Source organism: Rhododendron vialii, chromosome 4a (assembly GCF_030253575.1).
Source record: "Rhododendron vialii isolate Sample 1 chromosome 4a, ASM3025357v1".
In the NCBI taxonomy this organism is placed as follows: Eukaryota; Viridiplantae; Streptophyta; class Magnoliopsida; order Ericales; family Ericaceae; genus Rhododendron; species Rhododendron vialii.
In genome coordinates, this window is record NC_080560.1 from 13,294,262 (window position 1) to 13,361,899 (window position 67,638).

The 67,638-nt window shown below is 38.5% G+C and overlaps 11 protein-coding genes and 2 long non-coding RNA genes across 18 annotated transcripts; 3 read left to right on the plus strand and 10 right to left on the minus strand.

Annotated features, from left to right (window-relative positions):
* Positions 1–342: 342 nt before the first annotated feature.
* Positions 343–2,560, minus strand: LOC131324441 (uncharacterized). The gene is made up of 2 exons (XM_058356403.1): positions 1,531–2,560; positions 343–815 (listed from the first exon to the last, which is right to left on the minus strand). The coding sequence occupies exons 1-2, from the start codon at positions 2,224–2,226 to the stop codon at positions 702–704; spliced, it is 810 nt and encodes a 269-aa protein (XP_058212386.1). The 5' UTR covers positions 2,227–2,560; the 3' UTR covers positions 343–701.
* Positions 2,561–8,434: 5,874 nt separating this feature from the next.
* Positions 8,435–16,011, minus strand: LOC131324442 (5'-adenylylsulfate reductase-like 5). The gene is made up of 4 exons (XM_058356404.1): positions 15,561–16,011; positions 10,541–10,722; positions 9,971–10,095; positions 8,435–9,143 (listed from the first exon to the last, which is right to left on the minus strand). Exons 1-4 carry the CDS (start codon positions 15,744–15,746, stop codon positions 8,725–8,727), a joined length of 912 nt encoding a protein of 303 aa, XP_058212387.1. The 5' UTR covers positions 15,747–16,011; the 3' UTR covers positions 8,435–8,724.
* A 966-nt stretch (positions 16,012–16,977) lies between these two features.
* On the plus strand, positions 16,978–21,376 carry LOC131324443 (eukaryotic translation initiation factor NCBP-like). The gene is made up of 6 exons (XM_058356405.1): positions 16,978–17,424; positions 19,657–19,752; positions 19,870–19,974; positions 20,195–20,272; positions 20,637–20,756; positions 20,841–21,376. Exons 1-6 carry the CDS (start codon positions 17,320–17,322, stop codon positions 20,970–20,972), a joined length of 636 nt encoding a protein of 211 aa, XP_058212388.1. The 5' UTR covers positions 16,978–17,319; the 3' UTR covers positions 20,973–21,376.
* A 243-nt stretch (positions 21,377–21,619) lies between these two features.
* LOC131324445 (superoxide dismutase [Cu-Zn] 2) lies at positions 21,620–25,128 on the minus strand. Of its 3 annotated transcripts, none has more exons than XM_058356408.1 (8): positions 24,972–25,128; positions 24,763–24,864; positions 24,251–24,346; positions 24,117–24,148; positions 23,721–23,796; positions 22,333–22,386; positions 21,832–21,878; positions 21,620–21,719 (listed from the first exon to the last, which is right to left on the minus strand). In XM_058356408.1, the coding sequence occupies exons 1-7, from the start codon at positions 25,051–25,053 to the stop codon at positions 21,850–21,852; spliced, it is 471 nt and encodes a 156-aa protein (XP_058212391.1). In that variant the 5' UTR covers positions 25,054–25,128; the 3' UTR covers positions 21,620–21,719; positions 21,832–21,849. The 3 variants fall into 3 exon arrangements, with proteins under 3 accessions (XP_058212391.1, XP_058212390.1, XP_058212389.1); XM_058356407.1 differs by having other exon boundaries at positions 21,620–21,722; XM_058356406.1 differs by having other exon boundaries at positions 21,620–21,878.
* A 4,662-nt stretch (positions 25,129–29,790) lies between these two features.
* LOC131324446 (tubulin alpha-5 chain-like) lies at positions 29,791–34,845 on the plus strand. The gene is made up of 5 exons (XM_058356409.1): positions 29,791–30,057; positions 31,436–31,650; positions 31,994–32,193; positions 32,770–33,278; positions 34,239–34,845. The coding sequence occupies exons 1-5, from the start codon at positions 29,945–29,947 to the stop codon at positions 34,549–34,551; spliced, it is 1,350 nt and encodes a 449-aa protein (XP_058212392.1). The 5' UTR covers positions 29,791–29,944; the 3' UTR covers positions 34,552–34,845.
* A 718-nt stretch (positions 34,846–35,563) lies between these two features.
* LOC131324447 (small ribosomal subunit protein uS7) lies at positions 35,564–39,247 on the minus strand. 2 transcript variants are annotated; one of them, XM_058356410.1, is made up of 5 exons: positions 39,092–39,247; positions 38,861–38,991; positions 37,072–37,343; positions 36,177–36,380; positions 35,564–35,820 (listed from the first exon to the last, which is right to left on the minus strand). In XM_058356410.1, the coding sequence occupies exons 2-5, from the start codon at positions 38,978–38,980 to the stop codon at positions 35,766–35,768; spliced, it is 651 nt and encodes a 216-aa protein (XP_058212393.1). In that variant the 5' UTR covers positions 38,981–38,991; positions 39,092–39,247; the 3' UTR covers positions 35,564–35,765. The 2 variants fall into 2 exon arrangements, with proteins under 2 accessions (XP_058212393.1, XP_058212394.1); XM_058356411.1 differs by having other exon boundaries at positions 39,088–39,163.
* A 3,616-nt stretch (positions 39,248–42,863) lies between these two features.
* LOC131324448 (small ribosomal subunit protein eS28z/eS28y) lies at positions 42,864–45,454 on the minus strand. Of its 2 annotated transcripts, none has more exons than XM_058356413.1 (2): positions 45,280–45,454; positions 42,864–43,304 (listed from the first exon to the last, which is right to left on the minus strand). In XM_058356413.1, the coding sequence occupies exon 2, from the start codon at positions 43,301–43,303 to the stop codon at positions 43,106–43,108; it is 198 nt and encodes a 65-aa protein (XP_058212396.1). In that variant the 5' UTR covers position 43,304; positions 45,280–45,454; the 3' UTR covers positions 42,864–43,105. The 2 variants fall into 2 exon arrangements, with proteins under 2 accessions (XP_058212396.1, XP_058212395.1); XM_058356412.1 differs by having other exon boundaries at positions 45,284–45,450.
* Positions 45,455–48,823: 3,369 nt separating this feature from the next.
* On the plus strand, positions 48,824–51,155 carry LOC131323696 (protein FAR1-RELATED SEQUENCE 5-like). The gene is made up of 2 exons (XM_058355544.1): positions 48,824–49,155; positions 49,451–51,155. The coding sequence occupies exons 1-2, from the start codon at positions 48,824–48,826 to the stop codon at positions 51,153–51,155; spliced, it is 2,037 nt and encodes a 678-aa protein (XP_058211527.1).
* Positions 51,156–52,496: 1,341 nt separating this feature from the next.
* On the minus strand, positions 52,497–53,659 carry LOC131324451 (uncharacterized). The gene is made up of 5 exons (XM_058356414.1): positions 53,557–53,659; positions 53,321–53,458; positions 53,130–53,245; positions 52,790–52,856; positions 52,497–52,703 (listed from the first exon to the last, which is right to left on the minus strand). Exons 1-5 carry the CDS (start codon positions 53,557–53,559, stop codon positions 52,548–52,550), a joined length of 480 nt encoding a protein of 159 aa, XP_058212397.1. The 5' UTR covers positions 53,560–53,659; the 3' UTR covers positions 52,497–52,547.
* A 111-nt stretch (positions 53,660–53,770) lies between these two features.
* On the minus strand, positions 53,771–54,257 carry LOC131324452 (uncharacterized). Its single transcript, XR_009199354.1, has 3 exons — positions 54,144–54,257; positions 53,959–54,058; positions 53,771–53,852 (listed from the first exon to the last, which is right to left on the minus strand). It is a non-coding gene; the product is annotated as an uncharacterized LOC131324452 (long non-coding RNA).
* Positions 54,258–56,152: 1,895 nt separating this feature from the next.
* Positions 56,153–57,088, minus strand: LOC131324453 (uncharacterized). 2 transcript variants are annotated; one of them, XR_009199356.1, is made up of 4 exons: positions 57,000–57,088; positions 56,842–56,893; positions 56,603–56,734; positions 56,153–56,509 (listed from the first exon to the last, which is right to left on the minus strand). It is a non-coding gene; the product is annotated as an uncharacterized LOC131324453 (long non-coding RNA). The 2 variants fall into 2 exon arrangements; XR_009199355.1 differs by having other exon boundaries at positions 56,842–57,064.
* Positions 57,089–57,318: 230 nt separating this feature from the next.
* LOC131323697 (uncharacterized) lies at positions 57,319–58,723 on the minus strand. Its single transcript, XM_058355545.1, has 3 exons — positions 58,630–58,723; positions 57,502–57,920; positions 57,319–57,390 (listed from the first exon to the last, which is right to left on the minus strand). The coding sequence occupies exons 1-3, from the start codon at positions 58,721–58,723 to the stop codon at positions 57,319–57,321; spliced, it is 585 nt and encodes a 194-aa protein (XP_058211528.1).
* Positions 58,724–62,631: 3,908 nt separating this feature from the next.
* On the minus strand, positions 62,632–67,000 carry LOC131324454 (IQ domain-containing protein IQM6-like). The gene is made up of 8 exons (XM_058356415.1): positions 66,495–67,000; positions 65,783–65,897; positions 65,636–65,701; positions 65,454–65,542; positions 65,262–65,349; positions 64,418–64,657; positions 64,008–64,109; positions 62,632–63,546 (listed from the first exon to the last, which is right to left on the minus strand). The coding sequence occupies exons 1-8, from the start codon at positions 66,998–67,000 to the stop codon at positions 62,818–62,820; spliced, it is 1,935 nt and encodes a 644-aa protein (XP_058212398.1). The 3' UTR covers positions 62,632–62,817.
* Between the last annotated feature and the right edge of the window lie 638 nt (positions 67,001–67,638).

A 67,638-nucleotide genomic window follows, 5' to 3' on the forward strand; every position in this document is an offset into this window, starting at 1 on the left:
TTGATAAGTATTGAATTAGTCCAAGCAACATAATAGATACTATTTTCGGAGTCGTTCGAAGCACAAGTGCCCACATGCAACATATGGTTCTGGACACAGTCGTCCAAAAATCACGTAAAAAATCCCTGTTTGTTTAGGATGTCTACAAACCACTTCTTCTTTCTTTGATTTTATATATAATCTGCAGTAACCTTCGTACCATATCTGAGGGCTAAAAAAAAGTCCAATAAAGACAATAAAAAACCAAAAAAGTTGATTCTCTTATCTTCTATGGGTTCTTTAGATAAACTTGAAAAGTTAAAGACTAATCAAAATTTAAAAACAAATGCTGAATTCTTCGGAGAAAACAAACAGGGGAGTGATATTATTAGTATATAAGAATGATGAGCTAAAGTACAACCAGGACATAGACTCTTTACACACATGTAAATACTCATATGGAAGTTTAAGGATCCTCATTGATCTGGTACACCACATAATACTACTATAAATACCAAGACGAATAGTATAATGACCAATGATACGAACATAACTTTAAAACATATACAAGTCCTGACACAACTGTGTTCGGAGCCATTAGATGCACACGTTGGCCCATAGACGTACATCGAATGGCTTGGGATACTGTTGTGTTCGGAGCGGTGTTTTAAAGCTGTGTTGTTAGACTTTTTGCGGTACAAATGTATGTGAAGCTCAGCTGTTCAGTGGTCTAAAGAGACGTGACCATGATGAGCACCACCATAAGTGAAATGAGCTGTGGTGAGGGGCACACCTCTCACTGCTGATATTGCTTCATTCACCACCTGGTTAATCTTCTGCAAAAACAGCACAAATCCATGTTTTAGTTCTGGTCAAAAATTATTTCCCACCTCCCCTGGTACAGGAATTAAAAATAAAAATGGCCCAGACTAATGGTTCTAATAATTGAAAGATGGAACCAAAACCTCTTCAACTTGACGTGTGAATTAAACCTCGTCAATGTCGTTTTTATAATTTCGCTCGTTTGCCTACCAGCAGCAATTGTTTGAGCTAACGAACCAGCATGACACAAATGCAAAGGTGCCGAAGGATTACATGACCTATCGGAATTCTACCTATGATCGGATCAGTTGACTCAGACGCCGTGTGATTCTGCCTTGTTGTGTGGGATCTCGATCTTGAGCTCATAAAGCAACAGTGATATCCTTAGCGGTAATGTAAGTAAGTATCTACTAACATCGTAGCTTCAACACAGAAGTCAAGAGGCCTTTTGCCCGTTAGCATCAGGGGTGCCCTTAGGTGCACGAGAAAGGAGTTCGAAGTTCAAATCATCTTGCAATGTGTTAATCTAACTATTCTAACAATACTAACTTTTGCCAATTAGGGAACAAAAAAACACTCAGACACAGAAATAAAATAGTATTTGGTTTTTCTGAACATAACCAAACAATATATTGATTTGTTGACAATTCTTAACCCAACCCAAAGAAAAGAATTCACGATCAGAACACAGTTTCTACAACGAAACGATACAGGTATTTAAGATCGAACCTTTTCATCGGCAAAGATCTGGAACTGAATCTTCTGGTTCTGTTGTTTGTTCCTCTGCTGCTGATTTCCATTTCCAAGCACAATAATGCAAACTGTAGCAGCAGCCACACCAAAGGAGCAAATCGCACCAATACCACTCAAACTCCACTTCAATATATTCACCCCATGACCATTTTCGCTTTCCCAATCCACCTTTCCCTTGGGATCCAATTCCCCTCTCTTTTTACCACCCTGATCAATTTCCACCTCACTCTCATCATCATCATCACCCTCAAACTGAAACAGCCCTGCCTCAATCTGAGGCACGATTCCCCACCCGCCGCCGCCGGCCCTCGGGGAATCCATTTTCATGTCGACGAATTCGTTCTCCTTCATCTTCTTGAAGGAGACTTGGGAAACTATGTAATCGGTTTCCCAAACAACTCCACCGGGGGACTTCACCTGCTCTGTCTCGACAGGGAAATCGGTGACTTCTCTCACCTTTTCCAATTCCATCGGGGGCGGAAGGAATTGGTTTCCCATCCCTTCCGGATCAAAGATTCCCTTGGAAATCGGAGACTTGCAGATGAAGTAGTTCATGTTGAAGACAACCTTCGGATCACCCGCGTATTTTCTTGGAAAGATTTGCTTTCCTCCATCGTCTTGGATTTCAAGAAACCCATCATCGGAGAGGACTTCCCACTCTTCAAGATCCATCTTTTCTCATCTAGCAGATGGGTTTCTCTCTTTTTTCTCGGGGAATTGGATTCTATGGGAATTTTGCAGTTTAAAGGGGCCACACAGACTTGTGTAGTGTGTCTTTGTTGCTCTTGTGATTTTTATTTGAGAGAAGATGAAAAGCTTATCCTTATAATCTGACAAAATGAAGGGTGGTCCAGATGGGGCCTACCTAAGATGGAGCCCCCCTCTTCGATAGGGCTCCTGGATATTTTCTTTTCAGATTTTCTAAGAACATCCGCGTCTCTCTCTCCCTCTCTTGCTTCTCTTTCAAGTTTCAATGCTATTATAAAAAGTAAAACCCAATAAAAACTGCTGCATCAGACTCGGTGGCTTCATTGCTACTTTACAATAGTTGTATTTTTTCTACAGTGACTCGTTTGATCCCACGAACCACTGTTCATCTCACTTCCAATATTCTATTATTATTTGGTGCAGTAGTTTTGGAGTATTTATTCAAAGCTTAATATTTTATGCCTTATTTGGTTTTATGACTCTATTAGGGATCTCATATAAAAGTCATAATGACAAATATTAATTAAAACTCTTTAGGATGAAATGATCAGAAAAATAAGATCTTCACACTGGTTCAAACAAATTAAAATTTTTAAATACTTAATTTTTTTAGATTGTTTATATATATTTAAAAATAATAAATAATAAATGCACAGTTGCTCGGAATGAGATTGTTTGCCGGATTTTTAGAATAAAGAAACAATACTTTAAATGAAATAGTTTTAATACAGAGAGTCTGATGCAGTAGGAATTTTAAAAGTGAATAGCTAAAGTAATAAAGTAACTTTTTAAAGTGTAAATTGGTCCAAAACGTAAAGATATTGATGCAGATGCTCTAATTTTGGGTTATTAAATATGGCTCTGATTAATGTATTGACACTTTGAATGGGCCCTCAAGGTTCTTATTGGCCTGTTTCGAGAATGTGCTTGTGTTTTTTTGTTTTTTTCTTGAAAATTGACCAAATCTGCTTACGCGCATGTCAATTAGTTTGTGTTTTATTGCTCTGTTATTATAATTCTTTTCAAAACAATTTTGTAGAAACTTTTTTTTCGTACGGATTTTTATTCACGAAAGAATTACTCTTACTCGTGAAAATGTTAGAATAGGTTTCTAAATTCTCAGCGCTATTTCTGTTGAACAGTAACTATGATGTAAGCATGAGTTTCTAAATTCTCGGCGCCATTTCTGTTGAACAGTAAATATAATGTGAACATGAAGATGTTTGATGCATACACTCTCAAAATATACCAGTTTAAAACAGCAATCCAACAGAAAATATTTTTGGTTTGCTATAAGAGATTCCAATCGTTATCTCACTACATTTTTTTTTTTTTTTTTTGACACGGTAACGGGAATTCTCCTTAGAAACAAATCAACCATTTACATCTTTTTCCAGCAAAAAAACCACCTCAAGTGGAATACAACCTGAGTAATTAACAAGATTTTTCTTAAGGCATAAATCAGCAAGACAATGAGCCACTTTGTTTTGTTCCCTACAACACCAAAGAAAAGACCAACATCTATCTTTTGCCCAATATTTGATATCTGCAATTATCGTGCTAATCTCCCATGGGCCAGAATTTTTCGCATCTAAGACAGCGTTAATCACTTCCAAGCAATCTGATTCAAAGATTGCTTCAGAAAGATTCATCTCAAAGGCAGTGGCACAAGCAATGCGCAGGGCCCAAGCTTCGATAGAAGTAGCTGAAACCGCTGGGACTCTTCCTACGCGCCATAACTGAGCTTTTCCACCACTAACTCTAGCGATAACGCCAAAGGCAGCCAAGCTGCGGGAGGGATTATAAGCTCCATCACAATTAAATTTGATAACAGGGGATGGTGGTGAGACCCAAAGCACATTCCTGTTAGCTTTTAGAGCAGTAACCTTAGGGGCCAAAAACAAAGCACTGAGGTAGTCTTTCCTTGCCCCCAGAGCATGATCAATGGTATCCTTCGGGTTGGGTTGTTTCCCCTCAAAAACAAAGGCATTCCGTGCCTTCCAAATGGCCCAGCAAATTTGGAAAATTGTAGCAACTACTTCCATGGGAGATTCTTTAGCCAAATTTCCACATAGTAAATCCTCCATCCACTTGTCAGCAGCACTGATCAAACCGTCCTGAACCCAGTAGGATTTTCCACTCCCAAACCAGACAGGTTTCGTCCATGGGCAGTGAAAAAGGGTATGTTCAACAGTTTCTTCAACCTCATTACAGATCGGGCATAATGGGGAAGGTTGTTCAACAGTTTCTTCAATCTCACTACATTCATGCGAAAGAAATGAAGTGTAGGTTGTTTGTGAGGGTTTTATTTGATTGAATTGAGGAGATACTCACCTCCTTTTTTGGAAGTCCTTGCTAGACACCATTGAATGATATTTTTTAATAATAATAAAAAAAGAACATTTCTTTTTTCAAAATGATCACAAGTAATCTTATAGATCCAAGAATTAGTACATCAAGATACTTTATCCCTAAACAAGGGATCAAGAAATCAAATAGGATGGGACTCAGTCTAAAGACTACACCCAACCCCAACTAAACTCATTACTCCAAACAAACGGAGCACTGCAGAAAACATCCAAAAAACCCACACATGGGTGATAGAAGCTTCACAAACGGGGATAAATCTCACACAGGGGACACCAAAAAAGAAAACCATAAAAAGAAGAGAAAAACCGGTAATGGTACCGGAGCAGATTTCATCCACTCACTTAGATCTCCCACTTTGGCGGGGGGAGGACGCCTCCGAAGACCACGATCTGCAAGGCACAGCCTCCAAAAGTTGTTGGACTATACAGAGGAAGAGGCGGAGGACGGATGGCAAATGGTGGTTTGGAGAGGAGGAGGATGGGGGTGAAGGGAAAACAAGAGAAAATCTTCGAGATCTAAGATTGGGAGATGGAAAAACCCAATGAGGGGGAGAAATCCCTCCCCTCCTATCACCCATTGGAGCGTAAAACCCTGGGGGGAGGGGAAGGAGGGAGATGGGCGGCGACGGCTTCTTTAGGGTTAGAGCGGGAGAGAGCAAGAAAAATTATGATAATTATCCTTTTAATAATAAAAAAAACATTGATAGACGATTCTCTCCTCCCTTTGTAGAGTGTTTCCAATGAAATCCTTATCCAAGTACCGCTGCGCAGTGCTGAATGAAATTTCTTAAGGATAAAAAAAAGACATCAAGTGGAGATTTTCTTGTCCCGTCGTGAAGTGTTTCCAATCTTTGTGACTATCATTGAATCCTTCTGAAAGTGTCGCGGGACATTATTGAACTTAATTTTTATACGATTATAAAAAAAAGACATTGATGGGGATTTTCTCCTCGTTTTGTGGAGTATTTACAATCTTTGTGATGAAATCGTTTCGTAAGTGTTGCTGGATATTCTTGAATAAAAATTTTTGATGATAAAAAAAAAAAACATTGACGGGTATTTTTTTTTTCCCTCTTTTTGATGTGTTTCTGATCTTTGTGATGAAATCGTTTTGTAAGTGTTCTCGGACGTGTTTGGATGAAATTTTCTAATGACAAAACAAAGAGAGAGACATTGGCTGGGGAGGTTCTGAAGGGAGAGGACAGGGAAAAGGTGAAAATGAAAGCCACAAGAATTGCCAATAGCTGGCATCTTTACTTTTTATTACTAGTATATATTATGGTTAGTTAGCTAGTTTTCTCTAGTTTTACCCCCACAAATATTGATGACTAAAAGTCTCACGAAATTAACGTTGGTGTCCTTAATAATATTACCACACTTAATTCGACTTGTAAGAATTTTTAACCGAATACCGGATATCTGAGTCCCCTCAGGTAACTATTTCTATCCGACGTTCATATCCAGTCAAACAAACAGACTCGTATCGGTATATTCATTTTTACTTGCCCAAACTAAAAAAGCTACTACTAATTTTCCAATTCTGCTTGAATTTTACAAATGTTACTTCTTCTATTTTGATTACACGATAAAAAATAAAAAATAAAAATTGGAGAGGTAGAGGTACTGGAGAAGAGTCTTTCGAAATTCGTAAATTTGGAAGGTATTTGTTTTTTTATATATTTCTTTAAAAGACGTCAGTGTTTTTCCCAGCACGTGTTTCGTTCATTTCTTTCAAAAATTCTATTTTTCTGATCCATTACGATAGGGTTAAGTTTTTACTATATTCCTAATAACAAATAATAGCGTGACAAAAACAAGAACAATTAGTTCGAGGAGAGAGACATGTAAACTGCCATATCAAAAAAGCTTTTGGTGTATTTTCCCATCTTAGATCTATACAAGGAGTATATATATTTATATCGTCCATAATTCTATGGGGCCCACTTTGGAGTTCCATACAAATGATTTGAGCAATTGAGCAGTTCGTCATCAAAATTCATTCAGAATTTAAGATCCTAAACTGAATAAAAATTTAGAACATTGAATGAAGCACTTAAAGGTTATTTGATTTCTGAATTTTCGTTAGACCACTTAAAAATTTATTTTAAAATTAATGAACGACTCGAACAATTTGTATTAGTCCATTCCCCATCAATACTCATAGTTTTGTTCTTATATCCTCTTCTAATAGAATTTTAGGTCAATTTCATTAGTTGTAAGGGCTAGGCCTCTAGTTGCTTCTTCAGTTTTCATTAGTTGTAAGGGCTAGGCCTCTAGTTGCTTCTTCAGTTGTCAATTTTTTAGGAGAGATACTACATACACTACATTCATCTATTATACCATCAGCTATATTTTTTGTGGGGCTCATTCCGAGTCTCACAAAAATACAGAAAAATATTCATAAATTTTAAAATAATATTTTATGGGGTTCTATAAAAAATCAGCTCCAACGAATATGGATAAGTATTATTTTTTGATTTCTAGGGGCCAAACTACTCAACTACACAGTTTCGCTCCTATAAATCGAGAAATAATACTTTCCGATATTTGTTGAAGCTAATTTTTTACAGGGCCCCGTAAAATATTATTTTAAAATTTATGAATATTTTTCTGTATTTTTATGAGACCTAGGGTGAGCCCCACAAAAAATATAGTTGATGGATATAGTATACCCAGACTTATTGAATTTTTAGAGGGTTAGGGTAGTTGCTGCCGTAAAAAATTGACAAAAGCAACTAGAGGCCTAGCCCTAACACCTAGTGAAATAGACCTAATTGAGGTTGTTTGACAGGTAACAGGCGTGCACATTTGGGCATTTTTAAGTAGTGGAGTATTAATTAAATGAAGGCTACGTGGTTATGGAGGAGAAAGTAAATGGAGGAGGTGAGAGGACACCAAACATGTTCAACGTGTAGCCCTATAATAAGCTGACCGGTTGTCATCATCAAACTCATAATTTAATAAAAGTTTTCTTTTTTGACAATATATTCATATATCTACCTGTAAATCGAAATTGCTGTTAAAAAAATTGACAATCATCTCTGTCGTCTATAATGTTTAGTTTGACAGCAACTTTAGCTACGTCGAATCTGCCAAATCACCAAAGCGAACTAATCTGCATCAAAATATGAGATTGGTTTAACACGATAGTCTTGGTGTTATCAGATCCACTGGAACTAGTCCATACAAAACTTTTCTTCAACTTTAATTGGCCCCCCTCAAGCGGGCGATGGGACAGGCCTCCTTGAAATAATGAGATGCGCATAAGCTAACTTAGATACCCGAGCTATCAAAATGAAAGCTGATAAATTTATCAACAAAAATTATTCAAGACAAAAAAGGGACCAACTAATGCTAGTTATAAGTTCATGTCAGACGAGGCCTTGTTAAGCTGAAGAGAATGAAACGGGAAAACATGCACATAGATCATCGAAAATTCATTTATTTGTTCAGTTACCTATAAAAAAATCTTCATAAATTCTACTTTCGGTTCCGTCTTTCCAAACGACGAATTCAGATTTCGAATACGAAAATAAAGCGACAGCCCAAAGGGCAGAAACGGATTGAAGGATGTTTTTTGTTGTGTTTTGAGCATGAAGCAGTCTGTGTGAAAAGGTTCAAGGTTGACCATGTTATAAAAGAGAACTTCAACCCTTTTGAGCAGTAGTAAGGACTCAACCTGGAATCATGCACCTGAAATTCCCTCACTGGGGACCATTCTAACCATACAAACGAGTTGCATCTCATGAGAGAGAGAGAGAGAGAGAGAGAGAGAGAGAGAGAGAGAGAGAGAGAGTCTCACATTTCGGAAGTATATAAACAGGCCACTCTAAAATTTCCAAGTTAATATACACAGATGTAGCCATTCATAAATATACGTGGTTGCATAATTGGGAAAAACACAGCCAACACAAAGTGTGACCAGATTCAGCTGTTGACACAACTCACGAGTGCAGTAATTTCGGATGTGTGTGTGTGTGTGTGCGCATGTGTGAGAGAGGCGGCCATCGCAGCAATCTGTTATCTCCGGATTGGGAAGCTCCATTTTCCAATCAGTTCGACATGATAAATGATCGCGCATTCAACGTTAGGATTATAATCTCGACGATGAGGTTTCACCCAGTGACACTGAAGCCAAAGATGAAGCCCATACTCGGGCATTCTTTGCACCTTCGCGGAAGTTCCTGGTCTTGAAAACTCTCATCTTTGCCCAAATCCTCTCCACATTCACCATCTGGCGGACACGACCCAATACGTGGCTTGTCTCTCCAAATATTTCCAAGTTTAGATGCGGTATGTACCACGCCCGGAATGCCCTGAAGCGAGATACGACTTTCGGGAAGATGAAGACCAGGATTCTCAAAAGGAGGAATAACAGAGAGAATAACAAGTATGGTTCTGTTGTTACTATCTCATTTAGCGATGCCCCCATCCACGACTGCATGACAAATTTTCCACTGCCCTCCGAATTAGGGGATTGATCCACCGGAACATAGTGAACAGGTTCAAATCCTGGATTTTAGAAAACTGGTTAGTAGAACACAAAACTTGACCACCAATAACGACCTCCTGGTATGAGAATGATATAAAGGGGTTATGATTAATAAGCAGCCACATAGCATTGGTTGACCAAAGTTATCGATCTCGTCCTGCACTGGCTGAGATGTACCGTACTGGCAAAAAATGGGGACACTCAACAAGGTGTTCCATTCCGGCTGAAATACCGCCATGTTCTGGGCTGTTCCGGCTGTTTTTCGGATTCCAGCCGGTACATAAAAGAAAAACACACAGGTTTTAAGGACCTGTTTAGTCGTTAGACCGGCAGCGGCAGGTTTCTGTACATCCCAGCATCATGAGAAAGAGGAGAGATAATCGAAGCTAATGAGAACGTTATGTCTTCCTCCAGTGTGAAACAGTATTCCGGCATCAAGAAATGCGGGCGGGGGAGGTGGTGAAAGGATCGTTTGAGCTCCTTGGGAAAAAGGAGAAATCAAATGTTTTGAGGTAATGGGAAACATGTAGATTAAATGTGGAGAGTAAGCGGCAGGGTCATTTTCTTATTTTTCTTATTTTGAAGTAAATGTTCTAAATGACAAACGTATAAGAATGTGTTTATTTTTCATTTATACACACACACACACACAACGTTAAATCCAAAATGGTACCAGTAAATTTCACGGTACCGGTATGTACCATACCGGTTACAAAAATGGTGTGTTGTCCAGTACGAGATTGATAACTTTGGATTGAAAAATTTACTAGACGAATAGCTAAAAAGACATCAAAACAGTGCCCAAAGATTACAAGAAACTTCTACTCCTATTGGGAGAAGCAATTACCCGTGATTTTCTCGTAGAATTTTACGAGGGAGTGGAGATCTTTAGGGCCGCGAAATCGCATTGTTGATGTTTGGTTCACCATTAAAAACGTAGGCAAGCTATGGATCCCATATCTTGAAAGTACACTGCAATATAAATGAAATTTAATGAAAGGAATGGCAAATGTGAAAAGTAGAGCTTTCGGTCATAAGATCTGATGCCACCACTCTGTATGCAAGGACGAATCCTAGTAGTTTGTTCCAACATGAGACATAAATGGAGACATGTATAATGTAGAAGACCCCAAAAATTAGCTTCTTTAGCTCCAACTTCGAAATGATGAATCTCCAATGCTACAATGCCACTCTAACAAGGTAGTTTTCATTTGTGATTGAGGAAGTCATTCTTGCTTCCAACAATAAAGCAACTATTGTTGTCAAAACAAAAACATGTAACATGGAGACTCGATTACGAAGAAAAAAAAACAAAGCATGCAGGGTACTAACCTACTCCATATTATCTTCAACCTATAGAAACTAGTTATCGCAGTGAGGAGATGAGAATCAAAACAGAAAGGCAATCGATACATACCTTGGCATTGCTGATGATTGTTCGACTGCCAAATGTTCAATTTGAGGAAACATGGAACTCAAGGCTTTAAATATCAACTGAGCATCATGAGAGAATGGACACCATGAAGCATAGAAGAGTACTGAGGTGTATACATTATGCTGTTTGGATGTCAAAGTTCCATCAAGGACATCACCATTTACCTGAAAGCAGCCAAAAAACAGTAATGCATCAGCTCATGAAACAACCAGACAAAGTCAAGAGCAACTATATAAATAGCCGAGACTATGATCCAGTACCAAAGTACATAGTTCTAGATACAAGCATGGTAGAAGCAAAACATCTGATGACTCTCATTACTTGTGAGTAACTGCAATAAAGTTGAATACAAGTTTACCAAACCAAACAAACTAAGCCTTAATGTCCCAGGGAATTGGGGTCAACTACATATATCTTTTTTCCGAATTCAACTCTTCAGGGGAAATCTGCCCAATTTTATCCAATGACTTCATTCTAAGGAAAATAGAACTGCTATGCATTTCCTACGATCAGCGAGTCTTGGTAGACTATAGCTCTACAGATCAGTCAGCTATTTTGACCAAATGTAAGGCAAGTGCCAACAGACAATAATAAAATTACATAACTTTATGAGGCTCAAACAACCCTTTTTAAATTGGAGATCACCAGCATCCTCCTGAGTACTAGCTTGAATGAAAGGCGGTAAAAGGAAAGACTATAAAACTAGAGGGCAGTCCCTTAGACAGTTGAAAACATACTGAACAGCTGGCGTATGTTCCTACAGAACTAAAATGCCATCATTTGGCAATGTCGCTTCGATGGTTAAAGAGAGACTTGCCATTCAATTGGGGCTCATTAGGAAAGAGATAGACACAGATTTGGTTGCGCCACAGCTTTAGTTTGGCTACAGATTTAGCTTAGGTGTTGGAAATGGTTTCTTGTGAGGTTGTGCCAACTTGCGGCTTTGGCAAGGAAATGGCTAAGGGCACTGAGAAGGGGCATCAGTCTGCATTATGAAGTTGTGTAACTACCTTCACAAACCAGCGCCTAAGGGAAGGGACCATTTGTCGCATTGAACACACAAGAAGGAAGGAGCCAACTAACTGAAGTCACTGAACTCCCAAAAATCCCTGAAAGTGTTACATACTTGCATCCAAAAACCACCACCAATGCAACTGAATGCGGACTACAGTCACCACACTATGCACCTTTATAGCAGAACGGACAAGTAGACAACCTTATACTTAAAGCCCCACAAAGCGACTTCAAATTCATGGGTACATATAAGTGTATAAGTTAATATGACAGACAAGTAGACAACATACATCATCCATGGCGCTTTCATTCATTAAACATCAGTACCAAGACTTTTGAGATTGCTCCACTAATGGCATGTCAAACATTCATCATCCATCGCTCCACTAATGGCATGTCAAACATTCATCATCCATGGCGCTTTCATTCATTAAACATCAGTAACAGGACTTTTGATATTGCTCCACTAATGGCACGTCAGACCACACAAGGTTGGGCACCTGTCCCTCAAACATGGAACGTGTGGCAGGCTGACCCTAAATGGTCTTATGTCACTTGTTATAAAGCAAGCCTTCTTCACCTTTGCCTCCAAGCAAGAACATGAACACAGCCTGGAAAGAATATATCTTGATTTTCATGGGGAACCACAACCACCCCCATGACGAGAAAGATAAACTTACCATGTTCCATCAATAGCATCTAACCAATGGCCTGAAAAATGGGAGATGATATAAGAACTAGATTCGGCAACCTAAAAGAATCATCTTCTCTTGGTGTAATTTTAATCGAAACCTTAGCCCTAAGCACTGGAATTTGCTACAAGAATTCCTCTTCCAAACACTTTCTCTGGGAGTGGAACATCAACGGTGTGACAAAGCGGGGAAGGTAAGCTGGTGTCATAGCATAACAAAACTGAAAAATATCATGGGTAAGCCCAACTCAGAAGTATTGCATAACTCAGATTGAAACAGAGTTTGGACCACTATGCTTATGGGACAGAAGTGAAAAACCATCTTTTAATTCAGGAAGGTCATGGTTGCAATTCAGCCGTAAAATATTGATGGTAGATGGAGATCAGGAAACAGGTTTTGTCGCACTCAACTTTACCCAATGACATGATACTTTGATATGTATATGATTCATGACAATGTAGACTTCATGTTCAAATACTTGTAACCTAACTAAGTCCTTGTACTTGGATGAAGGAAAGCGATCTACTTTGTGACTGTGTGGTGGTACTGCAGGAGCACTAATACCAAATTATCCTTGGGATGCACCAACCAAAATCAAATCATAGTTGGGCAACGTGTTGAGGAAAACAAGTTCTGAATGGTAGAATTGACATGCTCTCATTCAATCTAAATCTCATGCTCACGCGGCACATAATACAATCATCCTCATACCCAACATCCAAGCAGCTATATTTATTTTGGTCCTCATTTGACATTTCTGACATATACAAAGCTAACTATTCTCTTAAGTTACTTATCCAAAAAAAAAAAACTATTCTCTTAAGTTTTCCGTCCAAGGAGTGTATATACTATTCTATTTGTCTTGGGATTTTTTAGGGTAATTTCTTTCTGACCTATTGTTTCATACAGGTTTAAAAAAGAATTCCTTAATTGTAACGGAGGGTGATGTCAATACTTTGCATGAAATTAATTAAAGGGAGATTTACTGATAGGTCCACTATAGACATTTCATTAGCCCACAAGTCCACCTAATAATTTTGTAAAGCCACAAGTCCACACAACCTAAACCCTAAGGTACCCTATGAAAGTGCTTAAAACCCTAAAACCTATGAAAGTGTCTAAACCACTAAAACCCTATAATAGGAAAGTATATCCTAAAACCCTATAAAAGTGCCTAAATCCTATAAAAGTGCCTAAACCCTAGGATATCCTACGCTAGGGTACCCTACACAGGGTAATCTACCCTACCCTACCCTACCCTACCCTATAATAAAAATGTGCACCCTATAATGAAAGTGCCTAAACCCTAGGGTACCTTACCCTACCCTACTCTAGGGTGCCCTAAAATGGACTTTAGACCTTCCAAAATTAATACGTGGACTTATGGGCTTATGAAGTTCACATAATGGACCTAAGACTAATTTTCTAATTAAATAAAACTGAGGGAGGACATGAAGTGTGTTTGCTCCAAATATGTTCATTACACAAGATTAGAATTCAAACCATCCAGAGAAGTCACATTAAAAGTCCTCATCTTTGACTCTCCACAGAAAAGACCCATTCAATCAAGGGGAAAAACAACAGAAGTATTTGTGCAAGTTGAAACATCCCATGGCCTCAACCCTATGTAACAAGCAAGGAGTAACAGCTCTGTAATCCTCTCCGGCTGTGCAAGTGCACAAAGCTCAACATCTCAACCACCACACAATATATTAGACTGGGAATATGCAACATACTTTAGAGGCCACTAGTTCAATGGTTAAAACTTGATCAATTAACGTTACGGACAAGGGATTCTTGCCTTTAATGAAGAATTTTTAGGTCCTATACCCAACCTTCTACTCCCCAAACGCCGTTCAAGGGAGACCAAACTAGCATCATATTTTTCATAACTTGCAAAATTGGGTATGGCAACAAGGGAATCTAAAAGGGTAACTTAGCCCTTAGGGTGCGTTTCTGCTAGACTAAATAGACTCAAGCCTATGTTACATGGATTTCTAGGCAAGTCATTCTCCTCACATATATCAACTAAAATACCATTTAGCATAAACAACTTGACTAGTATCTATTGGTGACCCATGAAAACTTGACTATTGCCATTAGCCTGTAGTCCATTTACTTTAGCGGAAACACACCCCATTTACTTTGGAAACACACCAGTGTTTCCAGGTTTAGAGTTGGTCAAACATAGTCACTTTCATTCTTCATCCTTGCATTACCATCCCAATGCAGAAAAGTATGCCCTAAACCTTCGAAAGTCAGAGACTAACAACTTTATTATAATTTTCCACTTCAAGATCATATGTTCCATACCCTAATCCAAGTCAAGGAAATAATCCCAACAGACAATGACAACATAAAATATGTCAATAAACAACAACCCCAGAACAAAATGAAACTGCACCCAAAAAATAAATTAACAGAGGTAACCTATTAAATTCCCCCAAAACGCTGAAATAAATCCAAAAAAGGCCACAAAACAAAATAATTACCACAAAACAGTTATGCAAGTCCACAAGAACCCCTGAAATACACAGTATTTAAAATATACTACCTCCGTCCCAAAATGTGTGTCCAGTCCGCAAAAAGACTTAAAAATAATAAATTTTTTTGACAAAAAAATCAAGTTTTTTCCATGAATTAAAAAAACTCATTGATATCTAGTAAATTACAGAAATCCTATTGGTACCGACGGTACCCATAGGGAAAATGCACCGACGGCCACCGGACGGCCGTCTCCGGTCACCGGACGGCCGATCCGAGCCGTCCAAAAATTTTAAAAAATAAAACCGAGGGGCCCTACGCGAGAATCAATGGCATCCAAGGTGTATAGGGTACTTGATCCGAGCACCCATTTTTCGTGTATATTTGTATATACGTGTATATACACGAAAAAGGGGTACTCGGATCAAGTACTCTACACATCTCGGATGCCATTGATTCTCGCGTGGGGCCCCTCGGTTTTATTTTTTAAAATTTTTGGACGGCTCGGATCGGCCGTCCGGTGACCGGAGACGGCCGTCCGGTGGCCGTCGGTGCATTTTCCCTATGGGTACCGTCGGTACCCATAGCAGTACTCAGTAAATTATTGAAAAAATTGTGTGGTTTTTGGTCCTTGTTTTGCAGACCAAACAAACATTTTGAGACGCCCGAGTATTCCATAATCAACGCAATAATCGAACACATGCAAGCATGATTTCAACGATCAAAACTAGGAAATAAAAATATGGGTATTTTAGTTTTTCGGCAATCGTTACAGTATACGAAGATTCGTAACGAAATCGTGTGGTAGGTACCTCGAGGGGGGAATTGAGAGGGAAAGAGAGGGGCCACGTAGATTGGAGAGCGTCCAAAAACGACGCCGGTTGGGGTTGGGAAGGGCAGATCGGGGGCGGTGCTGAGGAGGCGGATCTTAGGGAGGAAACGGCGACGCAGAGGTGGAGGAAGAGGAGGGTTGTTGTGGAGGGGTTTGGTAGCGCCATGGGAGAGAGGGGTTTAGAGGGAGAAGATAAATTGCGAAGACCAACAACAAACACAAGATAGATAGATAGATAGATACTCCTACGAGATGGGATAAATTGGGGAAAGTTATGTAGATAAACAGTCAACAACGTCTCTCTCTCTCTCTCTCCTCTCTCTTTCTGAAACAATACAGTACAGTTATGGCCTATAGGTGGAGCGAGTGGGTATGCCAGCGGCTAGATCTCGTCACAAAATTACACTAGTAGTAGTGCTCAAAGGAGAAGTGATTTCTTTCTCCTTCTTCTTTTTTAATAGAAGATGCATTAAACATAAATTAAGGGTTTTCGAACCGGGTATATAACTCCAATCAAATCCTCATATAAGGGTAGATATAAAAATCTCTCATCGAAATTGGTTTGTCATTTGCTAACGCATCGGCACGATGATTTGCTTCCCGATAGACATGCTTGATGGACACCGTTCAAATTCCTCTAGGAGGGACCTGCAATCAAGGAGAATTAATTTTGCCATGGCCACGTGGTGCGTCTATACATTCTCTATCAGATATTATTGCGGTATTAAATGCATGAATCCAAAGGAATGTATGAAATCAAAAGGGAATTGACTTCTACATTCTCTTTTTTACCACATACACTCTATTTTTTTGTCTTTATTCATGTGAATTTACCTTTTTACCCTTTCATAAGTTCATTTTTTTACACATTAAGGGGCAATAGAGTAAATTAACATCAAATAAAGAAAAAAAAATAGTGTTATGTGATAAAAAAGGGAGTGTAGTAGTCAATTTCCAATCAAAAAGCACTAAATAATTACTATTGTAATGGTCTAGTTCCACTAATTTCCGGTCTTTGCAGTGGGCTCATAATCAAATCGTCCAATCTCATATTGTGAGCTGAGATGAGAGAAACTTAGATTAATTGAACATCGATAAATACGTGAATAAGAAGATTTATTTGAGATAATTTAAATGCTTAGACAACGGTATCAAAAATAAAATTATACTCATCCTTTAAGGAATTAAATTAGGATGATAAACTTGTTTTTCTACTTTGTTAAAAATTCTCGAAGTTGAAATTTCTCTTATTTCAGTTTATTTTTTACTGTGATCTTTTTCCTCACTCGGACAAGTTAATCTCATGGTGAGAGGTGGTATTAGCCAACCCTCGGAGGGGACAAATTCAAATTTTTACTTTACCTTACATTCACATAGGACTCACAAAACTTAGTTCTAGACTCTACGTGAATGCGAGAATAGGTTGTAATACTACTTGGTTGTGGTTGTACTTTGTCCAGATTCAACTTTCATTACATTTTTCTAAACACTTCTATGTTCTGTTTTCATGAATCTTAACATTTTTCAAATTTATTGTACCCGTGTAGCAAACGAGCCGAACTGGGCCGCCTCACATTTATAGAGAAATCATTTACTATCCTTGCTAGTAATAAGGAGCTAAACCAACGAGTTCGAAACGTTACAAAATTCGGCTAACTTAGAAGACAGGAGGAGAGAGAACGATCGGAACTAGGGTTTGAAACCAAAGACCGTCGGTGAGTCCTAGGAAGAAGCTCAAAATGGAATTCGTAGCTAATAACAAGGAAATCGAGAACAAGTTTCTTTCAACTGCCAACGCTCAATCAGTGCCCGATCTTTCATCAACTGGTTTCCATCCTCTCAAGGTCCTCTCTCTCTCTCTCTCTCTCTCTCTCTACACGCACATACATATTGATACGTGTACATAATGTATAGACGCCCGGCACGCGAAGCATGTGCAGATCGTATCGTGCGAAAGAGTGAAAGGGGAAAATTCAATGGAGATTAATTTCTAACTGAATCTGAGATGTGCAAGTATAACAACCCCTTTGGATGGAGAGGTTTCATGAGAAAAGAAAGGAAATGGGTTAAGGTTTATTGTGAAATCACTCATTTTGATTGTGCATCTTGGTGAGAAATGGAGAGAAAAATACAAAAAGTAATTTTTTGATTGGCCCTTCCCCTTTCTTATATCTCATGATTTCTCACTTTTCAAATGGGCTGTAAGAGGGGGGAGAAGAAAATTAGGCTGACATTTTCTTTAGGAAACTCTCTGTTTGGAAGTTGTTTGGAAGTTGTGGAAAGGGAAGAGAAAGGAAGGGATAAGAGAGAAAGTAGAGGGAAAGTTGGAGAGAAAATATGAGAAAAGTTAAATTCACTCATTTTGATTGTGCATCTTGGTGAGAAATGGAGAGAAAAATACAAAAAAGTAATTTTTTGATTGGCCCTTCCCCTTTCTTATATCTCATGATTTCTCACTATTCAAATGGGCTGTAAGAGGGGGGAGAAGAAAATTAGGCTGACATTTTCTTTAGGAAACTCTCTGTTTGGAAGTTGTGGAAAGGGAAGAGAAAGGAAGGGATAAGAGAGAAAGTAGAGGGAAAGTTGGAGAGAAAATAGGAGAAAAGTTAAATTCATTTCGATATTTTTCCCTCCTCTCTTTCTGTTGGAACCCAAACAAGAGAGAAGGATTATCAATATGAGCCAGCCTTAAAACAAAGCTATGTGAGCCAGCCTTAAAACTGATACGATTTGGTGTGATGTTTCCTTTTGTAATAGTTAAGGATTATCAATATGATATGTATGTGTATATGCGTATATTTGTGGATGCATAGGTTGAATTGTATAAGAGCATCCCAATGGTTGAGCAATTACAATGCCAAAGCTGTTTTTTCCCCCCTTTGGATAATCTCCAATGGTTTGCCTCAAAATGTATTAAAGCCATTTTTGCACCAACATCAAGAGGGTTGTAAACAAGGGTCGTGATTTACCGGATATAATGGTAGTTGTGCTTGAAAAAATTGCTTGTTCCCTGGTAGCAACATTTCCATAAAAATGGCATAGTGGCAGTGGCCAAAAAGTGACTTTGGCTTTGAAAATTTGACTAAAAACATTGAAGATGCTCTAAACCGTTGTCTAAGATCCCGTTGTGCTTTGATGTGGTTAAGTTAGAGTGAGAGGAACCGAGGATATTTTGACGGGGACAAGAGGCTGTTGTTTAAAATTAAGAGTCTCTTCGTTTCTACTTTGTTTAGTTGGGAGTCGAGGGAGTGCAACCTACCATGTATCAATTCCTTTACATGATAGATATTTTTTGAGTTTAGAGTATTGTATATGTCCTTTTCCATTGATTGGCCCTTTTTCTTTTTTGACTTTTTTTTGTTCCTCACTTCCGTTTGTGCATGGGTGGCATTCCCTTAATGCCTTTTCAATTGAATTTAGTAATTATAAGAAGGAAATTTGTTTGTAGTGGTGTTGGAATGGTTTCTGCAGGTTTCCAAAGAAAATGAGAACTTTTAGTTGCACATTATCCCTTGCCTGCATTTGGTGATAGACTAATAGTTCTATTTGCATGGTTTTGCCCTGAATTTATGCACTACTCTGTTTTTCAAAATCAAAAGTATAAACCATGTCTTTGTGCGTATGTTAGCGAGAGATTAGTTCATGATTGGGTTATGTGGTAGCTGGTGAGTGATTTGACTTTAATTTGTGGTTCTGTTAATAGTATATGTGGGAAAACTGGCTGCTAGTTTCGAACGTTTGTGTCTGGAAAGAAATGAGTTTATGCTTGAAGCTCATTCATTTGGTTTCAATGGCTGTGACCTTGGTGGAGTTCTCTTAGTTGTATCACCGAGAGAAGGGACATGCCTTTTAGAGCTTAATGATGGATAAATTTGTTGACATGAGTCTGCCCATAGATTTACTTAATAGATGTTGCAACTTGCAAAAGTATTCCTTCTTATATACTTGAGTGATGTTTTCGTTGTTTAGAAGTTTGACACATCTTGTTGAATTCGCATCTCTTAAATTTCTTCTGCTTCTTCTGCTCCACGATAATAATGCTGCCGCTCATCTTGCTACAATGTTTCTGTGATCAGCACAATTTTGTTTTTTGGTACACTCGTCGAACACCTGGAGTTCGAACTCAAACATCATACGAGGACAATATAAAGAAAATAGTGGAATTTAGTACGGTAAGATTTCAATTTGCATGTTATGAGACTGGAAAAGTTGAGTCATAATACGTCGGCTTAAGTTATTTATGTGGCTTCAATGTGTTGATCTAACCTCTGAACGTTGTCTGCCAATAGGTTGAAGCCTTTTGGGTCTGTTATTGCCATTTGGCTCGACCATCATCTTTGCCCAGCCCAACCGATTTGCATCTTTTCAAGGAAGGAATTCGCCCGTTGTGGGAGGTAAGATTAGATGTAGACTGTGTATTTGGTCATGCTAATTAATCATGACTACAGATTGTCGCAAAAAAAGAGAGGAGAGAGCATAAAGTTCTTTATCCTTCCCTTGGTTCGCCGTTGGCCTTCACGACATATAAGGTTATTGGATAAATGCTTTAAGTAGGCCCTCAACATAAGTAACTGTTTCTTTTTTCTTTTTCGTCTTCTCTTTTCCTTTTGTTAGGATTCTGCTAACTGCAGTGGTGGAAAGTGGATAATACGATTCAAGAAGGTTCTCTCTGGTCGCTTTTGGGAGGATTTGGTAAGGGCAAATCATCTTGTAGGTTTGTTAGACGACAGAATGGATTCAATTTTTTTGCCATTTCTTAGGTAGACTGGGATGATACCTGAAGATATCTCCCACCTCAATGTCATATTTGTAGATTTTTGTGGCGTCTCTTAATTGTGGGGATTTCAAAAAAATCATGTTTTCAGCGTAATTTCGACCTTACTTCCAGAATCCAATTTTCAGGGCTTTGTTCCCTTAAATGGGTTCCCTTGATTGGATGTGGTGGTCGAATTGATCCTAAACTCGAGGTTTATGATCTTTGTTTCCACCTAAGTAGTGTGTTTAACCCCCGTGCTTGAAACATATAACGTTTGTTTTATGTGGGATGTTTGTGTAGGTTCTAGCATTGGTGGGCGACCAACTTGATTATGGCGATGATATATGTGGCGCGGTACTAAGCATTCGGTTCAATGAGGACATATTGAGCGTGTGGAATCGCAACGCATCTGATCAACATGTCAGTGCTGCTCATGCTACTTGTGTTTTTCCCAAACTTTTAACCGTAAATGTTGGTAAACTTTGCCTTTTTATATTGAACCAGGCTGTAATGGCTTTGAGAGATTCGATAAAGCGGCACCTAAAGCTTCCCCATAGCTATGTGATGGAGTACAAGCCCCACGATGCTTCTCTGCGTGACAACTCGTCGTATAGAAACACTTGGTTAAGAGGATAGGGACGTGCCGATCCACTGATAGCCAGAACGGAATTTGCAATTCGTGGCATGCACTTTGTTTCACCCTTCTGTTAAAGTGTTTCATTCGCATGGAGAATCATGGTCACCACCGGTTGACTCTAATAGATCTTAGCAATGTCTGGTGTTTCGATGGATGTAACCACCAGTTCACATGTTGAATCTCATGATGTTACTCAATTGTTGGTATGTCATGTTTAATTGTAGCTTGAGCAAGGGATGTATTATGTGCTCAAGGGATGTATTATGTTCATGCTCTCTCTCTCTCTCTCTCTCTCTCTCTCTCTCTCTCTCTCTCTCTCTCATTACTTTATTCAGGCCACAGGAATTCAGGATTTTCTTTTCTGTCTTTTTGAGATTCAGTGGTGTCTACCCGAATGTGCTAATCGTCTTGTTGAGTGACTATTGAACTTCATAATCGGAATGATTGACATCCATCAACATTCCACATTCCACAACTCATCAAAGTACTCAAACACAAAATAGCCGGTTTGACTTGGTCACAACATCCAATCTAATGCAAGCCTCAACAAAGCCTTATTCTGAAATTTGTCATATCAAAACTGCAATGAAACCAAGATTACCAAAGATGCAGAATGACAACCGAACAAATGATATCAGACGCCTGGTAATACAAAGGTATTGCATTCGCGAACCCACAAGTTTCCCAACCAGAACAGCCAAGTCAAGTCTAGCTTTATGTGTAGTTATATTTGGTCCAGCATGCATCTGCTGAACAAGCACAAAATTTCATAGCAAATTAAGTTTGGGAGGTGAAACAAGGTCAACATTTCTTGTGATGATCATAGATTGCATCCAAGTCCATGAGATGGAAACTAACCCGAACCCCTTCCTGGACCTAGACCGATGATTGAAGCCCAATGATACCTGCAAAACATGGATGTGACAGATGTTAATCTGTCCTATACAGGCAAAAATGATTCCGAGAACAAAAACTTGTGAGCATTCATATCTCAATAATATCATAGGCAAAATCCTAGGCAAAGACACCATTGCCTATCGCTTACGCACAAGACGAGGATGATAGTTACCAGTTACCACGTGTCACAATGCTAATATAGATTCATTACACCTCATTAGGAGGTAAAGAGTTCGAGTCTTGCCACACACAAGAAACCAACCCCAGGCTAAGGCCTCCCAATGTGCCCGAAGATAAAAAGAAAAACAAGGAATGCTAAGCACACAACCTATTATTCTACAGATGTTATCCTTAGCATAGTCTTTTAGGGTTTCACCCTACTAAACCTAGCTTCACTCAGGCCCAGGAAAACAAAATAGCACATGACAGCAAAAACAAGAAAAACAATTTAGAGTTTAGTACCACATCCAACTCTTGCACCGGCGTTTCCTGTTGTCTTGCTAAGATCATGTCCACCTGTTGCATTGATTGTCACAATTAGATAAAGCCCAAAAACTGACGCTAGAGAGGCAATATCGCAACCACTTTGAAGACAATAATGCTACTCAATTCTCACTTTCAAACTCACACCTAACGCAGACAAGCAGGAATTGGAAAACAACATTTGGAACTGAAGAGTGAAGACCCGTAAAAGCTGATGTTCTCCCTATCCTGAGAAACACTGTGAGAGCAAACAATGTTTTTCCTTACCCTGAGAGATTACTCAATTGCCAACTAGGTAACTACGCTGGAAAATGAACAGTTAATGCCCGACCTCAAGGAAATTTTGGCGTTCGGAGGGCTAGTTGGAACTTTGAAGGTCTAATTTAATACTGTATCATGGTCTCCAAAGTCCCAATACATTAAACCTTTTCTTCTTGATAGAGAACCCTAGTTGGCTCCTCAAAGAGACACCTTTCTTTCTTTCTTTCATTTTCATATTATAATTCTACGACATTAAGCAATAAAACTCAATGCAGATCAAGACGTAACCCATATTTTAGCTTTCACATAAGCGACAGCAGTTACCCAATCAGATCACAAAGAAGAAGGAAAGTTCAAAACTGATCCAAGTTCGCTAAGAACTAGACAGAGTACAAGAACCTTGTGAGGAACAAGATCAAGAGAAAAGTAACTTAAACTGATACAAAGTTCAACTGATGTTAGTCTCATCAATGATTACAGTTATATAATCAAAGAAATATGAACTCTTGCGGCTCATGCCTGCAACTATTAGACGTGCCGAGGTACCTAAAATACACATTATTGCATGAATGAAATGGTGCATTAATTCACTTTATGGCGATAATAAGTTTTCATTGTGGTATTTAGAACCTTCTAATCATACTCTTTGGTATCTTTAGCTTTGCGGCTATTGCTTGATAGTCCATGTTGATACTGATGAGCACCGCACGACTAATTTATCATTTGCCAGGGTACATCACAAGACAGTACATCTACTTTAAAAGCGAAGTTAATGCAAATTAGAGAGACGGACAAGAATAGGGAAGAAACCCTACGATTATGCGCCAAATGCCAGCTGTAATAAAGTTTCAATTGCTATTGCACTTCAACTATGATGTAAAATTTCACAACTCATGAGTGCAACAAACGCTGAAGCACTATCAAATGCCACTAAAATCCCTTCTTTTCCTACGACCAAAAGGTGCCTGATATTACATCTCCTGATAAATGTTTAGTTTCTCAAGTCAACATCGATTATTAGAACTTTGGAAGTACTTCTTTCAAGTTTAGGAATCATATTTGTGTCACAAGATGCAAACAAGAGTAACCATTTTGAAGTACCATACCTCTCCCAAGATCGTCAGGATCTGCATGCACGACAACTGCTCTTCCCAATATGGAATGATGTCCAGTTAGTGGAATCTACAAATCCATTAACAAGGCATAAAAAAGGTAAATCTTAACACACCATCCAAGCATATGAACTTTTAATACCTCGAAAAAATGCCAGATTAAGTAGTAGTATTACACTATTACTACTGCGCTATAGGGAACTACATTTCTTTCCCCGCAACAACTGGAACAAGTATATTCCTAACTCTGTGATGGTCAATTACCAAAATGGAAATTGAAATCACCTAGTTTAGATTTCTACACATCATCCAAATGAACGATTGGTGCCTGGTATCAAATGTTAAGAAACCAAAACCATATTGAAATAAAGAAACTTTTGGAATGCATACCAGCGTGTCTTCAATTGAAATCTTGGCAACTCCTGAAACAAGGAAATCAAAGTTAGGCTATCAAATTGGTCCACTCTAGTCGCAATAACTACATGAATACAAGTGAAAAATAACAAGAATAACTGAACACCCACCATCTGGGCCAGCAACAATATTACCCAAATCCCCTGCGTGACGCTCTTTATCAGAAGGAGCTCCATGATTTTTCTTCAGAGGATTAAAATGAGGTCCTGTTGTAAATCAGTCATCAAATCAGAAACCCACAATCACTCACTCCCAATCCACAAGTATTCGTAGCACACGTTTATAATTGAAGAAAATATTTACGAAGACTCTAATTGGAATTTGAGTTCAAGAATAAGAGTTTGTGTGTCTGTCCGTAAGATTTTAAACAGCTCCTTTCCATGGTAAGATAGGATGAGGAAAAAGTGGATTGGGTTCCTCACCAAATCTCATTATCTTGGGTAGGAAACGGTGCGAACAAAAATTGAACCAATAAAACCCCCAAATTTATCTCTCACCATTTCCAACTACTCATAATCCAAACAAGTGATATGGGTCCTAATTTCTTTCCTTTTCTTATCATTTCTCACAACCCTATGAAGGGTCTGTTTAATTAGGTGAGAACAAGGGAAAGAAGAGTGACCAGTGGAATTGCAGCCGTTGGTGGTATCGCCAAGGGCGTGAATATGGAAACCGTGAAGACCTGGAGTGAGGCCAGTTATCCTCCCTGTGATATGGGTTGCTCCTGTATATACCCCACCCTTAATTATACTCCGTAGAAGCTTGTAATAAATGCATATACACAATACTAGATAATAAAACAGAGAGAGAGAGAGAGAGTGAGAGAGGCACCTCTTGGGTCCTGAACGAACTGGAGAGTACCCTTAACATGGGGGTCACCGGCGATGAGAGCCACCGCTTTCACAGTAGTCATCTTGCTGCTCTTTTTCGGTTATTTTTGCATCATACGCGTGTATATACCCTCCAAGCTGGAAAAAATTTCAGTGCTGAGTGGGTTTCACGTGGTTCCCACCCGGTGCATCCAAGCTGTCCATTACGTTTTTGGACGCAATAGAATATCCCGATTGGTTCAATTGTATGGGTTGGACGGTCCGAATGTGCCAAACGGATATCACGTGAAGTATACCCGTCCAACACTGAAAAATTTCTCAAGCTGATTCCAATCGGGATTGAATGGTCTCTTTGCACCTTAGTTACGTAATCCTTCAGTAACCATGCGCTCGTGGTCACTCTATCAATCAATTTACTCTATCATAATGGAGTAATAATAAGTTTGATTTTTGATATTTAGTGGTGAGATTCATCTTTTATTGGTGGAAAACTCTGGGTAATTTTTACCAATTGTTTTTTGGTAGTAATAAAGTTTGATTTTAGGGATAGTAGTATTTCAGTGGTACGACTCATCTTTTATTGGTGAAAAACTCCCAGTAATTTTTTTTATCATTTTTTGGTACGTCGAAAACGAGAAATTCTTGGACGATGGGTGAATATATTCTATGTGATATCCACTCGATACTTTTGAGCCCTCCGATGCACTTTTGGACGGCTCGAATTCAAACATTCTCTTTTCTTTCACTCTTCCTCTTTCTCTCTCATTTTTCTCTTTTCAAATTCGAGCCGTCCAAAAGTGCATTTGACTGCTTGAATGTGCTGAGCGGGTACCACATGATATCCACCACGCACTGAAAAATTTCTCCTCGAAAACACAAACCATTCAAATGAAAACACAATCAGTTCAAGTACAAATATAGTACTACAAGACAACATCAAGGAACTTGCTAATTCGGGACAGACACAACATGGCGCACTGATTGATTGAGGTGAATCTTCGGTTTCGGTAGCCATTAATAAATGGAAAATTTATATAAATGATCCTTCTAGTTTCATTCGAGTCCCATTTTTATCCTTTAAGTGTCAATTATAATTTTTTTGACTTTCAAGTTTGGTTTTTGTACTAAATTGGTCCAATTGATAACTTTTTTTCAACCAAATTGGACAAAAAAAATCTGATTGATGGCGGTTTGGACGTTGCAGTTCGTACCAAGTTGGTTCAATAGATGGTGTTGCCCTCAATCTGATTTTTTTCATCTAGTTTGGCTGTCAAATGTTATCAATTGGACTAACTTAGTACGAAAATCAAACTTGAAGGTCAAAAGAGTTGCAATTAATACTTAAAAAACGAAAATGAGACTTGGATGAAAGTAGGAGGACCATTTCTATAAATTTCCCTTAATAAATTCCTCCATTTGCGCTGCTCCCAGTGTGGCCATATGATCTACACTCTGGTTTGCATTTTTGGGATCACTAGCAAAAGCTTGGTGAGGGTGTCCAATAGGGGGTCCATAGTTGATCAATGCGGACATTGCTTTGGCCGTCTTGTGGGAGAGTCTCTATCGCCCGAAGCAAATCTCCAGATCAGCTCAAAAGCCACTTGCCCATACGATCTCGGAAGGGGCCGCCAAATTCAGCTTTTCCATTTCTTTCGTGCCAACAATCATTTGTTTTAACTTGAGACGCCAGTTTTACCTTTACTTGTTGGATAGACGTTCAAGATCGGTATTGTCTAGTTTAGTCCAAAGTAAGGACCGGAGACAATCAAACTCGTTCCAATTGCACAGGTCTTTTTATTTGGTTGGATACAAGCATTAAAATTGAGTTATATTTAAGGGAGCCACATATTCTTATATGTGATTAAAAACTTCTCCTAAAAAAGAAGTGTGTAAGAATAAACATTTGCACACATTTAAGAGAAGGAAATGATTCAATAATCTAATCAAACGATAAAAATAACTAATTTAATAATCTAAGCAAACAAATCTATTATGAGTTGAGAATAGAAATTCTCCTCGAAAAATTAAGGTGGCGGTGTGTTGAATTAATTGTAGACGGTAAGCTTCTTTATTTTGAGAGTTTTATGTTTTTTCTACTTATAAAAGGTCAAGCCGACACCATAGACACTACGTTGCGAAGAGATTTGCCTTTGCTTGGAGAAATAAAAAGTAAATAGTATATTATAAGCCCAAAACTTGAGAAAGAACAAACGAATATTCTACGAAAGAGGATATTCAAGGATCAATCATGACATTTTAATGCATGTGAGAGAAATATTTTTAAAAGTAATCTATATGAAACTTTAGACGCGTTTATAAAGATATTAGACGCGTTTATAAAGATATTGAATATGTAATTACTGACGATACCATCAAATAATTTTTTGCTCCAAAATTAAACATGTATTAAACTATATATTTCCCAACGTGTGAGATCTATATATAGTCTATCCTAACATGAGTTTTGGGTATAATTATTTCTTTCACTATTAGTTGGGTATATATAGTCTTTCACCATCAACTAAAGGGCCAATATGGACTATTTTGTTGATGCAATTTAATACATCGCTCTAGTAATAGTTCAAAGAAACCACGTATATATATTTGTAGGCATGGAGTGAAAATAAAACTCAATGAATATTATGTAAAGAAATAATTTTCATTTTTAGACTCTCTTATTTAATGAAATAAATGGATTTTTATTTTCAAATTTAGAAAATTAAAAGAAAATCCTCAAATAGGAAGTTTATTGATCGAACAAGGATTATATATATAAATATGCACGTACACAAATTTCCCTGTTGAAAGACAAGCTAAACATTGCATTTTAAGAGGAAATTAAATAATCATCTTAAGTGGGCATACCACGCAAGTTGCCATCTTGCCCACTTTTCAGAATTATGTTTACATCATATTGACATGTGATTTATCTTTTTAATCCTTTAATTATCATGTACATATTTACAACTATATGTGTTTCCTATCTTATTGAGATTTCATCAATATTATTTTCTAACTTAGTAGGATTGCAAAAACAATGTTTCCTAACTTAGTGTGGTTGAATTAATATTCTTTACCTTTGATAAGGAATTCAAATAGTGAGATTAACCTTATTTCCATATTTAACGAAGGAAAACAATTTTCAAACCCTTTTAACAATTCACACTCTTATTTTTGTTTTTATCCACATGAATTTATAATTTTGTCCTTGAATATGTGAAACAATGTATTGAATAAAGGAAAAGATAGCAAATTCAAGTGGATAAAGACAAAAAAGAGTGTGTGAATTGCAAAAAAAAGGGTTTGTGAAAATCAATTCCCAAAACGAAAGACATCCGAAATTCAAAAGAACCAAAAAGAAACAATAAAGCTATGGCCTATGGGTACCTATGAAATGTACATACTATGTAGACCTGGATAACAAGTCGGGTCGGGTCAGTCGGGTTCGTGTCACAAATCACCCGACCTGAACCCAACCCATTTAGAATTCGTGTTTCTCGAGTCGTGTCAGTTTCGTGTAAAAAATGCTCAATCCTAATCCGTTAACTTTGTGTCCGGTTCGTGTCGTGTTATCGTGTCTGTTGCCCAACTCTATATAGAATTACAGATATACCATATATATATATACGGGACGGTTCAAGGGACACCCAAAAAAATACCTAAAAAAACACCCCAAATCTCAAACTCATAGTTCCTGATCAAATTTGTATGATCCGAACCGTTCAATGTGTGCAAAATATAATTTTAAGGGTGCTCGCGAGAAATTAACAAAAAAAATGATCGGGAAAGGCTTGATTTGAGCAGTTTTATTTGAACCGTTCAATAAAAAACTGTTTGAAACTGTTCAGATCAAGTCATTCCCGGTCATTTTTTTGTTGATTTCTCGTGGGTACCTTTAAAATCACGTTCTGATCACATTGAGCGGCTCGGATCATCAAAATTTGATCGGGAACTATGAGGTGTTTTTTTAGGTGTTTTTTTGGGTGTCTCCGAAACCGCTCCGATATATATATATATATATATATATATATATATATATATATGTTAGTGTTAATGGGTGACACAGATTAGTAATCGTGTTGGTTGTGTCAATTTCATGTCTCTCGTGTTCAACCCGAACCCGATCCATTTAGAATTTGTGTTCTTGAGTCGTGTCATTTTCATGTTTCGTATCAGAAATGTTTAATCCTAACCCGTTAATTTCTTGTCCGATTCATGTCGTGTTATCGTGTTTCGTGTCCGTTGCCCAGCTCTAATACCATGTACATATGAGTTTTGGGGGCCTATCTAGGGTCCAACAAAGATGATTCGAATCGTTCATTATTTTTAAAATATTTTTTAAGGAGCCCTGTAAAAAATCAGCTCAACCCGATATTAGTAAGGATTTTTTCTGAATTTGTGGAGGCGAAACTACTTAACTACTTAGTTTCGCCCTTACAAATTCAGAAAAAATTCTTATCGATGTCGGGTTGAGCTGATTTTTTACAGGGCTCCATAAAAAAATATTTTAAAAATAATAGACGATTCGAATTATCTTTATGAGATCTGAGATAAACTCCACAAAATTCATATGTACATTTCATATGTGCAAATAGCATCACTCAAATAGAAAATCAATTTCCTCTGCGCAATTTGTCTAAAAACAATTAAGAGGTACGTTTTGGCGCAAAAAAGAAGGCCACGTTAGCTGAGCTGGGTAGAACCCACCAACAAGTGGGCTCCAAGTCAGCCACAGGTGGGTCCCCTATAACCTTCGGCGGATTCCAAGTCTCATGCAATACCATTATTAGATCCATTCGTTCGAATCCTCTGTGAGTTGGCAATCTTTTGGTTGATGACCTCTGTATCCCTCCTCCCTCTTTCTTCACAAAATGTCTAAGCCTAAATATCTTCACCAAAATATCTTCTCACCCATCCCCTCTTACTGGAAAAAGATTGTAGAGAGAGAGGAAGAGCAGAGAGAGAGAGAAAGCGATGAGGGAGGTGATAAGCATTCACATAGGACAGGCTGGGATTCAGGTGGGTAACTCCTGCTGGGAGCTCTACTGCCTTGAACATGGCATTCAGCCCGATGGGATGATGCCTAGGTACATCTATTTTCGACATTCTCCATTCATCTTTTTTCATATATAGAGATTTCTGCATCTGGGTTTTTGTGTATCAGTAGATGCGGCCTGTTTTTCGATAATCTACGTTTGTGTACTCGTTTTTTGCTAACTGGGTTTAAATTTGTCTTTGTGGATCTGAAAATTTTGAATCTGTTTATAGACTATAGTTGAGCTCTGTTTTTCTTAGTTTGTATGGTTTGTTTGTTGGCAGTTGTTACTCGTAAGCTGTAGCCTTGGAGTAATTATTTGGGGGTCTTGTTCCACACATTTTGCTGTAACTTAGTACTGCGCCCAGCAGAAATGTGTGGTGTATAAGAGTTTTGGGTCACCACATGGGCCGTGGCGGTGCCCCAAGATCGCCAAATATATTTGCGTAGCCTCGGGTCTGAGATCGTGGGTGAGGTCTAAGTTCTGTTTTTTCTCCATGTATTCAACCCAAAAGGTTATGTATTAGGTGTGGTGGTTGGGGCCTGGGCGGGGGGGCTCATGTTTTTTTGGTGGTAGCAAGCTCTTCTTCATTGTATTTTCGGGCGACTTTGAGTAGATTTCTCTGGTTTTTATTTTCAAATGAATAATTGTTTGTGTCATTTAGGTTGGTTCATGGTTTTCGGTAGTAGTGTGTTCTTCTGCATTTCATTGTGTAGATTTCTCTTGTTTCTATTATTGGTTCCAAACAAATTATTGCGTTTGTCATTTACGTATATGAACTTTGGGATGTACTCAATCAGACCAGTAGTACACTACCAAAATGAGTTGATCTCATTCTAACCAAGTAACCTCGTAGGCACCATAACTACTGGAAATGGTCATACTTTAATCTCTTTTCGCACTTGCAAGTTGAAGTATCTTTTGCAGTGAGAACTAAGAAGTTGGAATGGTCACTGCTTATGTATCATTTTGACTTTATGTCACCAGATGCTCCACATCTGAGTAAAAAGAGGCCACTTGGTAGGATCAATGAAGTCATATCTCAAAAATCTTCCTCGTCCCGTTGATTCCAGTTTGGACCTTTTGCATCAGGATGTTAGTTTAAACTTGTTACTTGCACATCTAAAATCGCCCTTTCCATTTTATGGTTACGTGTGTCACTATTCTGTAACAAGGTAGTATATGGATGGTTTCCATATGAGTATTCCCATATGTGACTCTTAATTGAGAGATCAGGATCAAGACCATCAAATGTCATGAAGGAATCTCTGTATTTGGTGAGTCCTTGAGTCCTTCGATGACTTGCCCCACATATATTTACCATCCAAATGGCGAATATGGTTATTTTTATCTGTCGGAAACAAATTCAGCAGCTCTTTGTTTTCCAACCTTCTTTGGGCCTAATGGGGTTTATCTTATGTGCTTGCAGTGACACCTCATTTGGTGTTGGACACGATGCCTTTAATACCTTCTTCAGTGAAACCAGTGCTGGAAAGCATGTGCCTCGGGCAATATTCCTTGATCTGGAACCAACCGTGGTTGATGAAGTTAGGACTGGGACCTACAGACAACTTTTTCACCCAGAGCAACTTATTTCTGGCAAAGAGGATGCCGCCAATAACTTTGCGAGAGGACATTATACAGGTAACCTTCAATCTGCGATTCAAATGTTAATGGTTTCTGTTTTCAAAATAAATCCTGGAGATTACATTTTAAGGAAAACAAAAGCCCTTGTTGCTTTAATTATTCGTTCATTTGCATCTGAATCGGTTTTAGAGTATAGCAAACTGTACTTCTAATATATATGCTCCCAAAAATGGGCTTTTCCAGAAGTAAAGCTCATAGATTATGTTTTGAGACCGCTATCTAAACAAGGTTGTCTCTGGAAAGTATACTGCAAACTAATTCTGGAAACAGAAACCAAATAGAGTCTATAATTTCGTTGGACATAACTTGCTAAAACTGTTTTGTTTGTTATGCGCTGCAGTGGGGAAGGATGTCATTGAGATATGTCTTGACCGAGTGAGAAAATTAGCAGACAACTGCACTGGTTTGCAAGGGTTTTTGGTGTTTAACGCCGTTGGTGGTGGCACTGGTTCTGGATTGGGGTCATTGCTTTTGGAGCGCTTGTCTGTAGAATATGGAAAGAAGTCAAAGCTTGGTTTCACCATCTATCCTTCACCTCAGGTACTTCCTTAAGACAATAACTAGAATGACATGAAGTACAGAAAATTTGTTGCTAAGACAAGTCAATTCTTCTCCACAAACTAAGGAAAAACCTTTTTGTGTCCCCCCCTCGCCTTTCTTCTTCAGTAAGAATAACACAAAAGTTCTATGATTTCAAATGCATGGTAGATAAATTTTCTTACATTTTACTCTAATTTCATCAGAGATGATTTTATGAAGAGAAAATGATTTTATCCTCTCTTTTTTGGGAAAAATGATTCATGCAGCTTTTGAGGTGAAGTCACACGCCTAGGTAACTAAGTAATATGAAGTGTATAAGCATGAGGGACCCTCAATTCAATAGCTAGCATTAGGTTTGAGTTCTACCCAAGACCATTTGACACAGCTAACCCTGATTGAACACTTTAGCGCGTTAGACATATCTATAGAGTTAGAGTCTTCGCATGCTGTAAAAATTTGCTGAAGATTTTGCTTCCACTATTAGTTGGAAAAAACTTGCTTATCCAAGACAGAACAGAGAGAAAAGGGCAAGAAAACATAATAAATTCTTGTGACGATTTTATCCAAAATCTCCAGGTTTCAACTGCGGTTGTGGAGCCTTACAACAGCGTATTGTCCACTCATTCCCTCCTTGAACACACAGACGTTGCTGTGCTCCTAGACAATGAAGCTATATATGATATCTGCAGGAGATCCTTAGACATTGAGAGGCCAACTTACACCAACTTAAATCGCTTGATTTCTCAAGTTATCTCCTCGTTGACCACTTCCCTCAGGTTTGACGGAGCCATCAATGTGGACGTTACAGAGTTCCAAACTAACCTGGTGCCATATCCTCGCATTCATTTCATGCTCTCATCTTATGCACCAGTGATATCAGCTGTAAAAGCATATCACGAGCAGATATCCATACCAGAAATCACCAATGCCGTATTTGATCCCTCAAACATGATGGCCAAATGTGACCCAAGGCATGGGAAGTACATGGCATGTTGTTTAATGTATCGTGGAGATGTAGTGCCCAAGGATGTCAATGCTGCTGTTGGCGCCATTAAGTCTAAACGGACTGTTCAGTTTGTTGACTGGTGAGTTTCCTTCACAAAATTATGATACTTGTGCAACACAATTTTACTCACCATGTCTTTGTTTCTGATATGCTTTTCAAATGGTCTTCCTGGGGTAAATAATTTCAGTCTGCTCAAACCTTTTCCAAAATTTGCCGGTGTAGGTTTACCCATCATATTTGATGCTAGTGCAATGTTCATATTGTGCTTTCTGGTCTTCCTGTATCTTATGTTTCTTATCTACTGTGCATGTCAAGGGACACAAGGTAATAATGTCAACTTCTGAAACAGCCACAATTTAGATGTTTGAGCAATGTTAAGATTTGTATTTCTTCTATAGTCTATTAGTACCAATTCTAATGATCCTAAATTTGGGAAAATGACGGCCAAGGACATGTTTTGATAATTAATACCCGCCAAGGACGTTTTCAGCATTAACAATTGTTCGTAGCATGTCCGTGGAGGGTATTAACAATCAAAACACGTCCTGGGCTGTCATTTTCCCTTTTCTTTGGTGTGTGGCTGTGTGCATAGATCCCAACAGGTTTTAGTGGCAGATCTACGGTGAGCAACCACTGCATGTCAAACGCATCAAACAAGTAATGTATGGTTTAAAAAGAATTTAGAACGAACCCACTAAAAAGAACCAGCAAAGTTTAATCACAACATAATTGGAAATGGGTTTTTAAATTGTTTCTTCCAGAAAATGAGGTCTTTCATCACCGTTAATTCTTTTCGTTCGATTACTGACTACAACTCTGGTGAAATGTATTTTGTTCTTCCTATTGGTTAAGAATTGGATATTTATGGTTTGTTTATTATCTTGATTTGAAAGAAAAGGAAATACTAGGTAACGACTTCCAACTGCTAAAATAGTCAGATAGAGAAATGGTGTGTGAGAACCAAAAAAGAAAATTCTAGTATACCTATATTGCTCCCAATGCCCGTGATCCTAAAAATTTTGGTATCTGCAAATATCAGGTGCCCCACTGGTTTCAAGTGTGGCATCAACTACCAGCCACCAACAGTGGTACCTGGGGGCGATCTTGCAAAGGTGCAGCGTGCAGTTTGCATGATAAGCAACAACACAGCGGTGGCAGAGGTTTTCTCCCGAATTGACCATAAATTCGATCTGATGTATGCCAAGAGAGCATTTGTCCACTGGTATGTTGGTGAAGGCATGGAGGAAGGCGAGTTCTCAGAAGCACGGGAGGATCTCGCTGCTCTTGAGAAAGACTATGAGGAAGTTGCAGCGGAAGGCGTCGAGGAGGAAGATGAAGGAGAAGACTACTGAAATTTTGTCGGGAAAGATGGAACAGAACTTTATTAATGCCTTAAGTATATCTTTCTCTTTTCAATGTTTTTCTCGTTGCATTTGCAGTTTGACTAGCATTTCTTGTTTTTCTTTTTGCTTTTGTTGTTTGAATTGTTGGCTTTGAGTTCATCATATTCTGTGATGGAGCGTTTGGACAGGACACAAAAATCGGATCATTTTTCCTGTCGAGTTGGAACTTGATTTTCGCGGAATATCTTTCTTCCGGTTAAACGAAACAGTTGTCTTGATATTCAACTGTCTTCTACTTGTCTCTCTGTGAATCCCATGCTACTTCTATGAGAGAGAGAGTCGCAACATTTGACCTCACCATATGGACGGCTCGTTGTCATGTGGGTGTGTTCAGTATAACTCTACCATATTTCTAGTCAAGTCAACTGTACCCACTTCAGGGTACCTGTGTTCTTAATTTTTTCATTTCAACGAGCATCCCTTGTGTTGCGTAATTGTAGTGATACCTGCAAATACCCTTAAGCCACCGGATCGAGTTATTTGGTTGTCGCTCATAACTTCAAACACAAGAAGAATTCAAGTTGAACTTCATTGAATGGCGCATTAAACCACAGAATTGCCCTAGCTTGTTCGCCTCAGAATTTTTGTTGAACGTACAGAAGAACTCAACACATTGCAGCTAACCTGGGGATTGAGATGGTAAATGATCTCTTAGTGAACAATTTTATGGGCTGGCGATCTCTCTCCTTTATCAATGTTGCAAGTCCGAAACACAAAATAGATTAGGGAAAACTAGCTAGTGGAATGGGGACGAGGACACTGGTTTTTTGTTGTAAGTAAAGCAATGGGTGTTTTCTCAAGGGATAGAGATTTGTTGTAGCTCCAGAAGTAGGCTGAAACCCATTCATGCAACTTGGTAAATAAAAATTATGCACAAATCTCATGCAAAACGATGTATAAAGACAGCTCTGATTTTGAAACAGAAGTAACTGACCAAAATTCGAATTCAAGGATACATGCATTTATACTCTAGTGCAAAACAGACGGGTACTTCATAATTTCATCTCCAAAGAGAATCAAAATCCAAATACAAAACCACAGAATGATAACTTCAAACTGTTAGTTGCAATACTCAATCTGAAAAACTAGCAAAAGAGAAAAATAATACTGTAGGAAACAGTAACTCCATGGCAACAAGCCAAACAAGCCTTGTCTCTCAAACTTCAACGGTTGGCTTTTGCAACCCTTTCAATCTCATCCTTTTTCTTAATTGCGTAACTGCACATACAAAAGGATAGTTAAGTGCATAAGCGTGTGAGTCAATGTGAGCAATATCAAACCAACAACAGACCAAAGTGCAATCAAATTTTAGCACTGAAAAAAATTGATTAACTTTGTAAAAAAGTGAACCATATAACGCTAACTAGTTTATGTGAAAGTACAGAACTGATTTGACTGAGAGAGAGCACCAAGTATTAAGAGTAAAATCTTAGAAATAGCTAAAATTATGAGGCACGACTCGATTTGTACAAGCAACAAAGGCCGGCGCCCACTGGAGTCTCGTTTTTTTTTTTTTTTCCCCCAATTTAATGTACTTTTGACTCACTTTACTCCAAATATTAACTTCTTTTTACCTGTTGGAAGACCCTTTGGCAGCATTGATAAGCTCGTCGGCAAGACATTCAGCAATGGTCTTGATGTTCCTGAAAGCACTCTCACGGGCACCGGTTGTCAGGAGATAAATAGCCTGGTTAACACGTCGCAGCGGAGATATATCAACAGCTTGACGCCTCACAACACCAGCCGAACCAATTCGAGTTGCATCTTCCCTTGGTCCACTATTAACAAAGGAAAGCAAAGTTCAGCAAGTAAATACTTATTAAAATCTAGCAGTGAGACTAGCTCATCAATCACTTAGATTTTCCACTTTGGTATTTATCACTTGATGCAAGTATTAGGCAGAATGTAATTAAGTCATGCTCCTTTCATTTTATTGTTGCAGACTTACAAAGCCATAAAGTTAGTTTTCCCGCAAGGGGAAAAAATGAGATGAAAAAAGGGTGTGTACTATACTTCTATAAAATCAAAACAGATTCCATTTTTGTTTTTTCACCAGCAAAATAGAAAATTTTAAACATATTTTAGAAGTTATAAAGAAAGTTTCAGTATATAGAGGCTGGAAGGAAACTTTCTTGGGTCACAAAATGTTCAAAATAAATTCCCCCAAAAGTTTCCTCAGAAAATAGGGATTGGCAACTCCCTGTTTTCCAAGGACAAACAATCCAACTCTAATGCTTGGATGCGGGCAAGGTAATCCTATTCCTTCAGAAAAGATTTTAAGGAATCATGCCATAAGGTGCCTATGTGATATTATAGGTCCACTTGAGTAGGTCCAGTCCAAATATAGTGCATCAGAACACAGGATCCAATTGATGGTAGACATGCAAACATGGCCGAAACAGTAGCAAATGGATTGGAAACTGGTTTTCCTATAACCAAAAACAAAAAAGAAATCCATAGCAGTCTTACCTGTTGATTACAGCATCAACAATGACTTGAATGGGATTTTGATCAGTCAGCAGATGAATAATTTCCATTGCGTGCTTAACAATGCGGACTGCCATGAGCTTCTTCCCATTGTTTCGTCCATGCATCATCAAAGAGTTGGTAAGCCTTTCCACAATTGGGCATTGAGCCTTCCTAAACCGCTTGTTTGAGTACCTCCCAGCTGTGTGAGGCACATAAGTTGCATGCTTGGCAGCACTCACAGCAATGTAATCCGTCACGGACATGTCACTAACCTATGTGACACCATAAAAAATGACCAATTGTGAAAAAAAATTGATGCCCTGGCACAACATAGAATAGCCAACTGTATATTTATGGGTAACCATATTAACAGTGATCAATAGTGGATCAACAAAGTTTTGAAAAGACATTAGAAATTCAGGAACATCTGAATCGAAGTGATGGAATTCACAAGAAATTCCATAAATCAAGTTTGCCAAAAAAAGAAAAAGAAACCAAGTTTAATTCCCAAAGCCTTGGTTCTAATGGACAACATATAGATTACAATTCAGCAGAAAAACCATTGATTCTCCTCAAGCTGTCAAGCACTTGCTAATTCGGGATGGTAGTAGGAGATATGCACCCAATATGCCTAATTGGGACATGCATCCAAGAACCATACCGATTATATATTTATATGTAAAAGTGTAGAACCTTGATATACAATTGTCCATACGACTTCCATAACTGAATTTAGAAACAAAATACTATTCTACTCTCAAAAATATGATATCTAGTCTTATCCTGTTGTACACAAACAAAAGATATTACTGAGACGATTCGACAGTGACCTGCAACCGATGCACTTGGCAACCATAACTGAGGCTACGGAGCCCATATATCATAAGAAAAACTGACAATGACAAAAATGAAAGATGTGAAAAAACTCATTTCATGAAAATAGAGTAATACCCACCAAAATGAGGAATTCAACAAGACAAGTGAATCTAGAGATCAACTCATACAAGGGGAAGCTAGATTTTTTAATTCATTAATCCATTAGCTACGTATATTTTCCTTTTCCTTCGTCCATATATTCTTATATCCCAATAACCCACAAACAGCCTCGAAAAAACTTATACAGAGTATGTTTTCTGAAGGCTTAGTTTGGAGAGATGTGGACTTCAAGTGAAGTTATTAGTCATCCCTCCTCACCCAGAGAAGCTCAATTTTCGATTTGATTGTTTACCCATTGTTTTCACCATTGCCTTTGGGAGCTTTACCTTAATGAAATGAGTATTTAGTAGGAGTAATTTAACTCATTCAAGTTAAGGACTGTAATTATACACGTAATCCAATAGGATACACCTCTTTTACCTCTAATCAACTGTTACCTTCACAAGTCAATAATAATTAAACCTCTAAGCCAAATGTTGTAGGTTCATGTGTGGCTCATTTACTGAACGAGCCTAAAATTGAGCCTCGAGTTTGGTTCGCTTGATAAAAAACAAATCGAACTCAAATGAGCACCAGGTCGAGCCTCAAACAGTCATGAACGGCTCTGTTTATTCGCAGCCCTAAGCCTGAGTTTCCCAACCAAAACAAAATGAAAATCTTCTCTAACACAGACAACAAAAGTTACATTTCAGGAAAATTACTAATCACAAAACCAACATAGAACTAGAAATGTCTACTATAAAATTATACGATGTACAGTCTCAAAAATTCTACAGATACGTACAGGCACATATATATATAAAGAGACAGATGTGGAGAGAGAGAGAGAGAGAGAGAGAGAGAGATGAAAGACCTGAACTTCACTACTGTCGAAAGACCATTTGTTGAAGAGCTTGACATCGGAATGGACGATATTCTCCTTGCTCTTGTCATCGGGCTGGGGAACGACAGCAACTGGTACCACCTCCGCCATCACTGAAACACCTGCGCACTGATTTTTTCAGAGAGAGAGAGAAACAGAGGGGTCTTACAACAAAATCTACGTCTACGCGCTTAGATACATAGGGAAGAGAGAGGAACAAACCGTTTTAGAGAGAGAGAGGGGCGAAGGAGGAGGGGGACGGCGCCGCCTGAAGCTCGAAGTGAAACGATGAAGAGAATGCGAAACCCTGATTTGTCCAGGGTATTTATATCGAGGGTTGGAGGTCTAGGGCAAACGAAATGGGCTTGCTGCAATAGGGTGGTAATACGACAGCGTTTTGGGGACTTTTTTTTTTTTTTGATCCGCACGTTTTGGGGACTTGATTCGATCAATTATCGATTGGCCTGTCATCGTGGGAAATAATTTAGACAAAATGATTTAACAAACTATATATATAAGGCCCAACCTTTTGAATAATTAGAGGTAATGTAATACGAGAGAATAATATTTTTCGTAAAGAGAAAAAATAAAATAAGAACATTAGGCCTAACAAAATTTATGGTAGGTATTATAAAATTTGGGGGAAAATATGGGCCAGGGTTAAAGATGCTCTTAGTATTTATGACACGATTCAATTTGATGAAAGAAATGACCACGTTAGATAAAAAGAGAACAACATATTTGATATAAATGTTTAGTGGATGATGCTATGGTGTCTCCGGTCATTTTGGGGACACCGTAATTTTTGGTATAATTTCACCATTATGAGCATAACTAAAATTCATTACAAGCATAACAGAACCCAAATAAAGCATAACCAAGGAATATTCAAAAAACCAATTAAGGTATTTGGATGCCCTAGGCCAAGTGGTGAAATAATGCCCTACATAGAAGGAATTTTTTTTTGCAAAAAAATACCCTACCAGGATTTAAACCCAAACATCTTATGTGGAAAAGCAAACACTCTACCACTAAACCACCAAAGAAGTTTATATTATAGTTGCACACAGAAAATATATATACTTATCTAGAAATGGGTGCCCCATTTTTTGCCCAAAATGTGGAGGCCCAAGGCGGCGGCCTCTTGGGCCTCCCCATTGGGCCGGCCCTGAATCAAGTTATGCCTTGTTATGGTTCTGTTATGCTTATAATGGTTTTGGTTATACTCATAATAGATTTTGGTTATGCTCATAGTGGTTTTGTTATGCCAAAAGTTACGGTGTCTTCAAAATGACCGGGGACACCGAAGTCATTCCCAGATGTTTAATCCTTTATAAAAGCCAATTGCTTGCATAAGGGAAACTAAGAAGTGAGATGGAGTGTTTACTTTTTTTTCATTTTTGGTAGTCCACTGTATTTCGAGACAGCTTGCGTGCACATGAAGCTAATTCCTATAACCCCTTCTTTAAGGTGAATCGGTAATGTAATCCCAAGAATTATATTGATAAGGAAAATCAAACCTGAGACCTTAAAAGAGTAAACTCCTAATTCTAGGTCAAACCCTTTGGTTTTTTACTTTATTTGTTTCTTATTATCAATGTATTTTTTGCCTAAGAAAACAACAAAAAATTAATAAAAAACCTCATAATTGATCTCCCTTCCACAAATTCTGTGTATGGGCTAAATTAAGTAAAATGATGTAACGCCACTTTGATTATTCACATAGTTTAGAAGAGAAGATCCTTTTCTTTTTGAGAAAAAAAAACAATTAAGCAACCAAGCCACAAAATAAACTTAAAGCCCAGCTAGAACCACACGGGCAAGTTTTCCTGCATGTGGCTCATCTGTAATAACTTCTTCGGAATTGCATGAGCTATCAGACGGATTTCTAAATGGGGATGCTTCCTCCAGCATGAGCGAACCTTTTCAAAATTTTTTTTTTTTCTTTTTTGAAACAATAAACAACTAAGCTAACAAAACAAACGGACCATTTATGTTTTCCTAGTCCTACTATCCAATTAGTAATTCAACTTCTTAAAAGTTCTTTTATTTTGCTTTTTGTTAACAAAAGTTCTTTTATTTTCCTTTTCCAGTAATTGTAAACGAACACGAGCCTAGTACGTATCAAGGGGCCGGAGTCCCTGTAGTGCATGGTGCACTATAAGAATGTAGTATACAATCTGAGTCGTTCATCAATTTCATGTAAACCATCCCTAATTTGTACAGGGACCCCAAGTCCGCGTATCAGTAGTCAAATAGAGTAAACCATCCAAATATGTGAGAAAACATCCAGGAGCAAGAACACCTGCTTTCCGTTGATTCCACCATCAACCTGTTTCTCTTCCTATTGTAAAGAAAGCCAAGGCAATTGTCATGTGTCACTTCGCATAATGTTCTGGCGATATAATCAAACAACAAACAAGCACCAAATCCAGAACTGGAATTTTTTTATATTTTTTTATTTTCCATCAAAGAAGAACATCATTTATATATATAAAAGAAATATTACAAGGATTTAGCAAACGTAACCACAACGACAACTGTGTTATTGCCTAAGGTAAAGAGTGCCGACGACATGCGAAAGCTAAGAGGCCTAAGGAACAGAACACAGTGTGATCGTGCGCGAGAAAAAATCACAACTAACATAAAAGAAAAATAAAATAAAACAGACAACCCAAAAACCACCGCTACGAGCCGCTTGAAGACTCCTTGCGCCACTGCCATGAGCCCCGTGAACACACACTCCATAGCCATGAACGACCAAACCGCTGGCCGGATCGCACTCATTCATAACAGCGGCCGACGCAGATTAGTTAGCCAAAGCGAGAAATCAAACACAACCAAATAATCGCCCCACATCACAGCCGCACCTCAACAACCTACAACAAACAAACAAACCCACCAGATATGCATGCAAAACAAAATCGATCGGATCGGTTAGGGAAGGGAAGGGAAGACAGATGAGGGAAAACCAAATCCGACCGGAGAGGGGAAAGAAGAGAAACACAAAGCGATAGCCGGTCGAGCAGGGGAAAGTGAGACCAGAGAGGTTGTTGTTCACGGGAAAGCTCTGATGCTCGACGGGGAAGGGCAAATAGAAGGGGGAAGTCGAGCAATCGGAGGGGAAGAAAATAGGCATGCATATCTAGCAACGGGCTAACAACAGCGGCCAGATTGGACGATGCTGGTGGACAGCGTAACTGCAGGAAAAGCAGAGTGCCGAGCTCCGATCGGATTTCAAAGGGCACGAGAACAAACCCACTGCCCGCAGCGAGAGTGGCAACAAAAAGACCAAGCTCTCTCTTCTGCTTCTTCATTTTTTATTTAATCAGCACCACAAGCTTCCTTTTTTTTTTTTCCCGACATAACCAAGCTCTGTTTTTCAGCACCTGTAGAAACCCCAAAAATCACATGCAAGAGCCCCACGATTGGATCGGACGGGGAGGGGAAAAAAGGGGCGGGAACCCGATCCAATCAGAGGAAAGAAACAGAACGAGAGAGAGAGAGAGAACAGTCACTCGGATGGGGTAGGGGAAAAATGAAACGGGGGGCCGAGCGACTGGAAAAATAGAATGCATGCGTGATTGGTGACGAAATGCAGGCTCACCGGAGTACATCACCGGAGAAAGAGGCCTTGAGGGCTGGAGAAACGAACGACGGAGCAGGAAACAGAGCTCGCCGGAGGTAGAAAGCAGCAACGTATAAACAAATGGGTATTATTGGAGAGAGAAACAAATTGGTATTATTGGAGAGAGAGAGAGAGAGAGAGAGAGAGAGAGAGAGAGAGAGAGAGAGAGAGAGAGAGAAGGGGAGGGGAGGGGGGGCGGGCGACTGGCATCGCCCCCCCAACAGAAGTCTGGCCGGAGAACTCTGGAAGAAGAGGAAGAGGAGAGGAATTTTAGAGAGAGGTTAGAGCCTCTCTCTCTCTTAGCAGGATCGGATTCTATAATGATTACTAGAATTGGAACTTAGAACTATACGAAAAGAAGAAAAATTTGCACCAAGTAATAGCATCGATGATCATTTAACAAAACTGAACCATACTATGTCTTTCTCAAAAAGGGGTAAAACACAAAAAAGAAAAAAGGACACCTTAAACAACATCGTACGAATCTCCATACTCAGATACAGAGTCTTAAATCCCAGTACAGATACTGAAGCATAAAGTTTGCCATGAAGTGTCGCAATAACAAGCAATCAAAACCTGAAGGAGGGTAACCAATGTATAAAATCTTATCAGCGCAACCTTCTTGCCTCCCTCTCAGACTCGAGAAGGGTGAGCACATCTCCTTCCCTCACCGGGCCCTTGACATTCCTCATAATGTACCGGTTCTGATCATCAAGAAACTTGACTCTCACCTGAGTCACCTGTCCCCTTGATCCTGTGCGGCCCATGACTTTCACCACGATTGCATGCTTAATCTGGGACTCCATTCTGAGGAGCCCAAGAAGAAATTCAAAAGGCAGAATATTTGTATACATAAACAACAAGTTCTCTCCAACATAATCAAGAACCACAGATACATCGGACATAAAAGATACCAAATGGGGGCAGGAGTGAGATTCTTGAGAAAGCAATAAGTTTCATGTGAAAAAATACTTCTATACAACAATTTTTGTTTTCAGTAAATAATTTACAAGGTCAACTAGAAAAAAAGAAACATGTTTTTGCTACAGCTGTGCCTCCTAGCATGTAAGAATTTGGAAGTCTGGAGAAACTCTGTTTGAATTCATGGGGTAACATTGGATGTCTCAACAGCAGAAAATATGATATGCTCTGAGGACATCAGTAAATGTAAAACTATCAACAAATCTATTAAGTGAGAGAAAGTGTTGCTATTCAGGTTAGATTAGTTTGTAAAAGAAAACAGACCAACACAACAAAGATTTAAGTCACCGTAGTTCCATTTTGATTGATTCTCTCATGACAGATAAAATGAGAGGTGAAAATATTTAGTCAATGACCAAAACGCTTGCTGCAAATACCAAACAGACTCCTCTAATCTTCAAATTTCAAGGCTTCATAGAACAATTATGAGTGGTACAGGCTCCAAAACACAAATGCAAACACCTAAGCCCGTGTAACTACAATTGAAAATTTTGTTGAATGGATAGGACTTACTGAATTCACCAATTGCACCATTACACTAATAGACAAGAGAATGACCAATTCTTTTGCCCCCCTTTGTTTTTGCATAAAAAAGAAAAAGAAAAACAAGTCTGTAGCAGACAACCCTCCGGGTGGTTAATAATAGCAAAGATTAGCAAAGATCAAATTAGACGTGATTTTTCTCCTTCCTTTGTGGCGTTCATTGAGTGGAAGGCATGAACAAAATTGTCTCTTACTCACATTCTCCAAATAGATAGGGAAGTCCATATCAAGAAGTTTACAATCCAAGAGCAATAAGTTATAGCTTCAACGCCAGACATGACACAAACAAACAATAACATGCTTATACAGAGACACATACTACATGTGCCCCCATGTGTCTGTGGGTGTTATTTGAAACAACTCTGACCTTAAGAATCAGAAGTTAAACTGTTGCAAACGAGCAGAACACAACCAATCAAACAACCAGGTGAGCCAATTTTCATTACAAGACACAAGAAGGCTCTGCTTGGATCGATGTGGATGACTTGCCACTATTATTTGATGAGAATTCACAAATTTAGGTTTGGTAGTTTACAAGTCAATTACAACATTGAATATAGGATCTTGTCGTGATAGATTCAAACCAGTGTTCCGCCTAGCGCCTAGGCCAAATAATCGGGGATTAATGGGCCCTTCGAGATTAGTCGGGTTTGGGTATGTCTACTAAATAAGATTGACTTGAAATTCTTCATGCCAACGATTCCAGTTACGCATTGATCCAATAAAATACATATCTTCCACCACAACTCCATCTTCCACTCTAGTTTTACCAGCTAACTACAGCTAAAATTCTAATATTTTCTTGTTAAAATGGAAGATAAATCGTTGATTTAAACCCATGTGAATTCAACGAAGCCTAAAAATGTGATTATCAAAAAAAAAAAAAAAAAAACGAAGCCTAAAAATATCATCTAACTGAGCAAACATTCAGTCAAAGAACAACGAAATAATCTCCTTTGTGCATCTCCAAACACAGCTAAATTTCTATGCACCCAAAAAAAAAAACATCAAAACAAAACAGGAAAAGCTAGGCGAAATTAAGTTCAATTTATGGTCATGAATTGTTTCATTTCTAACACCTGGAACTGTTTAATTTCGTTTCCCTCCAATTCTCTACAACCCAAATGAAAACAACAGATCTAGAATCGTCAGAACATACGTATGCCAATATTCACATAAAAAATAACATGGAATTGAACATATCATGGATTACTATAAATGACTGCAAAACAGAAAGTTGGGAAGAGAGAATCACTACGAACCTGTGTAGAGAGAGAGAGAGAGAGAGAGAGAGAGAGAGAGAGGGCGGCTGGAGAAACTGGGGCTAGCTTCTGTGTGGTTGGCGCTCAAATGCGGGCGAACCCTAGGGGATTGTATGTTATGGCGAAGATGATGTCAGATTACGAGTTTGCCCAGGTTGAGGTTTGATCTTGGATCACAAGGGTGGTGGGTTTTATGGTCAATTTGATTAGGGGCCGAGGAAAGCAATACCAGAGGTTCAAACGGAAAATCTATGGATACATATATTCATGTACATACATTACGTACGTACGCATTTTAGACTCGTTTCGGATTTTATAAAAATGGTTCGAGTCGTTCATTTTTGTTCAAAATAGTTTTTTCACGGTCCGTGTAAAAAATCAATTCAACTCGATATCGGTAAAGGCATTTACAAAATATCCAACTTTCCTTTAAAATTCAGGCATCGATTCTATAGCAAAAAATGGATGTTTGATAAATCTTTTACCGATGTCGGATTGAGTTAATTTTTACAGAAATTGTAAACAAATTATTTTGAACAAAATGAAAAGCTTAGATCTTTTTTGTAGGACTCCAGACGGATCTAAAGTGCGTATATACGCGGTATATGTACATGAGTGTATATATCTATAGCAAGACTCAGGTCCAAAACTATGAGGACTCTATCTATAATCACAAACACTTAGCGTATACAAATTCACTCACATCAAGTGTGGGACCGTAAGTGTGGGTAAGTTTGTGTGTTTGTGTTTGCATAAGTGTTTTTTGTGGTTCTACAACCATTGTCATTTGTGGGAAAAAAATCCAAAAGAACCTAAACTATGGAATTTGATTTTGTACCCTCAAGTAGTCCCGAATTTTTTTTTAAGACCCATTTTGGTTTTGCTCATGAAAAATGCTAGAACTGAGTAAAACCACACTCATTTACGCACTCACGCTTACATGTGTGTGGGCCTACACACACTATACACATCCATAGAGCCCACATCTTTGTGAGTATGAATGTGTAAATGAGTATGGTTGTAGAATAATTGTTCACTGAAAGTTTGGCTTTTCCCGAACTGTTTTGGTTTTTTTTTTTTTTTGATCCGCTAACTATTTTGGTTGAAGTTCGAACTGTTCGGTTCAAGTTGAGTATTTGTTTTTTTTTTTTCCTCCTAAAATCTGTGTTTGTAAATCTTATCAAATACTAGTAGTGTTTGGATGATGCTACGGTGTCCCCGGTCATTTTGGGGACACCATAATAATTGGTATGACAAAATCATTATGAACATAACCAAAATCATTTAGTGCATAACCAAGGTACAACAAATTTCCCGGATACTTAAAGACCCGGTGAAAAAAAAAAGAAAAAGAAATTAGCCCCCTTTAACCACGGTTTAACCACGGTTAAGGGAGTTTTATCCCCTACATCTATCATCCTCTACATCTTTTTCCTAAATCATTCCCCTTTAACTAGGGAAAATCCCTCTGCACTTCGTTCATCTCCTCATCTCCCAGACTCCCACCCAGAAAGAAAACCCTCACCCTTTAACCACGTTCATCTCCCACCCATCATCGACTCCTCGTCTGGTGTCGAGGAATGGATTGATCTGAGCAACTCCTCTCTCTCTCTCTCTCTCTCTCTCTCTCTCTGTTCTCTTCTCTTCCTCTGTCCCCTCCTCCCTACCGTACATCCACCCCGTGGACGTCGCCGCCGCCCCCACAACAAACAACAACGGCGTCGGGCCGCCATCGGACAACCCGGTTTCAATCCAAATCCGAAACCCACCTTCAACGAGAACAAGGCTGAGATCCTGAAGCTCCCCCACGCCCACGTCAAACCCAGTATTTGTTTTTGGGTATAATCTGATTCCCTATTTTATTTCTGAACAAATTTTATTTACGGCCCATATTTATTGAAATCTTCTAATTTGTGTTAACTTTAGGGCAACACAAATTAACGATTCTAGCACTCCTATGTTGTGACTTGTTGTTGCTGCTACTTAAGCGTGGCCTGATGATGAAACTAGTACCCAGAAAATAATAGCAGAATTTTTTTATATATTTGTGTATTTTTTCTCAATGGAGACAATAGTAGCAAAATTTCACGGTACTCTTTTATGTATTTGATTTGAAAGGTTTATTTGAAGTTTGACGAGTTTTTACCCATTTTAGGGTTTTCAGATCAGTTTACACGCACTTTAACTAATTTCTATGAGTCAAAATTTTGACGTCTGCTAACAGAGGTGATTAATAGAAACGACAGTTAAAGTCCTATACGAACTTGCCTTACAAAGATAAGATTTTATCTAAGAGATTTCGAACTTGAGACCCAAGAAGAGCAAACTCTTAATTCGTATACATTGCCGCCCCTGTTTGTCCATGACTTTTTTTTTTTGGAAGTCATGTCTAGTGAGTTAGTGCTTAGAAACTTTTATGAGTAGGTCACGTAGACACCGACATTTGTACTTGCGTATTGAACAACATAGTGTGCTTACATTTTGTTCTTGTTATATCTGTTAAGAAACAATGTGTGAAAAAAACACCAAGAATAAGATGTTATCTAAGAGATTTCGAACTTAAGACCCAAGAAGAGCAAACTCTTAATTCGTATACATTGCCGCCCCTGTTTGTCCTTGAATTTTTTTTTGGAAGTCATGTCTAGTGAGTTAGTGCTTTGAAACTTTTACGAGTAGGCCATGTAGACACCTACATTTGTACTTGAGTATTGAACAACATAGTGCGCTTACATTTTGTTCTTGTTTTATCTGTTAAGAAACAATGTGTGAAAAAAACACCAAGGGGGTGCAACCAGCGTATACAAGACCAATAGATACCGATGTGGTAAACTTGTTTTTACCATACATTATATTTAAGGTGATGGTTTAGTTGAATGTTGGTTCTCTCTAGACTTTGTTGCGCCATAAATAACAATCCAATTTCTTTGAACTGTAAAGAAAGACAGCATAAACAATCTGGTGTATTGTGTTTCCATAAAAGTCATATGATTGGCGGTGAGGAAGTGGGAGAAGAGTATTTTTCTTTGTTTGTTACACTATTTGATCACACAAATGCCCTTATATGTTGTTGGTTAAGGTGTTTGCATATAAGTTGTTTGTCAAAATGTATTGTTGATTCTATAGTGGTCAATTATTATTTGTAGGTATTCCAAATTTCAGAATCTTGATGTTAGTGTGAGATATAGTAATGGTGTTTATGGTCCATTGATAATTTAGTCTCAATTTTGTCCAAATAATAATCAAACAACTCTCCGATTGTTTTTTTTTTTTTTTTTGAGAAATAGTAGTCATGCAAATGTTTGACATCGAAGTCTATAATATTTGTGTAGATTTGGTGACATAAGTCTCTTGAAAACCCATTTAGAAGGCATATGAGGTGTCACGAAATAGATTTATTTTGTTTATCACTATGAAGCTGACAATTGTGTAAGTAATGCACTTTAATTATAGGTCATGTGTATGCAACCTATTTCACCTATGTATGTAACTAGTCTTATGGATTAAAAGTTATGACAATGTGGTTTATTATTTAGGGGTACAATGGAAACTCCCAATAATAGTACCAACAGCAAGGGTGTGAAGGTAGATTCATATGATTGGGAATCCAATTCCGACTCTTGTTCTAGTTCGGAAGATTCGCAGAGTAATATATTTGTTTCTGAAGATGAAGATAATGATGTGGATGGGGAAAAGGAAGGGGAAGGGTCAGTTTCCAGTGTAGATGATAGTTTTCGCTTGCTCACTGATACAGAGATTATGGAAATGAAATTTGTTTCTGAAGATGAAGCTGGTCAATTCTACAATGCATATGCCAATGCAATTGGTTTTAGCGTATGCAAATATAAAAGTAGACCACAAAAAGGCAATGAAATGTAAGTAAGGTGGAGGACTTGGGTTTGTTCTGGGGAAGGTAAAAGAAATAAGAAGCATTTAGAACGCACTGATCGAAAACGACGTCATAAAGCTGAAACAAGAACTGGTTGTGGTGCTAAATTCCGGGTTTGTCGTATGAGCAAAACCATGAAAAATTATGTTGTCACAGAGTTTGTGAGTACCCACAATCATCCCTTAGCAGCACCACATTGTGTTCCCTTTCTGCGATCGCATAGACGTGTGGGTGATGCAGACATAGCTCAGGTAATGGCCATGCGGAATGTTGGCATGAAGCCAGCGGAATGTAGGCATGAAGCCAGCGCAAATTATGGACTATATGACATGTCAGTCTGGGGGTTTCCATAATGTGGGGTTCACTGTAAAAGATTTGCGTAACAAATTGCATAGCATTCGTAAAGAAGAAATAAAAAATGGGGATGCTGAGGGTGCATTGGGATACTTGTCTGCTCAAGTAAGTAATGATCCGTTATTTTTCTTCAAGTACACTGTTGACGAGGATGATCGGTTGGAGACACTTTTCTGGACAGATGGGAGGTCTAAGATGGATTATGCTGCATTCGGAGATGTGTTAGTTTTCGACACGACCTATCGAACCAATGCTTACAAGAAGCCATTTGTCATATTGGCAGGTGTGAGTAATAACTTTACAACGACCATATTTGGTTGTGCGTTGTTGTCGAAGGAGACGGAGGATACGTACAATTGGGTTCTTTCAACGTTTTTAGAGGCTATGGATGGTAAACGGCCCATCTCGATGGTCACAGATGGTGATTTGGCGATGCGCAATGCAATTAGAAACATTTTTCCTGATGTAAGGCATCGCCTATGTTCGTGGCATCTGGAGCGAAATGCCGCTAAAAATGTTCACATACCGGAATTCGTATCTGACTTTACCATTTTGATGCAAATGGAATGTGATGTTGAAGAATTTGAAACTCTTTGGGCTGATATGGTATCACACTACGGCCTAGAGACAAACGCTTGGGTGGTAGAGATGTATAACAACCGCGAAAGATGGGCCGAGGCATATCTTCTCGGCCATTTCTTTGCAGGGATGAGGAGCACTCAGCGCTGTGAAGGTATGAACCGTTATTTAAATCGGTTCTTAACAGTAAGGCTACGGCTTTTTGAATTTGCCCAACAGTACCACCGTGGTCTAGCTAGGATGCGAGTTGCCGATGCAGAGGCTGAGACGGCAACGGAGCATAGTACCCCTGTTTTGATCACGCAATTGAAAAGCTTGGAGAAGAATGGAACCGAGGTGTACACACAATACATATTCAGATTCTTTCAGGATGAAATACAGCGTGCATTTGCATTGATTGTGGCGCGTCGTGTTGATGAGATGGAGCGTCGGTTGTACTTCATTGAGATGTACTCGCATCCAAAATCCAATTGGACGGTCGAGTATTATCCAATTGATAGCAGAATCAATTGTAGTTGTTTGATGTTTGAGTCTTTTGGTCTACCTTGTTGCCATATGATTGTGGTCATGAAATATGAACATCTACCGACCATTCTCCTTAGTTTAGTCATGCGAAGATGGACAAGGTGTGGTCGACCTCTGACCCAACAACCAAATGTTTGCCAAATTTCTCGCAGTATATCCCACATGGCTAGGTATGGGATATTGAGTTCGGGTTACAAATTGATGTCATTCTATGCATCGCATGCCCAGGACTCATTTGAAGATGCTAGGCAAGTGGTACACGAAATGACATCCTGGATCAGGAAGCGTTGGGAGATGGGAAAGAATAAGGAGTGCAACACAGAGATTGGTAAATCAAGTGATGGCCAAATTTTGTTTGGTGTGGGCGATCCACCTGTGGTCAAGACCAAAGGCAACCCTGGGAAGAAGTCCAGTGCCCAACATTCTCGGAATCCTAGGAAATGTAGCCACTGCAAGTGCCGAGGTCACGATAAGCGGACATGTCCAAAGTTGTCATCAAAGCATCCAATTGACGACCTTCCTATTTAGCCGTATTTTTATATTTGGCTAAAGTTGATGTACTATGGAACTTTAAAACTCAAGGCCTCAATGTATGAGCATTATCATGAGAAATGGATTTCTTTAACTTATTCACTATTGTAGTAGTTAGTAAGTTCAATTACTAAGTTCAGTTGGAATATTCGTATTGCAGATGTTTATCACTCATTTCCCTTGGCCTAGTTGATGTTGATCTGTGTTTGTGTGTTAATCTATGTCAGTTAGTGTCTTAATCTGTTGAAATGGTTTAGGTCTTTTCATAGGTTGATGTAGTTTGTTTACCTGTGAAAAATAGTTTTGTTGATATGTCACACAGATATTGTTGCCCCATATGCCAAATTTTGTTTGGTGTGGGCTTCTCCACTTCTTAACAATGGTAATAAAACTGTCCCCTGTAAGATAGTCACTCCACTCTTTAAACATACTTAGGGAGATTCTTTAAGATTGAAGATAGTATTCTTTGCCAAACTTGCTTCCTATCGTACTTTATGAGCAAAAACATAATAAAGAAAACATTTGTCTAGTGTAGTAGCTCGAGAGAAATTAAACGTATCCATCTGCTCGTGTACATTTTGACTGCAGCATTTAACACCTAGAGCAGAGAGAGACTATAGTCTTTGGGCATTTTATGTTTTTGAAGTTCCAAAAATCCTCTACTCGTTGGCCAGCCCATAAAGTAGATTTTTTTTATTTATCATGAATTATCAATTTTCTTATAGCCCTCGGTTTCTGCTGTATTCCCTATCCTATCATAAGTTGGCTGCTAAGTGCTAAACCATTAAGACTTCTAACCAGTAAAAGCTAATGAATCAATATGCAGTAAAATAGTTATGCTAAGAGAACCAAGAAAAGTAGCATTAAGAAAGTCTATAATCAGTTCATTTGTTGAGGCCCATTTGAGAAATCAACTCAGTGGCTCAAGTGGTAGCCTAGTGGATATGTTGTCGCATTGTTTTGCACTTGCCATATTGTGGTTTTCACATCAGTCTACAGTTGCTTTAGTTCCTTTGAGTACTTACGGAATCTGTTTGAAATAGTTACAGTTACAGTTTGGAAATGTATCTTTGGACTAAAATGTATCTGCTCTTTTGCAGGATTAGGAGGACAGGAGAAATTTTGGCATATGAATACCCATCATGCAGGCATTAATGAATACCCATTAAGTTTGATCACCCATATGGAACAAGGAAATTACATAACCAAAATATTGCACCTAAATAAATACGAAACAACATAGCATTAGGTTCCAATCATGCGCCATATAATACAAAATGGAATACCCTAAAAAGTTAAAACTACCATACAGAACGATACTTGATAACCCATGTAAAATCAGGCCCCCAAAAAACTTAACCTTTACAAAATATACCTACAGATTGTTAGTTATATACGAATCACGTGACCACCTGCGTACACAAAGCCCGTTTTACCTCTTTCTGCCTTCCATGCCTCAAATTTTTTTAAAACCTCCAAGGCATCCCGATTATTTTTGTCACCACACAATTCCAATAACAACCTTGGCCTTTCGGTATTGTCCATCTACAAAACCCAAAGCTAGCTTAGAAATCCAACACTATCACAACCAGTTAAATACAACATAACGATGTTACTTTACGAGCACTAACCTTGTGTACACCGGATGGGAAATTGAACCCTTGCATGAATTTTATAACAAATAGCCCACAATCATACCTAAAAATGTGCAAAAAGGAATAAAGTAAACCACTTCAAACGCAAGTAACACAATTAACACAAGTAACCTATAAAGCACAGATACGGATACGGGATACGACACGATACGGATACGGCAATATGGCAAAACCTAAAAAAAAGGATACGAATACGTCGGGGATACATTTTCATAATTATTAATCTCATAGGCATAAAAGTGAAGCCTTAAAAAATAAAAGAGTAGTTGAATTGCCAATACCAAGCATTAACATAAGATTATGTTCAATAAATTACCCGTCCTCCTCATGTTGCAAGGGTTGCTTTTCAACATTAGCAATGTTAAACTTCGTGACATCAACCTGATAGAGCTCTCCATATTGGAAGAGCAACGCGCGATGTAATCCCTCCAGCTAATCGTAAAAACAAGTAGTTAGAATACAAACCGGGCATATCGTAAAACATGGTCTAAACGAGGTGTGCCATACCACTCGTTGTGTCAGTTTCTTACGAAACAAATTGGATCGAGTAGCGAGCTTTGAATCAAAAATATAAACCATATGAATGCCCATGTCTATTTTGATGCAAAACCGGTGGCTCCCACGATCATTTGTTGGTATGTATATCTACGATCAAAGGTAAACAATCATGATTCAAGACCAATTGAAATCTTATTTTATAATTGATTTGCAAAAGTACTTAGTTCATCATTTTATAACTTTACCATAGAGCATGAGCTAAGATCAGCAGTAAAATTTGTATCTCCAAAGTAGCTACCGCATAACTTCTTCAAATCACAATCATTGAGGTTGGGATTGTCTAATATCTGCCTCTGCAAATTTACGGGAATAAAGAGACAAATTTATGGGAATAAAAAACAATGCCAGTAGTATAAGAAACAAAGGGGATATTAATTATACTCACTGATACAGTAACTAGCAAATACCACATGAAGTGGCGCTTGTCTGGATAAAGCAACCTTTCCGCATTTGTCATTTGCACGGCTACCAAATTTAGAATCTACAACCATACATGATAGGTAACCACATTGGACTAAAATGCAAAAAGTAATAACAAATTGAATACTTCAACTTAAACCAAGTGGCAAAATCATATTTACACAAACCGTGTCTAGTATCCATACTCCGGGTTTCAAGCTGCACAATTCAGACCGGGTTGCAAAAAATCTTTCGGTGGAAAATAATTTCAAATGCACGTAAGAATCCCTACAAGAATGATTATGGTAATGAAAACCAATCCTCATAATTTACAAGGGAAAACAAAGGAAAACACATAATTAGAAAAATGTACCCAGTAAATGGATCGCAAGGATCAAAGATGAATGCCGCGAACAACTTTTCAAGGTCATTTAAGGGTACCGAGGTTGACTTCCTTGCATAATCAAGTGTTTCTCGAATATACGGCTATAAAAGAAACAAATAGAAAAGAAAAATAGGTTAGACTAAATACTAGAATGTAGAAGGGGAATTGGGAATCACTAGTAACCTTGGTTTGTAGATTCAACTGTTGCACACCAGCAAACTGCAAAGACTTGAATTTTCCATAGTGTCCACAAAACTGTTTAATTGGACAGGAAAAACAATATAAGAACCATGAATTGGAAATACATTGTATACAAGGGACAATAAATGTAAATGATATTAAGATTCATACAGTGGGAACGTTGACATCCACGTTGTCCACAATTTGATGTTGGTCCGCAATAATCATTGACTGAGATTTTGCTTGTTTGTTAGGAGGGTTCCTCTTCTTAAGACCATCCTTCGTAAATGGGGAACGTTGGAATTGGCTTTTCTTCAACTCATTAGGCTGTCGCAACCGCGGTGGTTCATCATACACTTCCACATTATCATTAACACAGAAAAACGGGACATAGTTGGCATTCGGCAACTTTTTTTCCCTACCTCTACTCAAACCACCACGCGACTTAAAGCCCTTTACCGGTGAAGGTGAACATACAGCCACATCCATGTCCTGTTGTATCTTCCTCTTTCGAGTGTCGGTACCTCTACTCAAACCACCGCGTGACTTAAAGTCCGATACTGCTGAAGGTAAAACTAGAATTTCATCCACCTCGAATTGTATCCTCCTCTTTCAAGTGTTTCGAGTGTCAGTCCCCATGTTATATTGATCAAACTGGTTAGGATCGGGGGTTTTAAACTGGTTGGGTATTGAGGTTTCACTTTTGTGTACTCCCGTTAATTGGGGAGAGGATTCTCCTGAATGGTGGACTTGGTTCAAGTCCATTTCTTGAGTCGTTTGTGGTTGTAGCTGAGACGGCATTTCAGAGCCATGATCAAGGGTTTTAAACAAGTTCGGACTTGAACTTTGACATGTATGCACTTGCGTGAGGAGGGGAGAAGATACTCCTTCAAGGTGGACATGGTTCGGGTCCATTTCTTGAGCTGTTTGTGGTTCCATCTTAGAAGGTGTTTCAGCGCTAAGGTGGCTGGCCAGCCATGGATTTGTTGAGACAGCCTTGGATGATTGGTTGAGTGCAGGATTAGGGGTTTGAAACAAGTTCGGTGTTGAAGTTTGACATGCATGTACTCCCACGAGGAGGGCAGAGAATTCTCCTTGAAGGTGGACATTGTTTAGGTCCATTTCTTGACCCATTTGTAGTTGTAGCTTAGAAGGCGTTTCAGAGCCAAGGTGCTTCGCCATTAATATATTTTGACGCAACAAAAGACCTGCTATAGTTGCAAGAGTATTTGTCATCACAGTTACATCTCCAGTTGAAATTTGGGACACTCCGCCTTCATTGCCACTTGCTTTTTCCTCTAGTGTAAAATGAACCACCACCCCCTCCCTGTCATAACCTCCAATTTGGTCAAACCGATGTAAGACACTCTTAATTTCAGAATCACCCCAAGCAAGCAAAGAAGGAAATTTTCGAACATAAGGCATAACTGTAGGCCTTGGAGAGACACAATCCAAGTAGAAAACCTGCATTATGAGACAATTAAAGTAATAATGCATAACAAATAAATAACCAAAGTGAAATAAGGAATATGAAATGCGTTAATGCAGAATCACTCAATACCTACCACCAGGAGGAATAGGCACCCGCTTGGTTGTGCATGATCCTTATTGCGTTGGTCCAGTATACCCTTGCATAAGAAGTCTAGGGTCAGGTTCGCCCAATTCTAATTGGCCATTGCCGCAACATCACTGACAACATTAATAAGGGATCGAGTAACACCCGACTTTGTGGTTGGGCATAAAAAATATCCTAAGATGTACAAGGCAAATTTCCTCTTGAAAACATCATCTACTTCCTCCGTTTTCTCTAAGTACTCTCTCAACTCTTTCAGTTGGACTACCCCATTCGTCATTCCAAGGTTTTTATAAATTTCTGAAAATTCTACCGACGTATTTCCCTCCAACTCAATAAGGTTGCCTTGTGCATTAATGCCCAAACACTCATGAACATGGGAATCAGTGAGAAGGAATGTCTGCCCATGAACAGTAAGTGAACGAGAAACAGGATCAAATTTATGCACCAACCAATTACATAGCAGATGGTTAAGAGCCGTACACCTCAATTCTAATATTCCACCCAACCCAATAAGCTGAACAGCACGACGTTGATCTGGGCTTAACTTTTGTACTATTCGAACGATGGACTTTAAGGAAATACGGTTCTGTATTTTTTTCTGCAAATTTAACAAACATCATCAAATAAGTTGGCATTCCAAAATCAGGTCAAATCATGTTCACCTAGACAAGTTCCAACAATTTGTACTCACTTTTCTGGGTTTTGGCGGAAGTACAGCTTTTTGCTTGGTGAGTTCCTCTTTGGCCAACTAAGCCAAATCTTTGTACTTTTGCCTGTGTTCGTTCGACAAGTTTTTCCATTGCTCACCAATGTCCCTCTTCGTCTGCAATACGTACCAAATCATGCACCAATGATCATTCGTCATCATCAACATTAGATCAAATAGATGCAATTAGATGACAAAATGTTAAGTTAAAATTATAATTTTACCTGATTTGTTATTAAGGTACCAGCATCTTTTAGATTGGCTATGGTTTCATTGCTACTTGCACAAACATAAAGTAGTAGTCAAACATTGTCATAGGAAAATACATAATTAAACACCAAATCAGTGTTAAATGAATTAAATTTTCATTAACAAGGAATACTTATATAGAATGAAGGCCGATGGCACCCTTCCTTTCAAAGCATACTTCTGAATGATCTCGTCTGTCATGCTGAAAATACATAATTCATCATGGCCGTGTTACAAGCAAACATAATATTTAGATGAAAATGTAATCAGCTTAAAATGTTTAATCATCAATTGGAAATGGAATCGTACAACTTCAATTGGAAATAGAATCCCTATTTAGTGCAAGGACATGCTAGTGGCACGAGTCACTAGTTATTAAACACCCTTATAGCTACAAAGAATTGAATAGTCCCGAATGGACCTTCTTGCTCGTGCCTTAGGGCTACCCCTTCCTAATAAACTGGATGGAGATCAAATCTTTTAGTGACATTCTCAAAAGTTAGCAAAAAGAAATAACCATCTGCCTACATATGATAAAACATAATAGTAACAAAGCATTTCATCTCCAAATGTAAGTTTCTAGGATTACTCAAAGTGTGCAAATCCATGAAGCTCAAAGTGGTAACTAAATATACTATCACATTGTGAAGAGGGGACTTGAATGCCTCATTCATTTCATACTCTTCCTTCCTCTCCTCCACAGCCCTTGCAGAATTTCCTTTGATTCCCTCCCCACTGGCTTGCTCTGAGAGAATTTTACTAGGCCTCGGCCTCATGACAATTTTAATTGGTTCATGTTTATCATTTTCCAACTGTTTACCAGGTATTTCAGATAAACAGGTTGCAGGGTATCTACTATCTGCCAATTTCTTAACCACAATTCTAGTACCCAGACCATCTAAGACATTATCCTGAACCATAGTCTGCAAACCATAATGTTGAGCAACACGGTGTGCCGCAAGACGAAGGTATGAGGTGGGGAAATGTTGGAACTCAAACTGCTGCTGGTCGGAATTCTTCAGAAACTTCTGAACATCAAGTTCCATTTGCAGAACTAACATAAACGAGCATATAGATAAGATAAATAACTACACATTAAATATCCATAAGCACATAAATATTTTTTAACTAACTACCATATAACCTACCAGGTATCCCAATTCCTAAGTTCCAGCTACCAAAAGCTCTATGATTCAACTGAAGACATACAACCACAACGGCTTGATATTTGAAAAAGAATACCCATCTAAAAGTTCAAAACCTGCAAATGTTGCTTACATATCCATTTGGACCTGAACTAGTTATGGGTCCCAGAGCAGGTCCACCCGTTGGTGCCAAAATGACATTGCCAAAGTCATTTTTTTCCAGCTTGTTACAGTGTCAAAAAGCCAATAAATATAGCAATATCGCTGCATCGGTTTGGTGCCATTTTAGCACAATCTCAAATCCATATTGTTGAATTAAACTCATCCCATTTTTCGATCATAGGATTTGGCACATGGGTTGACTTGCTCTGAGAATTTCAACCCCAACTTCATTGCCCTCCAAAACCCTAACCCTAACCCTAACCCTAATCCATACCAACCTATACAACCAGTCCAACTACCTGTATTTCAGATACATGCCAAAAAAACCCAAATTCAAAAGTCTAGGAAGTAACAGATGACCGAAATTTCAGATACATGCCAAAAAAAACAAAAAACAAAGGAGCTATGACAGGAGAAATTAGGGCGAAATTGAAAACAGAAAAAAGGAGGACTCACTGGTGAGACGATGACAAGGGTTTTGAAGAGCCTCAACCAAGAAAGGATCGACAGCGACCACCCCATCGTTTATGGTTGGTGGAGCTGAATCCATGGCGTTTGTATCATCACGCGGAGGTAGTGTGTGCTCGAGCACATGTGCATTTGTATCATCACGCGTTTGATACGACAAATATTCCTACCACGTAGCCCCGAAGATCGAAACACACGGCCGTACAAAACTATTTGGATGAATTGTAGGAGAACCCTAACTATTCTAATGAACAAAGAAACCAAAAAAAAGTGCAGGAAAATGAAAAAAACCCTACGAAACCCTATTTACAGTAGCAATGGTTACCTTGTCACGAAGCAGCGATCCACAATAGAAGGTAGAACCAGAATGGGGATGAAGATACGGACTGAGAGCGACGGAGAAGAAGAAGATTAGGACGTAGGGTTTTTTCTCCGTTAGACAATTATTCCCTACAGCAGCGTGTTTTGTCAAAAAGAAAGATGAGTTGTTTTGGGCCCTTCGATCTTCTCATTAATGTGTTGGCAGCTCCATATTAAAAGCATCACATGATCCTAACAGAGAAATCCTCATAGAGGATCCGGATCCCAAAATTTTTGCCCGTAAAAAAGTCTGATTTCAAAATTTTGGGGGATTCTCCTTGTATGGGCGGGACCAATTGCATACATAATCGGAAAATCGAACATACAATATTGAATCTGCATTCCGATGAAAAGGTTTTCAAAATCCGTTAGACCCAAAATTTTATGAGAATGATTAAAACAACAAGTACAATAAAATTAACGGTATCGATCGTCGTGATAGTGATGCGGTCGTGTGACTACTGTACATTAGACTACAGCACAAGATCTTGGTTCATAATCAAAAAAGTGTAATGTATAGATTTTAAAGGTGGTTGGCAACTAATTTTTTTTCAAATGCTCGATCTAAACCGATGGGATTTAACATCTTGTTCATTTAATCATTGTCACCAAAATCGGTGATGATCGGATGTTGACAACCACATAATCGGAATACATTTGGTGCTTCCAGAAGCGTTAAAGTCCCATACTGCACCACTCTTGGGCCGCCTCGGCTATTTTTTTCCGAATCGGGACCGTCTATACTTTACGTAACAAAGATTAGAATACTTTTGCCAAAAATGAATTAAATTTCTTATCAATACATACTTGATCGGATGTAAAATGTCATTATAATAATGAATCTACGTTCCAATAAAAGGGCTTTCTAAACCCAGTAGTCCCAAAAATTTACGAGAACAATTAAAACACCAATCAAAACAATCTGAACGGTATCGATCATTGTGATTGTGTTGCGATAGTATGAGTATTGTACATTACACAAAAGCATAAGACCTTAGTTTAGAAACAATGAAATTCAACATATAGATTTTAAAGGAAGCTATTCAATAATTTTTTCTGATGACCGATCTAAACCGTTAAGATTGCACATCTTATCGATTCTATATTTTTCGCCAACTTTAGTGATGATCGGATGTCGGCAACCACATGATTGGAACACATTCGATGCTTATGTAGGTATTAAAGTCCTATAATTCACAACTCGATGACCGCTTGATCAATTTTTTAAAAATCGGAACCGTCTATCATTTCCGTAAGAGAGATTAGATCATTCTTGCAAAAAAAATAAGTAAATTGCTTATCGTTACAAACTTTATCGGACATAAGTTATCATTCTTATGTTGAATTTTTGTACCAATCAAAGAGTTTCATAATCCGGATGGAGCCCAAAATTTTCATAAATAACTAAATCAACAAGAACAACCAAATTAACGGCCTTGATTATTAAAATAAATGATTTATTGAGGTCCATTATATTTTACTGTTGAACATAATCGCAAGACACATTTACAATTTAAATTTTTTTCCCACTTAACCATGGTTAAACATTTTCAAATAAAAAAATAAATGAAAAAATGACAGGTGGGTATTGTTATGGTTTTAGAGGTTGTTGTTATACCTTTTAGAGGTTATTGTTATGCTTTTATGTGGTCATATTATGCTTCTTTTACTTTTTACTTTTTGTTATGCCTTTTATGGTTTTTGTTATACTTGTTATTGGTTTTGTGTTATGCTTTTCAATGGTTTATGTTATGCCCACATGGTTATAACTCAACAATTATGTCATTTAATGGTTTTGTTATGCCTATTTTGGGTTAATGTTATACCTGTTTAGGAAATGTTATACTCATGTTATGCCATTAAATTCATGTGTTATGCCTTTTTGGGTTTACTTGTTATGCTATTTAGTGGTTTTGTTATGCCAAATTTGATGACCTGTTAGGGTGACCGGTTAGACCGGTTTTTTTTGGTCAAACTGGCATGCGTGGCACAATCTCAACCGTTGGATCGGAGTTTTGGTTATGCCTTGTTATGGCTTGGTTATACATATAATTGGTTTGGTTATGCTTGTAATGATTTTGTTACGCCAAAAATTACGGTGTCCCCAAAATGACCGGGGACACCGAAGTCGTTCCCGTAGTGTTTTCTTTAGTGTTTTTTACTTTTTTTTTGGCATCAAAACTATTTACTTTTCAACTTGTCTAGACAAGAAGAATTCTTGTTGAGACGAATTAGAGAAATAAAAAGTTGGAAATGAAAAACCTTGGCTTTGGGGGGTTTGAGAGCGTTTAGTCCCACATTGGTTGGGAACTAAAATCTCATGTGATATATTAACGTTTGGGCAAAAAGGTGGTCTATGGTCAGCTGGGTCGGGTCGTTACAGGAAAAAAAATCACTTAAAGACAAGAAAACACAATCAATGAAATGAAAAACCCTCCAAAAACCTTCTTTGTAAAAACAAACAATGCATGCAAATTTGTTTCTTAAATAGTTTTTACATTTTTACATCTCTGTTTGATTATGAGAAATAAAAATCAAAGCTATGATTGGATTTCTATAATGTGTAATTTGTTGCCAGTAAAGGCTGTAATTTTGTCTTTAAAAATTTGCTTAAAAGTTTCATATCTTATACTGTTTCATTTCATTTAGTCTGGACAAATTTTAAAATACAGCAATTTTGATGACAAATAAATGAATAAGAAAACCAGCATCATGACAGCATGGAAGACCAAACTGGCCAGGCTAGAAGAGAGTTCAACTCTTCTTTCTTTTTTCTTTTTTTGATCATGAGAGTTTGACTCTGTTATCTGATGTTTATGGTGTTCTTTTGTGTCTGAAAAGAAATCTAGAAAGAGATTGCCAGAAATGAACTTATGTTGATGGGCGTCCATGAACTAAGAAAGAAAAAGATGATCAATTCCGATGATCTTTACTCTTATCATGGAAGTATAATAGTAGCAGATTCAGATAGAATTGGTCACTACATGAGTACCTGTTGGTAATTTAACTAGATCTGGAGTCACTTCTTTGTCTTATCTTTAATTTTTCATCTATTTTTTTCATGCCCCCAACTAGGGCTGCAAATGAGCCTAGCCGAACTTTGTCGAGCTCGAGCACGATCTCGGCTCATTTACTAAATGAGCAAAAAACTTGAGCTCGAGCTCAGTTCCAGCCTTAACGAGTTGAGCTTAGTCATTTACTAAACAAATCTCTTTAATCGAGCCGAGACTCCCCTTGACAAGTCGAGCTCTACTTGGCTTGTTTACTAAACGAGCCGAGCTCACGAGCTGCACAGTTCATTTGCAGCCCTATCCCCAACCATTTGAAGAGTAGAAAGAAATTGCCTCCAACAAATAGGTGTTGTGGATAAGAGGAATAGGATCTTCCTTTTTGTGTGAGATTTCACCATAATCAATAATCATCCTTCTCTTTTTGAGAGTTTGCACATACTTGCCATTTATAGCATGCATGTTATGACTCCATAATGAATTCTGCAAAATCAAAACAAATGACTCCATAGCTTCCTTACCTTATGGAGTTGATCTAGCACAAAAGAGAATTGAGGGATGGTGTTGTGTAGTGGTGTGCGCAACACCGTTTGTGTAAAAGAATGGTGAAGAACAAAGAATGGGAAAACAACAAAGAATTGGAAAACAATGCCTACTCGCATACTAAAATCAAAACAACCGACTCCATAGCTTCCTTACCTCATGGAGTTGATCTAGTACAAAAGAATTGTGTGAAAAGAATGGTAAAGAACAAAGAATTGGAAAACAATTCTAAAATCAAAACAACTGACTCCATAGCTTCCTTATCTTATGGAGTGGCTACTTGATCCAGCATTGCCTGCTCAAAAGCCAGTGGGCTTTTACCAGCAACTGTTTCTCTACACAGTTTTGTGGGTGTCGAAACCCTGGGACTCCATGGACAATCTCTCCTTGGAGAAGAAACGGAACTTCTTGGCGACAAGTTCATTTCTTCTAATGCCCGGTTTTGTAGCTCCGAGGGGTAGTCCCTCACGCACACGATCCGTGGCCCAGCCCCTGTCGTCCATTTGAACGACAACTGATGAGCCAACTGATAGGACTTCGCTCGTTCCTGCGAATTTATCCTCTGGATTATCTTCTCTTTTGGGATGACTTCTTCGAAATCTGTTTCCTGATCTTGGTCCTCAAACAAATTCTGCTTTGAAACCATGAAATCGTCGTCCGATAGAACTTCTTCCTCTGTTTCGTATCCGCCGCTTGGGGTTTCCACTGGTGGTGGCAGTTCATCTTCCTGGAACATCTCAATCACATCATCAGTACTTGGTATTTCGAGCGCGGTTACCTTTGAGTTCGTTCTTGGGGCAAATCGAGACAAGGGCAGAAGCGTAGCTCCCAAATCGTTGCAATCTTGTGTTATCGAAATGGTTTCCTCTTGAGCTGAGCTTTTGCCATTACTTTCTTCAGTGACTTGAGTAAAATCTGGTTGTGATAAGTTGTGTTGTGTAGAAAAGCCACGGTTCTTCCCGTGTGGTTCTTCTTCCTCTTCTGTTGGGCTTCTCTGAATATAACAGCAAAAGAAGAATACATCATGTTTGCTATCATTTTCATTTTCTGGAAAACGCGGAAACTTGTCTGGGGTAATTTTTGTAAGCTTTATAGACTTTTTTCAATAGGAATATGGAAAAACCTCACTGGTCAGAGAGCACCAAAGGGATGTGTTCTCTTCTTCATTCAAAAACAAAGTACAACGAAATACCAACAAAACGGAAAGAATCCCAAACACTATCGGCAAGGAAATCATCTTTTTTTCAATTGTCACCGAAGATTTTTGGCCAGCTACTGGGATGCATTTTGCTTCTAAAGAAATCAGTACTCCAAATGCAGAGAATAATTGTAAATCTAAAATCCCAGTCGCTGGCCAACAAAGCTCCTGCTGCATCATTCAGCATAGACTCATGAATTTCTTTAATAGGGAACAAAAAGAAGAAGAAAGGAAGAGAGCAAGGTTAATCTTTCAACCTGAACTCTGCTGAGATCTACACTGTGTTCCTTCATGAATAACATGAATTCTTCAAAATTCTCTTCTGTCGGGAGATAATGCCCACTGTGTGGCCAAACTGCCTACAAAATTGCAAATTAAAATCCCATATCAGACAAACATGTCCCTTAAAACTTTCAAACAGCTTGCATAAGGCTGTGTTTGGATAGCCGAGCAAAAAAAAAAAGGCTGTGTTTGGATCATGAATTTGGCAGAAACGATGAGGTAAAACAAAACAATTAGAAGAATATAGAAAAAGGAGCTATATTTATTTCTAGTGTTCCCTATCATTTTTCTTTCCCTTGTACTTGAACGAGTCCATGATCTAAACAAAGGCTATAGGGGAAAGAAAAAGAAAATAAGACTTAACATTGTCAATCAGTTTTTGTACCTTGAGAATTCCCTCTTCCACCACTAATCTCCCTGCGGATAATGTGGCGCCTCCGGCCAAGAAACTTGAATGTTGAAATGTGCCTTTGTGCTTTTGGCCAACATACAATGTTTTGGAAGTGCTGAGGACGAAAATCCATTTGGCATCTTGAGGTCCTCCCGTTGTATCAAGAAGCATTCCCGTCTGGCTGTAAAAGAGTTTGCCGTTCTCCACTGCAATTTCATAAGCCTTCCTTTCTGTCTGCAAGAATGAATAAGAAGCTATTGGTAACGTAAACTTCAATAAAAGATGAACTTTTTGCAATCTCAATTCAGATCAAGCCATAGAAGTAGGAAATTGGCAAAACTTTCAACAAGTTTTGCATTTTCCTGTGCAAGTGCAGAAGTGCTTCAAAGTCATCATGAGAAAAATAATTCAGACTTTGGGAACGGAATTGTAATGAGATTCAGGAAGGTAAAGGACTAGGTAAAGGAATTTTTAGGAAGGTAGTAAGGTAAAAAAACACTAAGCTGGTTTCTACGGGAACCATGATAAAATCCCTCCACAAGTCCATGATCCATGATCTAAACACGGAGTCAAAGACTGATACCTGTTTCAACTTGGTTCCAAATTGATGTAGAAATCAAAAATGCAAACCTCAGAAAGGGCATAGTCTTTGGCCTACAGTCTTGGATCATGGATTTGTGTAGGGACTTTTGATGAAATTGTACCACGCGGCAGTTTATTAACTTATTATCTTTTCCTTTACTTTTTTCTTTCATTCCATAAGTTACAGAACAAAACCTGGATCCAAGCACAAACATAGGAATCATAAGGAAATTCAAAAAAGGAAGATGAGGCTCACCGGACCAAGGTATTTGATGCACTGTTGTTGAAGCGTCGCTCGGAGGCATTTGTCAAGGTTGACTTCTTTACCTTCTCCTATGTCAAGCCTGCAATTTCACCCCTCCATTAATAAGAACTCAATTGAACCAAATCTTACATTGTCAAGAAAACATGTCTCCTTTTTAAAGCTTTGGTGTCCATTTAACCTTACCAATAAAAGAAGGGCTGTTTACTCTCACAGTGGAGCCAGTTGACGTAATAGAATTGAAGATTGTGACCATAGCGATGCCGAGGATCAATCTAGTCAAAACAAGGACCAAAGTCAAGAAGGCCATAAAGAATACTACATAGTACGGGGAAAAAATGTCGGTCTTCACTATAGATGAGACTTACTGCCTCAAGCCAATGCTGTAAAGCAAGTTTTCGAGCACTTTCATCCTTAGATAAACCCTTTCCAACCTACCAACGAGAAAGAAGACAACACATCAGCTCAACAAAACACGCATTCAGTATACATGCATTAGTTTGTTCGGAACTTACCTTGGCCGCTTGCTTTCTTGCTCTTGACCAACGTGAAATGGCGGTTTCTGGTTTCTCTATGTCAAAGAAAGAGGTGGAACTCTGGTTGAGTTCAGCAAAATCTAACAATTTCCACCTACAAAGTGCATAAAACGAGATCAAACACCACAAAATACAAGAGTTGTGAGGGATTTCAGTGCACCACATTGTAATAATTTTTCCACTCTTGAGTTCCGTTAGGTGTATTTGGATCAAGGATTTGTGTTGGAATACATGCAAGAATCAAAGTAAAAAAGCCAAATGTTTCTACCATTTTCCTTTCGTTGGGAAAATCTCCTCACAAATCCTTGATCCACAGATAGTCTTACAATCCAGAAAAATTCACAGAATGGAAAAGTATCATGATTGGAAGAAATGGGGGTCATTTAAATCATGTTGTATAGATTCCTGAAACAACACCTATCATAATTATCTACGGCTGTGTTTGGATCTTGGATATGTTGAGGGATTTAGAATCGGAAAAATAGTGATGGGACAAGATAGTAAGAAATTTTGGCACGTTTCTGATATATTTTCCTCATACGTACGTTTTCTCTTTTTTTCACAAATTAGAGAGCCACCCACAGCCCGAACAATCGATTGATACTTTCAAATGCTACGTTAACACGAATCAAATCCAACACAGCATAATGTTGAGACCATTTTAAGGGAAATAATCGAGACGAAGACATACCAGCTCTGCTCGACTAAAACAGCACAATCCGCCAGTTGTCTTCTGGTACGGAAGCTTTTGTAAACCTTCTGCACCTTCAACGCAGCCTGACATCTTTGGTGTTCTGACTCCAACAATGCGATTTCGGGTGTTTTCTCAGACACACACTCTGTTGGAAATTGCTCACCAATTTCTCTTCCAACAAACACATTTTGCTCGGTCTCCAACAATAGGATTTCGGGTGTTTTCTCAGACACACTATCTGCTGGCAATTGCTCACCAATTTCTCTCCTAACAAACACATTTTCCTCCGTATCTGAAGGACCTCTAAATGAGATTTTGGTCTCCAATCCCCTTCTTTTAAAGCTAACAGACCCTTCTATAATCATCCTTCTGGAGCCATACGATTTCATTTTGCCATTTTCAGACTCTCGACCATCAAAGCTTATTGATCTAGCTAAAAAAGCTTCCAATTGTCTGTCTGCATCACCAAAATCAGCAAATGGGCAGGAAAAGGATATCCCCATTTACAACAACAGAAGAATTTAGCTTTCCTATGGAAAAACTCCAAATGCCCAAGATCTATATGGAACAAGTGAGCAAGATCCAAACGGGGGGTGGGGGGGTGCGCAAAACCTGTCAATAAAAACAAAACAAAAGAATTTAGCTATGAAACAAAGGTGCAAGGTAATTTTGAACGGCATTACTTGGTGAATACTACTACAACAAAAGGCTGGTAACAACTGAAGTTCTTTGATTGCATGATTATAGAGCTCCTCCGATACTCAAACTTCTTCGACGCAATTTTTTCAGTCCTTTTTCGAGCGAAAATAACATAAATCCAAGAACTTGGGGTGCAATTCTAAGCCCAAACATGATTTGGCACAACAAAGATCGAGTAAAAAAAATCAAGAACGCTGATAAGTTGATAGCATGATCTGGTATCGTTAACAATCCTAAAATAGAAGCCTACCCATGTCATTCGATCACTAGAACACCACAAATTTGGAAACAGGAAGAAATTTTAGGCAAATTGTACTTACAAATACGACAATCCTAGTCAAATGGATTGAACCAAATTTCAAGGAAATGACAATGGCAGTGACTTATGACTCATTGGTGATTTTCCCCTTTTCATGGTATGTGAAGATCTACTGAGAAAGAA

Coding starts and splice junctions, on each gene's coding strand:
- LOC131324441 (XM_058356403.1), bottom strand. CDS start 2,226: ATGGATCTTGAAGAGTGGGAAGTCCTCTCCGATGATGGGTTTCTTGAA. Junction 816..1,530: donor AGATCTTTGCCGATGAAAAG/GTTCGATCTTAA, acceptor CTGTTTTTGCAG/AAGATTAACCAGGTGGTGAA.
- LOC131324442 (XM_058356404.1), bottom strand. CDS start 15,746: ATGGCGCTACCAAACCCCTCCACAACAACCCTCCTCTTCCTCCACCTC. Junction 10,723..15,560: donor CTCTCAATTCCCCCCTCGAG/GTACCTACCACA, acceptor GGCTGCTTTCAG/GTAAATGGTGATGTCCTTGA. Junction 10,096..10,540: donor CAATCATCAGCAATGCCAAG/GTATGTATCGAT, acceptor TTTATATTGCAG/TGTACTTTCAAGATATGGGA.
- LOC131324443 (XM_058356405.1), top strand. CDS start 17,320: ATGGAATTCGTAGCTAATAACAAGGAAATCGAGAACAAGTTTCTTTCA. Junction 17,425..19,656: donor CTGGTTTCCATCCTCTCAAG/GTCCTCTCTCTC, acceptor TTCTGTGATCAG/CACAATTTTGTTTTTTGGTA. Junction 20,757..20,840: donor GCAACGCATCTGATCAACAT/GTCAGTGCTGCT, acceptor ATATTGAACCAG/GCTGTAATGGCTTTGAGAGA.
- LOC131324445 (XM_058356408.1), bottom strand. CDS start 25,053: ATGACTACTGTGAAAGCGGTGGCTCTCATCGCCGGTGACCCCCATGTT. Junction 22,387..23,720: donor TCCTGACGATCTTGGGAGAG/GTATGGTACTTC, acceptor TCAATGCAACAG/GTGGACATGATCTTAGCAAG. Junction 21,879..22,332: donor CGGTGCAAGAGTTGGATGTG/GTACTAAACTCT, acceptor CATGTTTTGCAG/GTATCATTGGGCTTCAATCA.
- LOC131324446 (XM_058356409.1), top strand. CDS start 29,945: ATGAGGGAGGTGATAAGCATTCACATAGGACAGGCTGGGATTCAGGTG. Junction 31,651..31,993: donor TGCGAGAGGACATTATACAG/GTAACCTTCAAT, acceptor TATGCGCTGCAG/TGGGGAAGGATGTCATTGAG. Junction 32,194..32,769: donor CCATCTATCCTTCACCTCAG/GTACTTCCTTAA, acceptor CAAAATCTCCAG/GTTTCAACTGCGGTTGTGGA.
- LOC131324447 (XM_058356410.1), bottom strand. CDS start 38,980: ATGGCGGAGGTGGTACCAGTTGCTGTCGTTCCCCAGCCCGATGACAAG. Junction 37,344..38,860: donor TCGACAGTAGTGAAGTTCAG/GTCTTTCATCTC, acceptor GGTGTCACATAG/GTTAGTGACATGTCCGTGAC. Junction 35,821..36,176: donor GCCAAAGGGTCTTCCAACAG/GTAAAAAGAAGT, acceptor TTGTATGTGCAG/TTACGCAATTAAGAAAAAGG.
- LOC131324448 (XM_058356413.1), bottom strand. CDS start 43,303: ATGGAGTCCCAGATTAAGCATGCAATCGTGGTGAAAGTCATGGGCCGC.
- LOC131323696 (XM_058355544.1), top strand. CDS start 48,824: ATGGAAACTCCCAATAATAGTACCAACAGCAAGGGTGTGAAGGTAGAT. Junction 49,156..49,450: donor CCACAAAAAGGCAATGAAAT/GTAAGTAAGGTG, acceptor GTTGGCATGAAG/CCAGCGGAATGTAGGCATGA.
- LOC131324451 (XM_058356414.1), bottom strand. Junction 53,246..53,320: donor AGAAACTGACACAACGAGTG/GTATGGCACACC, acceptor TTTTACGATTAG/CTGGAGGGATTACATCGCGC. Junction 52,704..52,789: donor TCCCATCCGGTGTACACAAG/GTTAGTGCTCGT, acceptor TGGGTTTTGTAG/ATGGACAATACCGAAAGGCC.
- LOC131323697 (XM_058355545.1), bottom strand. CDS start 58,723: ATGGATTCAGCTCCACCAACCATAAACGATGGGGTGGTCGCTGTCGAT. Junction 57,921..58,629: donor CCCTTGTCATCGTCTCACCA/GTGAGTCCTCCT, acceptor CGTTTATGTTAG/TTCTGCAAATGGAACTTGAT. Junction 57,391..57,501: donor CCCCTCTTCACAATGTGATA/GTATATTTAGTT, acceptor TATCATATGTAG/GCAGATGGTTATTTCTTTTT.
- LOC131324454 (XM_058356415.1), bottom strand. CDS start 67,000: ATGGGGATATCCTTTTCCTGCCCATTTGCTGATTTTGGTGATGCAGAC. Junction 65,702..65,782: donor CAAGAAAGCAAGCGGCCAAG/GTAAGTTCCGAA, acceptor TCTCGTTGGTAG/GTTGGAAAGGGTTTATCTAA. Junction 65,350..65,453: donor AAACAGCCCTTCTTTTATTG/GTAAGGTTAAAT, acceptor GTGAAATTGCAG/GCTTGACATAGGAGAAGGTA.